This window comes from Carettochelys insculpta, chromosome 1 (genome assembly GCF_033958435.1).
Source record: "Carettochelys insculpta isolate YL-2023 chromosome 1, ASM3395843v1, whole genome shotgun sequence".
NCBI classification, from domain to species: Eukaryota; Metazoa; Chordata; order Testudines; family Carettochelyidae; genus Carettochelys; species Carettochelys insculpta.
The window spans coordinates 263666110-263733800 of NC_134137.1; the positions used below are offsets into that span (position 1 = coordinate 263666110).

General features: G+C 47.9%; 1 protein-coding gene across 1 annotated transcript; it reads left to right on the top strand.

The window, feature by feature from the left end:
* The first annotated feature begins 673 nt into the window (after positions 1 to 673).
* LOC142016607 (sodium- and chloride-dependent GABA transporter 1-like) lies at positions 674 to 47018 on the top strand. Its single transcript, XM_075000653.1, has 14 exons — positions 674 to 911; positions 11576 to 11707; positions 12772 to 12872; positions 18303 to 18412; positions 19194 to 19326; positions 21210 to 21344; positions 25428 to 25531; positions 27469 to 27593; positions 29099 to 29211; positions 38989 to 39120; positions 39996 to 40098; positions 41015 to 41115; positions 42570 to 42737; positions 46914 to 47018. Exons 1-14 carry the CDS (start codon positions 674 to 676, stop codon positions 47016 to 47018), a joined length of 1800 nt encoding a protein of 599 aa, XP_074856754.1.
* Positions 47019 to 67691: the final 20673 nt, after the last annotated feature.

The window sequence follows — 67691 nt, forward strand, 5'->3', positions numbered from 1 at the left end:
AGTCCTGGGCCCTTTTGAAATGCTGCTGAAGGATGTGGGTGTGACACCATCAGGCACACGTGCCACCAGCAGTGCTGCTCCATTAGTAGGAGTGTCAGCTCAGGGCTCTTGGGTGGATGTTTTCCCTCAGGAGCCATGACTGTGTCACCACTGGTAAATCATTAACTGGACTCTCTTCTAATCTCTGCAGGCACGCTGGTCCCAGGATCTTTCTTGTTTTGGAAAGCACTGATAGCGCAGGGAAGCCTGTGAGATAGGAGGAGGAGTCAGTCAGGGCATGCTGTCAGCATCCCTTATCCTATTCATAGCAGTCATGTGGAGCCTTTACTTAACACTTGGCATCCTCAGAGTGCTTTACACATGCTACACCTCACAGTACATCTGTGCGGCGGCCTCCAACTTACACATGTGGAACTGGTGTAGAGAGGTTTACATGACTTGCTGAAGACTATGCAGTGAGTCAGTCAGAGAGCGGTCAGGAGGAGGGATGAGGCTAATCATCTTATGTCCCTATCCCACCGTTTCAGGCAAAGAGCAACTTCTCCCTCTATTTTCTCCTCAGAGGTACCAGCAGCGGCTTTGGCCAGCTCAACGGTCCTGTATAACCTGAAATCAGCTGGGGCTGCCAGTGTCATTCCTGACCCTCCGACCCATGTGGTAAATGTGAGCAGCAATGGGGAAGACTGACAATACTTCTGTGGAGCTGAATTCGCCCTCTGAGGTGAAGCAGGCAGCCATCGGGGAGTCAGAGCCTCTGGCCCAAGGCGATGAGAGCCCCAAGAAGAAGAAGGAACTCCCAGACAGAGGTTCTTGGAAGGGCAAGTTTGACTTCCTGCTGTCCTGCGTGGGCTACGCCATCGGGTTGGGCAATGTCTGGAGGTTCCCGTATCTCTGTGGCAAGAATGGAGGAGGTGAGAGTAGAAAGCTAAACGTGTGTATTTCCTTTATACCAGCCTCCACCCAAAGGGGCAGCCAGTGCTTTGAAATTTGTCTGCACGCCGGCTGATTCTTTTCCCCCCAGTCCTGCTCTCAGTGTATCCACAGTCTATCACATCAGCTAAACTGGCAGCACAAGACAATTGCCAGAGGTATCAGGAAGAAATCATAGTACACGTTGAACCTCTCTAATCTGGAACTCTCTCATCCAGTGACATCCAGCATGATTTTAATTAGCCGGATGATCACTTACCACGGGTGTGGCCAAGCTTCTCATGGTCCCAGGATGTTTGCTTACAGCCACCAGGCCTGGCTCTCAGTGTTCTGTGCTATTAGTTAGCTGTAATTTACCCCTAAATGTCTTCTAAAAGCCCAGTAAGCAGTGGGAGTGTTAGTAATGTGCTAGACAATACTGACTTTCCATGGCCTGGCAAATTCTCTTGTCTGACACTGGACTGGTCCCAAGGGTGTCTGATGAAAGAGGTCCAACCTGTAATACTTTGCATTTCCATATGGCAATTTATTTCACTCACAGATGGATCATAGAAGTTTGAATGGGTTAAGCCTCACAACACAGTTGTGAGACAAGTTAGTGTCATCCCCATTTCACAGGTGAAGAAGCTGATATGCAGAGAGGTTTAGTGACTTAACTGTGGTCCCTCAAGAATTCTTTGGCATAGCTCGAAATAGAGTCCCTGTCTGCATGTTCCCAATGTCTTGTTATGTCCTATCACTTCTTACTCTTTGATTCCCCGCAAAAGCTACCTTTTCCTCACTGTCCTCTTGGCCACATTCTTTGGCCTCACCTGGGGCATCTTGGTCTGACAGAAGTAGGGCACCGGACTAGAAATCAAGAGACCTTGTTTCAGTTCCCTGCTTAGGCACTGTGTCCTGTGACTTTGAAAATCAAGTAATCTACCCCATGCCTTGCCTGCGCCTCTGCAAATGGGATATTTGTACAGCCCTCACTCCCAAGGATTAAGTCCAACTGAGGAGCCTTTCGGTGCAGGCGATCATAGAACTAGCTGGATGGCTTTGGTTTCTGTAGTCTTCGCCTTCCTCCCCACCATTTTTCAAAGTTCTGCTGCTAAAGTCACTTTGTCTCACTTCTTCATATTTGCCACTCACCTTCTCCAACTATCTCATTGGCTTCCTGTCCCATTGCCACACAAAATTCTTTGTCACTCTGTCACTCTAGGGGCATCCACTCTTACCCATTCCTAGGGCTTGGGTGTAATGCATCCATAGGGCTTTCAATATGTGGAGTTGCAGGGTGTTTTACCAGGGAAAGAGCCTAACACAGTGTCCGACGATGACGTCTTGAGCTTGCACGAGCTCGTTGGTTGTGGACTCGCATGTGGCTGAGGAGTCCAAGCTTTGAACGGCATGGGCGTTCACAGTGGAAGCAAAGGAATTGTCCTGGCTCTGTTGGTGCAGCTGCTGCTGTTGTTTCTTCCTCTCACAAGCATCAGTGAGGCATACGTGTTGCTGCTCTTCAAAGTTGTCATACGCGTGTCGTACGAGAGTACGCCAGCCTGTTTGGTCTTTTGCATGCTGTTCTAGCTGATCTGGTTTTAAACCAGCATGAGCAATGTTGGCTTCCTCACAGTCTTTATACCTCTTGCAAGGCCTACCTTGATTCCTTTTGCCCTGGGAGCGTTCACTGTAGAGGAGTTGCTCAGGGATTCTTGACTCCATTTGCGTGACATGCCCTGTCCGGCAAAGCTGGGCTTTCAGAATCATGGCTTCAATGCTCGTGGTTTCTGCTTTGTCCAGGACTTCCAGGTTCGTAACTCTGTCCTGCCATCGAATGTGCAGTACTGACCTCAGGCTGCGTGTGTGGAAGCGCTCCAGCAGTTTTATATGTTTTCTGTACAAGGTCCAGGTTTCACAGCCATACAGGAGACTGGTCAGGACTACAGCCTTGTACACTTTCAGTTTAGTGGACTGTCGAATATTGTGCTGATTCAACACTCACGCTCTCAGATGTCCTAGTGCCCAGCTGGTCTGACAGATTCTGGCATTGATTTCTTTGTCAAGGGAGCCATCACTGGCTATCACACCGCCAAGGTACTTGAACTCCTCTACTGATTTTAACTCTGTTCCTTCAATAAAGATTGAAGCAGGGAGAGCAACAGATGCTGGAGCGGGTTGACACAGCACCTTGGTCTTTCTTGGGTTGATGATCAAACCAAAGAGGCGAGTGGCATCAGCAAACTTGTTGACGATGAGCTGGAGATCAGATTCCTTGTGTGCCATAAGTGCACAGTCATCAGCCAAAAGAGCTTCAAGGATGAGCCTCTCAAGCGTCTTGGTTTTAGCATTCAGACGATGAAGGTCAAAAAGTGACCCATCAAGTCTGTATTTTATGTAGACTCCATGGGCCAGGTCCCTAACTGCGTGACTGAGGACTTTGAAAATCCATATATAGCTTTGATAGCACTGAAGAACACTGGAGCACTGGAGTCTTGGTGTCAGCGTAGTATTGGACTTCATCAGCTTTACTCTCCCACTACTCATCTTGCATTTTGCAAAGTGCTGTTTGCGCCTGGCTCTGAAGGTGTTTGAAACAATCACATTTGGAGATTGAGGACTGATCATTTTGCCATAGCAGAAATGCGTTCTGTTTTTCCTCTAAGATCTTCATGATGGCCTCGTCATTTTCATCAAACCAGTCTTGGTGAACTCTCTTTTTCAGTCCTAGTGTTGACTTGGGTGACTCCATCACCAGGGTTTTGATCTGGTCCTGCTTTTGTGTTGGGTCTCCAGTCAGAGGTCTATGGGACGTCAGCACTTCGTTAAGGCAGGCTGCAAATTTCTCATGGTGACCAGTATGTTGCAGCTTCCCGATGTTGAAGGAGGGTCTGACAACCTTGAGCATCTTGCGGTGCAGTGGTGTGATGTGCACTATAAGGACTGATCTGATGAGTCTATGATCAGTCCAGCACTCAGCTCCCCTCATGGCCCTGGTGATCTTAACATCTTGAATGTCCTGCCTGTGGCTGATGACATAGTTAATCGGGTGCCACTGTTTTGATCTCAGGTGAATCCATGTGGTCTTGTATTTATCGGCTTGCCTGAAGAGAATGTTGGTAATCGTCAGGTTGTTTTCTGCACACAAGCTCAGCCGAAGGTGGCCATTGGCATTCATGTTACCAACATCATGATGCCCCGGCACCCCTTTCCAGGCCCTACAGTCCTTGCCGATCCTGGCGTTGAAGTCACCCAACAGGAGAAGCTTGTCACTAGGAGGAATTGCTTTCTGTGATGGAGTGGGGGGAGTGCATGTGTGAGTCAGGCTGGATGTGAGAGGCAAGGATGACCCTGGGGCTACAACTGGCAGGTAACACCTCTGCCCTGAACAAAGAGGAGGGAGGAGCCAAGCTGGGTTTTTGAATCAGGGGGTGGCAGTTAGAGGCTAGGGAAAGAGGAGCTGGAAGGCAGCCAGCCTGAGAAGGGTGAAAGCTACACCCCAGAGGGGCACCCCTCGGGGTCCTCTCCCCAGGATGGGTTGAAAGGACTGTCTCTGACTGCTGTACTGTCGCTTCCATGAGAAACTGGGCATCTGTTGCCTAATAAACCTCCTGCTGTACCTGCTGAGTGAGAGTCACTCCTGCCAGCGGACGGGGTGCAGTGCAGAGGGACCCCTGAACCCCATCACACTTTCACAAGATGGTCAAGGTCCTCATAGAAACTTTCTTTTGCTTTGTCACTGCTAATCAGTGTGGGGGCGCAAGCACTGATGACTGTAACATGGCGAGAGGTGTTGAGGGGGAAGCGGAGCTTGATTAGATGCTCACTGATGCAAGTTGGTAGGTCAGGAAGCTGGTGCAGAAGTGATGTCTTGATGGCAAGTCCGACTCTGTGGAGTCTGTCTTTGTTTTCTGGCCTGCCTTTCCAGAAGAAGGTGTAACCTCCTTTTGGTTCACAGATGGATCCTTCCTCTGCCAGCCTGGTCTCACTCAGGGTGGCTATGTCGGTGTTATAATGTGCCAGTTCTCTTGCTACGAAGGCCATTCTTCTCTCAGGCCTCATAGCATTCTCCCTGTCCAAGAGGGTGCGAACATTCCATGCAGCAAATATCATCTTTCTTTTCACTGTTTTTCGACTGCTGTGAGGGTAAAACTGCCAGCTGCGGCATGCTGGCCATTTTGGTTGGGACAAGCAATTTTTGGGACACATTTTCTAGTCCCCTGCCTCATTTTGAGGGTGAGCAATGCTGTTCCTAAAAAGGCCTGCTCGGTCGCCTGGGATGCTGCCGAACTCCTCTGTCATCCCCGGGGTCAGAGTCAAGTGACCAATGTCCACAGGCCGCCTACGTGCAGGTTTGGAGCTACGACTCCCAGGTCACCTCCACCTGTCGCTTCGCCCCTCCACCATCACCGCAGGACTTTGAGGTAGACAGAAGTGATGAGAATGTGCAAAGAACCTATGCGGGAGAGTGTTTAAAGTGGAAAAGCCGTTGCACAGGGGCAGTTCAACTCTCTTGACCTCAGAAGCCTGGTTCCAGTGGTACGAAAAGTCATCACGGCTGGGACTTCCTAGGCTGCAGTGGATGGCCATGCCGTCTTTGGTGCCTTGTCATGCCCTTTGCTCTCCACAGAGCATTGCAGAACCACCTTCCTGGTCGTTGGATCTTGCTGTTGATCTCATCCACCCAGTCTGCCAGGGCCGACTTTGCATGCTGGGACAGGCAATTCCCTATCTTACCACAGGTTTCAGACCTGCCGCTTACCCTCACCTGGTTTAGCCCTCCTGTCGAAGCCATTTATCAGGGTGTGGCCACTGCATGCTACAGCTTCTTGGAGCCACAGGTGAGAGCTGGGTGCCAGGTGGGGACCAAAGGTGCATGAACTGCACCGAAGAGACACAACAAGTCCCCACACCAGAGGTGCTACCCCTCCCTGGACACCCCTTACACAGTAATATCCTACTTGATCCCTATTTATTAACAATCACCAAAACCAGAATTCACACGCAAAGCATACAATGCTCACCACTCCCAATAAGACAGATGAACTGTCCTTGATGGCCCGTCAGGATCAGGTCCAGCGGCGGCGTGGGGGGACTCCCACTTCTGCACGGTGCCACTGGCACAGCAGGGGTCGGGTCTGGCAGCTCTGATTTTGTAGCTATGTCATGGAGTTGGTTCCTGAAGAACTTCCTTTTGCACCCCAGTTTATACAGTGACACTTGAGTCCTGCTTAGCTATATATACCTTCACTGATTTATTCTGCTACCCACTCCTACTGTACAGTAATAGAATTATCTAACCAATCAGACCCCACCACCTTAATTCTTTGCTACCCAGTGCTTTTTCGTGTCGGTACGGGCTGGTGTGCCATACTGGCACCTCAGCAGCCCCCGCTGGGATCCTTGGCTGTGTGGCAGGGGGGTGGTGGGGAACCTGCCTAAGCGGGCGGGGGCACAGAACTCTGCTGGCAGCTCCAGCCCCAGGGACCTGGCTGGGGCCAGGGGAACCCCAGCAGCCCTGGAGCTGGGAACCAGCTGGGGTGCAGAGCTCCACCAGCAGCTCCAGCACCTCAGGCTGCTCCATCCCTGGGAACCCTGGTGGGGCAGAGGTGGGGGCAGGGAACCGGCTGCATACTGGCTCCTCTTTTTTTTTTTTTTTTACAAAAAAACACTGTTTATATCTATAAAAATTAATTATATGTCAGACATAAGCAATTAAAATCAGACAGAGACAAACAATAGGAAAGTGAGGACCATAATAATAGAACAAGAAAGGAATGAGGATTTCACAACCCCAACTACTGATAAGAAATTTCTCACCAGATAAAACGGATCAAACTGTTTTCTTTAACCATCTTGAGATCTGTTTCTTTACTTGGTGAGATTATGTGCCCGTAGGACAGAGCCTCCTTCTTAACAGCCTAGTGTTACACTACAGTTTGAACCTCTCATCCATCTCCCTCGGGACCTGACTGGTACCAAATGAGAGAATTTGTTGGACTACAGAACGGCATATTGTCTAGCACGTTACCAACTCCCCCTGCTCACTGGGCTCCTAGAAGACACTTAGGGGTAAATTACAGCTAAATAACAGCACAGAACATGGAGAGCCAGGCCTGGTGGCTGTAAACAAACTTTGTGGAACCACAAGAAACTCAGCCACACCCATGGTAAGTGGTCGTCCAGCTAGCTAAAATCATGCTGGATCATGCATGTTGCCAGATGAGAGAATTCCAGATTAGAGAGGTTCAACCTGTGTTTTAATGTAATTTAGATGACCTGTGAGTATGTGTCTTTCTGCTTTTCAACTGCTGCTGTTTTAATCTGACTGCAAGCAAAGACTTTAGGCTTTCCTGTATGGTGACACTCCTTCTCCACATCCAGGTCAAACTCCTTATCCTCAGTGCCAACACTAAAAACAATCTCAGCTCCAGATGTCACTGGCTTCTCCCTTCCTCCTACTTCCTACCCCATTCTCTTCCCTTGCCCCAGTCCATTTTCTTCTCTCAGTCTTGATTTCCCTACTCCCATCACACCACCCTGTATACCTGAAGAAGCTTTCCTCTCCCTTGGCCACCAGTCTTCTTTTCCCACTCCTTTAAGTCCCTCCTAAAAACTCACTTCCTCTCTGAGACACTTGTCTTTCTCACGAGCTGTCTCTCCCACCCCTTCCTTACTGTGCTGGTGCCCCATAACTGATGTTGCCTTTGTTTGATTCATCTAGGTTGCTCTGTGGGAAAAGAGACCTGTGCAGCAGCTGATCACAGGTGTCCTGAGTCCGTGCCCTCTCCACTAAGCACTAGACAAAACACTGCCCATGAAATGGCATTGCAGCAGTTTATAGAATCACAGACTTGGAGGGGCTGGAAGGGACATTGAGAGGTCATCTAGTTTAACCCCAGCATGGAGGCAGGATCGAGTAAACCTGAACCATTCCTGACAGACGTGTCTAACCTGCTCCTCGCAAATTCCTCTGACAGGGATTCCACGGACTTCTTCATGTAATACTGACAGACCCAGGTTGCTGGCCCTAGGGATAGAACCTGCAAGCATAGGGTCTAAAGCCCTGCACTGTACCACATGAGCTAAAGGCCAGCTGGCTCTCAGCTGAGGCTGTCGAGCAGAGACTTCACTCACCCCAGATGAGGTCTCAGTGCCTCTGGGTATGACACTTAGAACCTTATTCCCAGTGCTCAGCTACTCTTAGGAGGTGCTTCCTGATGCCTAACTGACCACCATTAGTTGTGCTATGGGGGTTTTACAGCTTCTTCTGAAGTAGCAGGCAGTGACTGCTGTAGGAGACAGGAGACCGGGCAAGGTGGCCCAGCTGTCTGTCCTTTTCACATGATTGTTCCTGTTTTCTTATGTCATTTCCATAAAGAACAGCAGGTTTTGGTGAAGCACTGAGAGACGGGAGAGGTGGTTTTTATTGCTGGCTCTGCCACACTGTGGGTACGTGATCTCAGATAAGTCGTGGCATCCCCGCACAGCTATTTCCTCATATATTAATTGAAGTGAATGATATATACATCAGGGGGTGATAAAGCTAAAATAATTCCTCTCTGGAAACCATGCTGAGCCCCTGGGAGAGACGAGCAAAGTGCTGTTGTTGGTGTTACAAATCCAGCACAGTATCACCTTTAACACAGCCGGGGCAGGGGCATGGAGCGACCCGTCAGGATGTTCAGAAGATGCTGGATGAGCCTAATAAATTTGCCATTTGCCATAAGAAATGTTGCTGTCAGGAAACCGAAAGTCGTGCGCTGTGCCTGCGTAATTGCAAGGCCCCATGCTGCTGGTCCACGCAAGCTGTTCTTTGCAGTCTACATCAGTCACTCTCCTGGTCCCCTTCTAGTCCGCTTGCCAACAGGCAACGGTTTCTGCAGCCTGCAAGAATGGAGGCTGCTGACGTCTGACAATAAGCAAGCAAAAGGACACGCTGAGCACTGCTCAGAACTAGTTTAAAGCAGAGAGGGTGGATCAGACAGCATCTGACTCAGCCCCGGCTAAGCAATGCCTCCCCTGCCTAGGCTGAGCTGCTTTCACTGCTGAGCAGACAGTGGGTAGAACTCCAATTATATATCAACATGTTCACTGTTACAGCAAAGTCATGTGGGCTGCTTCCATTACGCACAGGCAAATGGAACAGAATACAATACTGTCGTTTCATTTACTGCTCTCGTATTCGACCAATCCCCATTTGATTTATTCAGTATTGTAATAAGGGACACGTTGAGGGTGAGATTCAGCCCGGGTGCAATGGGCCAGACCAAGGCCGATATCCCACATGGTACCTGGGGCTTTCCTGTCAGAGATGCATTGGCCTGAGATAGCTCTCTGCATGGAGTGGAATTACACCCTTCATGAGTAACGTGCCCACACCTGTGCCTTAGACAATCTCTCCAATGTCAAGAGGATTTTACAGCATCTAAATTAGGCCTGGTCTACACCTAAAGCTTACGTGGACCTAGCTCCTTCATTCAGGGCTGTGAAAAATGTCACAGCCTATGCAAGTCAGGTGCAGGGATGATGCATGGGGTGGGCAGGCACAAGGGGGCATGGGTTCCTCCCAGGCACCATGGGTCAAGAAGCCAGAGCCTCTGGTGGCTCAGGGATTAGTGGGGGGATCTTGGTGCCCATGGCAGGCTCCTTCCTTGTAACCAACCCCCCCAACACACACCCTGCACTCACTGGCAATGGCAGCAGTGGTGGTCACATTAATGATTAGCAGTGTATTTTTTGTGAAACAAGAGGTGCTGGTACACAGCTGGCTCCCCGCCTCAACCAGTCCCATGGCCGGGACTGCTGAAGTGCTGGTACTGAGGACCATCAAGAACCAGCACAAAAAAGTGCTGAGTATTAGTATTTGTTTGTATCACACTAGCCAAGAGAGGCTCCAAACAAGATTGGTCTGCATTATGCCAGGTGCAGTACAAACCCATCCCTGTTCCAAAAAGCTAAATCTAGCTAGAGAAGGCTGACAAAGGGAGGCAGTGAGGAAAGATTGTTTTCATCCCCAGGAGACTGACTTGCCCCAAATCACACTGGACCAGAACTCAGCTATCCTGAGTCCCACTCCTGTTCCAACCCTCTGGTTTTTTCCCTGAGAACTAAAAATGAGCACATTGAATTTTACCTACATTTCTCCAAATCAGTTCAGCCCAGGATGCAGTTTTCCTCCCAGAATGCTAGGTTTGCATTTGAATGCCCTCTCCCAATTCAAGGTGTGTTTCTTTCTGCTAGTCTAGACCAGCCCACCACAGAAAGAGGAATATAAACCCTGTGGGGAGCCCTGATCACTGGTTTGTGCATGCCTAGGACCCACCACAATATGGATAAATATGAATAGCTTCAGAAGGTTGGTCCTGACCTTCCCCAAAGTTTTTTGAGGGTCTGAGTCTGATTTCGGGCTTGTAAGAGTCCATCGTTAGCTGGCTTGCTGCCAAGGATGCTGACTGGCACGTTTCTGTGACAGTTGGAGGTCAGGTCAGGTTATATTGTTGAATATGAAAGCCTGTCAAGTCACTTGGCCACAGCACACTGACCCTGTCTCCCTGTCACCTGCTGCCAGCTTATGTGTGGGGTTTGAAGTCAGCTTCCCCTGTGGGGCTCAGCTGTTTATCCAGCTCCTATAGGGCATCAGCTAGTTACCCATCTGACTGATGTCTCTGCAGGGCCATCAGTATTGCTTTACTGGAGCACTATACTGCCAGAGATGGGCCAGCCTTGATTACAGCAAATCCCTGTACCTGAGAATGAAGATGCAAAGTCTAAAAAAAAACCCAGCTTGTCCAGAATGCAGCCCCCTGTTAAGTGCCCCTGGGAGTGTGTCACTGCAGAGTTCCCATCGTGACACTTCCTCCTCATTAAACACATTACTTGTTCAAAGTCATCTTGCAAATTGTCAGCGCCCAGGGGACTGAGTCTGAGGTAGCTGAGGCACCATACCTCGCTCCACAGCTCTCTCCCTCTGCAACAGCATCCATTCCAAGAGCAAGGGACCTCTCTACAGCCTGTGTTAGAACTGCCCCAGCTGGAGTCCGAGATTTCTCAACAGCCATCCTAAGGCTTCAGAATCACCTTCCACAAGAAATTCAACTGCCCTCAAATCTCACTGCTTGCAAATCCAGTGGCAAGACACAAGTGATTTGCCCTAGATTTCCTACAAAGATAAAACAATAGGTAATGACTAGCTAATGCCAGAGTCTCCTGTCTGCTGTTGGGTTAGCGAGGAAGAGAGAAAACAAATCACCCGGGAATGTTACTGTCTCTGTTTCTTTGTCTTTGGCTCAGATACCACGTTGATGAGTGTGGTATAAATATCCTGACTGATACGTCAATGCGGCACGTGGCTGATGGGGCAGCAGGTGATGAGGTTGTGATGAGGAAGAAGTGACAAAGAAAGATACAGTCCAAATAGTAATTTAATGGCCATACTGAACACCCTTCTCCACCATCACACAGCAAGACCAAAGCTGGAGGGTGGCAGCTTAGCTTGAGAACTGGAGCCGAGCAAGCATTGGGACTGAACTGTGAGCCTGGGGATATGTGTAGTAACTGGGGGCTGAGTTTTACATTTCTTGAGGAGAGGTGGCCAGTTCCCCAAAAACTCTTGTGGTGAGGAGACCTTGCGGAACCTGCTGCTAATGGCTATTTGTTCTTCCAGGGGCCTTCTTGATTCCCTACTTTCTGACGCTGGTGTTTGCTGGGATTCCTCTGTTCCTGCTGGAGACGGCTCTTGGCCAGTATACCTCTGTTGGTGGACTGGGGGTCTGGAAATTAGCACCCATGTTCAAAGGTACTGTACTGTAAGTCAGTGATGCTGATGCTATATATCTAGCTACAGAGCTGAAACCGTATACTGGAACGGGAAGCAAAACCGCAGGGACAGGGCCGTAAGACCTTGGGGAATGGGTGGCAAGTCCTTGGAGACTGTTATATCTGATCTATGATATTTGTAGGGTTCCTTCACCATGGTGTCTAGGACATAACCCGCCAGTTCTCTGTTTAAATGACCTTTGGCAGCGACAAAACATTCAGGTTCAGTGCCTTGAGGGAGTTCAAAACTGAACTGAGCTACCACACACTTCTCTGCTAATTTCATGTGCAGTTAGTTGGGGGGGCGGGGGGGGCACCATGCTGCTCTGTACCAGCAGAATCCTGTTTATGCTACACCAGGGCTATGACACTGTCCCTAACTGCTGGCAGAAATGTGCAAATGGGAGGTCTCAAAAATACAAATAGCCACTCATTTGCATATTAGCTTGCTGGCAGAGGCTGCTGCGGGCAGAAAAAAAAGCAGTGTAAATGTGGTTCTGCTGGTGAAACACAAACCCCCTCACCCCCCCCCCCCCCCCGCCCCTTTGTCAGCAGCCTGTTATGCCTGATTTTTTTTCAGGCCCCAGGTTTGGCTCTCTGCTGGTTGGGTGTAACCCCGTTGTGGTGTTCTCAGTAACAACGTATTAGAGGCCAGCGTTGAATTAGAAAAAATACAAAACATTTATTTTATTAAGAGAGGATAATTCAGCATACAGGTGGGGACACAGCTGGTTCCCACTCTGGTTTACATCGAACCCTGCACGTATACAGTTCTGTTAGCACTGCAGCGTATTGAAAGACACCATCGTTCAGCCTCTGAAACATGGCACCGTGCAAGCTGTGCAAATGTTTGCTGGCTGACTGATGAACTTGAGGGCAAAGTGCACTTTTCCTAGGCATCCAACCCTTTGCCTTTCCTCTGTGCAGTCACTTCCCAGCTTGCTGTTCTCACCCCATTACAGGAGGCGTGTGTCCATCAGCTCAATACAACTGCATAGACTTTGGATGGCGTCTGCTGAGCATGCTTTGTGTCTTCTCTCCTAGGAGTGGGTCTGGCTGCCGTGGTTCTCTCATTCTGGCTGAATATCTATTACATTGTCATCATTGCCTGGGCGCTGTATTATCTCTTCAACTCTTTCACTGCAGTGAGTTTCTGCCATTTCTATAAGTCTTACTCGGCGCTGTGTACAATGTACAACATACAGCTTATAGACAGTGCAAAGGGGCTCGCTTAACTTTGCTGTTGGATCTATCACCGAAACTTTCTATGACACCAACTGTTTGGCATTACTGTCTGCAGATATTTTTCTTTCAGGGGATATGTTTCCTTTATACATTTTAGAAATTTATCCCTCTTTCTCCTTTCTGTCTATCACATTCACCGTGCCCAGTCACGGTAATTGTGACAAGTATCAGAGGTAGCCGTGTTAGTCTGTAGCTTTGAGAACAACAAGAAGTCCTGTGGCACTTTATAGACTAACAGATATTTTGGAGCATGAGCTTTTGTGGGCATAGACCCGCTTCGTCAGATGCATGAGTGGCGGGGTGGTTTCAGAGGGGTAATTGTGAGGTGTTCCAAAAAGGGCTTCTTCTCCGTAAGATTGTCTCATTACCATAGGCATGGTTGTGAACTCAGACCCTATTTGCATTGCTCCCAGTCCATTGATTCCAGTGGAAAAGCACGTAAGTGTGTGCTTACGTCTATCTCTACAGGACAGCATTTAAGCATACAACGTGTACCCCTAAATCCCATGAACTGCAATGGGATGCTTTCTTAAATCAGGGCTTTGTACCAGTGTTTATGAGATCAGAATGGAGCCCCAGGTCTGAAGTATGCTTTTTCGTAACTGAGCCAGTCTTACAAATATATGGGCTTAGAAAGCTCCCTGTAACAGGGCATGACTCACCATCATGGCGCCTCCTGCTGGTTGCTCAGGGAATCAGCTCATTTCAGTCTTTGAAGCGCCTCCTTCAAGCTGCTGTCTCCCCTGCTTGCAACAGTTTAAGTCTGTTTTCCACCTAACAAAACAAACCAGCAGTCCTGTAGCACTTTAAAGACTAACAAAATGATTTATTCAGTGATGAGCTTTCGTGGGACAGACCCACTTCTTCAGATCTACAGAATTTCCAGTCCAGACCCAGTTATACAGCAGAGAGGTCCAAAGAAAAAGTGCACTAAAAAGTGACAGATCAAATACGCAGGACTGAAAGAGGAGGGTGAGGAGTGGGCGTGTTGTGTCCTGCCTGAGATAATTATGAACATCAAAGAAAAGGAAGCAGTCCTTGTAGTGTGTGAGGTAACTGCTGTCTCTGTTCATACTCTCAGGACCTGGGTACCTCCCAGACTGCAGAGCCCTGTCCTCGGGCTACTGTCTGCCCCACTTCCCCACACTCTCGGTCCTCCCCTCTCAGGGAACCCCAAGCCCTCTATCCCCGCTTTACCTCAGTGGCCCACTTCCAGTAATAATCTTTTATACAGCTCTCCTGGGCTCCGATTGGCTGTAACAAGCCTTACCCCTGATTGTCTCCTAGGCCAGCCCTCTCCCAGGGTTATTTTTAGCCTTTTCTATACCAGTGCAGGACAGCCGCACCATCACAATCCCTTTGCTATCCACAGACATGAAGACATCTAATTCCATGGGTCCTGTGGGATTCTATTTAGTTTAGACACTCCCCCTGAAGTGGTGCACACGCGCCATAGTTCAGACCAGTTTAAGTTTTTATTTGATTACTCTTTCATACTTGCGTAAAGCCATTTGTCAAAATGTCCTTATTGTTTAACACTCCCAGATATGTCTGTGATCTCCAGTGTGCTCCAAACACCTGCAGGATTTTTGTTGTACACCAGTAATTTGCACACGTGTCTGTTGTGGTGTAGGTAGGTCTCCTATGTACTCCTAACCAGGACTTTAGAAGGACAAAAGAAGAGTCTGCATCCAGAGAGTGCGCCCCAGCTTTACCCTGGGCCCCGTACATCCATTTACGGGGATATCTGCTGCCTGTACTCCTTGGCATTGCACACCTGGCCAGTAACAGCATCGGTGATTCCATTAAAGGAGTTGACAGTTATCAGAGCTACGCCGTCAGTTTCTTTAAATTGGAGATGGCTCTAAATCAAAATCTCAGGCTGGAGTATCCCCAAAATTTGGGTCATGGGGTCTTTAAATCTGAACCCAGATCCCCATCAGAATTTTACGGCTCAGGCCCATCTTTGAAGTAAGATAAAGTGGGACAAAGGTAGATACATAAATATCACCCAGCCCAGCTGTGTCACAACCTCCTTAACCATAGTCCTGCCCTGACATCTTCCTCTCTGGCTTAGCTCCACTGAAGCAAATAGACCTGGGATGAATACAACACAGTCCTGGTGCGGGCTGGGGTCAGCTGCCTCAGGCTCCCCAGGGCTCCAGATGTGGGGCTATAAAATGTCAGAGTAAATGTTCAGCTGGGGCTGGAGTTGGACACTGAGGCCTGCCCGCCTGCTATGCTATGCCCTCCGAGCCCAGGTTCTAACCCAAGCCCCAGTGTCTCCATGGCTATTTTTTGTCATGCAGCCTGAGTACCACAAGCCCCAGCCAATTGACCCAGGCTTCGAGAGTCAGGCCTGTGGGTGTTTCATTGCAGTGTGCTTAATGTGCTTAGTCAGTAGAAGTACATGCGAAACAGCCATTATTTATAATGGCTCCTAAGTCGGTGTTTAACTGCTTTGCTGAATTGGGACATGAGCATATATGGAAGTACCTTGCTGAATTGGGGCCTCAGTTCTGCCTTATCAAGTGCCATACAGTTTGGCTTTTTAATCATATAAATCTAGGTACAAATAACACTCAAGTGCAAGCTGTATGTATACAGCTTTTTTGATAAATCTTAACCATGAACTGCAGGTGCGGCTAACAAAGAGCTATAATTGCCTTAAATACACTAGCCCTGGCCCTATGAACTTTTGAGTTCTAATGATGGAAAAACAACATAGTTGAATCAATAGCTATTCATTAGTGACAAGCAATTTTACATACTTAATTTTTAAGCAATTAATATCATTTTATTAAGGTTTTGGTGTTTCCCTAACCATAGCCTGATATTATTTCAAGGAATACTTTAGCCAATATTCCAGAAAGTGAATTATAAGTCTGGCTGCTGAGATCCTGGGGTCTGACATTTAGACCCTTTTCAAGTGTCTCAAGATGGTTTCCCAAACAACCAGGCACCAAAAATCACTAAGTAATCACCAATTCCATCCATGAATTCTACCAAGAGGATAAAGTGTACGCATGTGCCTACACATATATGATTTTCATATATATGTATTTAGCCAAGCTCAAAAAAGATACTTCTTCTTAAATTGTGGTGAACCTGCTGTTCCTTATCTAGGAGTCATGTAGAGCAAAATGTGAATAAGACACTTTTCAATAGCACAAAACCTCCTCTGGAAAGTAAGATAATTTTATAAGGCTGTTTATGCCACTATTCAGATGCCTCCAAACATTCCAGACTGTATACCTACCTATGTGCTACACTGAGAACTAGGTGCAAATTTTCTTTGGGATACTATAGACTGGTCTGATCCATTTGGATCAAAGACTGAGTCTCTGTGCACTTAATTTTGGTTCTTTATATGAGCTCAGAATTCTGCTTTTGCTTATCCAGGGCCTGATTGAAAGCCCATGAAGACCGTGGAAAGACCCCTGTTGACTAGAGTGGCATTGGAATAAGGCCCATTGTGGTATAGGCTGTGACATTTTGAGTAGATATCTTCAAAAGAAAGCTAGATAAATCACTTCAGAAAGACTTTCAGATGCAGTTAATCACATTTGACAACGTATGTATGTCTCTCTGATGCCATTGATGTAATATTGTTTTAATAGCATTAAGTTTATAACTAAGGTCTACATGAAACAGTAAATATTGATCTTATGTAGTGCTCACACATAGATATTTTATTTGGTCCTTATCTTGGCACAAGTTCATATGCCCAACAGTCCTCTTCCTATCACATCTTTGAGATGCTCACAGAACCTGCTCCATCACATCTTCTCCTTCTCTGCAGCCCACCCAGCACATCCTCACCTTCCCCAGCATGACCTCACATTCCTCTCAGTATGCCCAGATATTCCATTTGCACTTCCTACTGGTGCATCCTCGTGTTCCCAATGCACGGGCCTCCCTGCACCCTTGCATCCCCCACAGTCCCATCTGGGCACCTTCACCTAGTCCTCAAAGCTCCATCAGGAACTCCTGAGGGTGAAGGCATGCGGGGATGTACTCAAGGGGAGTGCTCACGGAGGCCATGGAAACATGAGGCTGTGGGGACCAGCTGGGTAGGCATGTAAGGATGTTGCAGGGCAGGGCTGTGTGAATACGAGTGGCTGCAGAAACTAGAATGAGAGGCCAGGTGGTCAGGATGACTGGGGGAATGTGAAGGTTAATCACAGTGCTCCTTCACATTCCTCACTGTTCCCACCTTTGCTTCCTCATACTTTCCTCATGTCCCCAGCTTTCTCCAACCAGCACATCCTCCTATACCCAAAGTGTGTGTGATTTCCCCACCCTCCACAGCCTCACATTGCAATCTCGTCTCCTCCCATGTTCCCCACAGTTCCCCTATCACATCCCCAAGCTCTCCCAGCCCCAGATATCTGATGTTCCCTGATGTTCCCTGCAGTCCTCAGATTCTGCAGGTCCCTTCCACCACCCAACACATTTCCACGTTCCCCACAGTCATCCACACACTCCACAACCATATGGCTTCACAGTCCCACAGCCCCACCCCTTACTTAGTGCATCCCTGCATTCTTGCAAACTGCCTTTACTATGCCCGCAAGGCTTCACCTGCTTATCCCTGTGTGTCTGTATTCCTCCCCTCCTTGACACCCTCACATTCCCCCAGTCACCCTGACCACCCGGCCTCTCATTCTAGTTTCTCCAGCCACTCATATTCACACAGCCCTGCCCCACCACATCCTTACGTGCCTACCCTGCTGCTCCCCACAGCCTCATGTTTCCACAGCCTCCATGCCCACTCCCCTTGAGTAAGTCCCCACATGCCTTCACCACAGCCCACAGAATACCCTGTTGTTAGAACGTGACTACAGGTTGAACCTCTCTAATCCAGAACGCTCTCATCCAGCAACATCCACAATCCAGAATGATTTTAATTAGCTGGATCATCACTTACCATGGGTGTGGCCAAATTTCCTATGATCCCATAAGATTTGTTTCCAGTCACCAGTCCTGGCTGTCAGTGTTCGGTGCTGTTATTTAGCTGTAATTTACCCCTAAATGGCTTCTAAGAGCCCAGTGAGCAGTGGAAATGTTGGCAATGCTGCTAGACAATACTGACCTCCTGTGGTCTGGCAAATTCTCTCATCTGATACCAGTCAGATCCTGAGGGTGCCAGATTAGAGGTTCAACCTATGTTTAACTCTAACGGAAATGGGAGCAGCTGAAAATGTGAGCGTGTTCTAAAGCCGAACAGGTAATGAGGCAAGGACAAGTGATTCACACAAAATTGCTCTTCGAGAACAGAGCTCAGCCATGTTTCCCTAACTTGATCCTCTCCTTCCTCTTCCCATTAGGACCTGCCATGGCAAAGCTGTGGCAATGCCTGGAATACAGAGAGATGCTTTTCCAACTACTCCCTCAATGATACCACCAACCTGACCAGCGCTGTGACTGAGTTTTGGGAGTATGTCTCCAGCCTAAGTCAGGTTTCACCATTGTAGGGACCATCTCATCCATGCATGGTGGTAATGTGTGGGTGGGTGGGTGGGTGGTGGTGGTGGTGGGTTCTTGTTCATCCCTTTGAGAGTTGCTTTGAAAGTCCCAATTGGGAGGGTTGAAGATGTTCATCAGTCCATGCTGAATGGGTGCCCCCTGTCTCCAGAAGAGGCGTTCCTCCACTTCACATGAAGTTAAACATTCAGACAGAGCAAGGATCAAATCCTGCCTCAATCATCCTTCTGTCCCTCACACTATGTGTATCTCTACACTATGCCAGGGACTGATGCTGGGGCAATCGATCCACCAGCTGTGGATTTGTTTCCTAGACTCGAGAAATCGATCTTCCTGTGCTCTCCTGTTGACACTGGTACTCCCTTAGAACAAGAGTAGCCAGTGTTGACAGGAGAGCAGTCCCATTGACCCTACTGCACGCAAGACATCACAGGGAGTGCGTCACCTTCAGCTGCGCAAAGAGTGTACTGGTGTGCTACATAAATAGTGTAGCTGAAGCAGGCTGATGGCGCCACATAGAGCAGACCAGGCTTACATCTCATATCATTTCTGACCTTTGCACCCTTTGCCCATGTTTGGCTCTCTCACTCCCCCACTTTTGCACGCTGTGCCCGGGCCTGGGCTCACCACCTCAACCTTGCGTTCCTCTGCCTGTGTCTGGAATCTCAAACCATTTAGTCTCTGTAGATGCTTATACTTTTTTTTTTTTCTAATTCCATGCCTTTTATCTGCAGGAGAAACATGCACCAGCTCTCTGGTGGCCTGGGGGAGCCGGGTAACGTCCGCTGGCCCCTGGCAGGCACTCTTGCTTTGGCGTGGGTTCTGGTCTATTTCTCCATCTGGAAAGGAGTAGAGTGGACTGGAAAGGTACTTTGTAATAGCCAGGCAATAAGTGTTGCCTTTCCTTACTGTACTCTTCTCTGGCATTAAAATGTCCTCCAGAGTCAACCTGGAGTGCCTGTAACTAAAGTTTGCTGTGTTGCCAGGAGGGACTGGAGAGTGTGCCATTAACTTCTTTATCTCTCACAGTCGTAAAAATTGCTGCAGCAGTAGCAGTGATCTAAGCCTAGAGAATACTTCCGAACTGAAGCACTCCCAGGCAGAGCATGGGACTTTCAGACTTTTGGAAAGACTCAAGCTGAGCTTTTTAAAAATGACTTTCAGAGCCCATAGTGAAACACCATAAAGGGGCCTGTGCCCTGCCCTGAGCACCTGCCCTCTGAAACTTAGGTCCTGTTAGGGGATCAGAAATTGAGCATGTAGAATCTCTGGTCTCCCTTTACCTCACACTTTGGGTTCTGAGAATGAGTTGTGAAACAGAAATCAATAGCTAGCTCCTACTAGTGTATAATATTGCAGACCTGCACCATAAAAAAGAAACATCTGAGAGATTGCTTAATTTGGTAAAACAGTGCTACTGGGATATATTATGTAGACTAGTATCGGAGGGGTAGCCGTGTTAGTCTGGGTCTGTAACAGCAACGAAGGGTCCTGTGACACCTTACAGACTAACAGAAAAGTTTTGAGCGTGAGCTTTTGTGAGCACAGACTCACTTCCTCAGATGCTGGTCTTGGAAATCATCTGATGAAGTGAGTCTGTGCTCACGAAAGCTCATGCTCAACACTTTTCTGTTAGTCTGTAAGGTGCCACAGGACCCTTTGTTGCTATTATGTAGACTGTAACTTGGAGTAATGGGATGACATTAAGAAAAGAGTAATCTAGACCAGTGCCAGTATATGCCAGTATGAAGTACCGGCACCTTTTTCAGAGCATCTCAGGTGGGAATCTTACAGCTGGGGCTGCTGAGGGTCAGTACCGGCACCTTGGTTTTGTTTTTTGTTTTTTTTTGGGGCGGGGGGAGGTTTATACAGATAAACAAAGATCTAGACTGAATATCAGGGGAAAAAAGTGTTCACAGTAAATTTTCTCCTGTTGTGAAGTAGTCTCCCGAGCAAAGTTGGGGAAACCCCTTCAGGCAAGCTAACATTTCTTGAATCATTTAAATAAAGGCAGACTAGGAAGATCATTAAAAAATAAGGGTTAAATTGTTAGACTGATTACATCGCTGACTTCTTTGTCCTTGTGCAGTTCCTCTGCTTTTGGTGCTGCAACACCTAGCACTCATTTGGCCTCATCTTTCTGTGACCAATAAAGTCTTGTGTGGTTAGCAGAAGAAACCCACAATGTCCACAAATATTATTTGGAGAGACACAGAAGACCGCAAGTACAGAGAAAAGTGTATTTTCTTACACAAGAGCTGTTAGACTTCCATTTACACTTCATAGGGGCCAGGTGCTTCCGTAAGTGTCAGTCCTGGCAAGAAGAACTAAAGTATGCAGAGCCCAGTTCACTCCTCTTGTGCCCCAGTGCGAATCCAGAATAAATTGGCTTAAGGTAGAAGAGCCAAGTCACTACTTTAGCTCTGACTGTGAGCAGGGCTATACCAAAGGAGACGGTCAAATTAAGGCACTCAACTCCAGCTTCATTAATTACGTTGCTGGAGTCGACCCATCTTAATTCAAGCTTCTGTACCACCCACATTGCAGGAAGTCGATGGGAGTGAATGTTCCCAACCACTTCCCTTAATCCTAACCAGCGGCAGAAGTACCGGCACTGACATGGGCCCCCTGTGAGTTAGATTTAGTGTATCTCTGCCAGAAGCATTAAAACGAACTCTGGAAGATCGACCACCGTAGCATCGATCTTCCCAGTATTACAGAGCTAACATCTCACTTTCTGTCTCTCTCAGGTTGTGTATTTCTCAGCCACCTACCCTTACTTCATGTTAATTATTCTTTTCTTCCGTGGAGTCACTCTACCAGGAGCCAAGGAGGGAATTCTCTTCTACATCACACCAGACTTCAGCAAACTCTCTAAGTCTGAGGTAGGTCTCCCAGTGCTTAAAGCTTTTACACTTGGGCTACGTCTACACGTGCCCCAAACTTCGAAATGGCCATGCAAATGGCCATTTCGAAGTTTACTAATGAAGCGCTGAAATGCATATTCAGTGCTTCATTAGCATGCGGGCGGCAGCCGCGCTTCGAAATTGACGCTCCTTGCCGCCGCGCGGCGCGTCCAGACGGGGCTCCTTTTCGAAAGGATGCCGCCTACTTCGAAGTCCCCTTATTCCCATGAGCTCATGGGAATATGAAATGCATATTCAGCGCTTCATTAGCATGCGGGCCGCGCTTCGAAATTGACGCTCCTTGCCGCCGCGCGGCGCGTCCAGACAGGGCTCCTTTTCGAAAGGATGCTGCCTACTTCGAAGTCCCCTTATTCCCATGAGCTCATTTGGAACATTGCAAGTTTCTCTCATATCCAAACATCTCCTCACCTAATGCTTGGTCTACACTAGACCTTACGGTCAACTGCAATGGAGAACTGATGGGAGAATTTCTCCCGTCGACTCCCCTTATTACTCATGAGAGCAGGAGTACAGGAAGTTGACAGCAGACCCCAGAGAAATTGATTTCACAGATCTTTACCAAACATGCAAGATCGAACTCCAGGAGATTGACCCTTTGACCCAGGAAGTGTAGACATACTCTTAGAGTCTTAGAATCCCAGTAGTCACAACCATCACGGTCAGAGACAGAACTGGGCTAGATCCTCAACTGATGTAGCTCAGTGGTGCGCCACTGAAATCCCACAGAGTTATCAGTGGAGCGATGCTGATTTACACCATTGCAGATCTGTCCCTGTGACATGTAGATGTTCCATCCACTGCTTATTCTAGGGCTAGCTGTGCAATCTCAGGGACAGCAGGCAATAGAAACCTGCATTACCCACACCTCAGTGCTAGCTGTCGGTATTAGACATAGCTGTTATTTTTGGTGGAAGTGTTTCAATTGCAAGTAACAGCAACATGCTCTTTGCCTTTCTCAATGGGAAGCCTGCTGGCAGAGAGATGCTCAAGAAGGCAAATTTGTCTCTCATATAGAGTAACAATTCCTTAGAGAACTGTGAGGTCACTGGCCATGCACAAGTGAAGATAACTGAAAAGCCCTGATCCTCTAGAGTTCCCATTGATCCTTCTCTGTAGGAATCACTGCACTATAACAATATTGCCAACCCACGGGTAAGGCTGCCCTCAAAAAATTACAAGCTTGGTTTAAACAACAAGTTACATATATATATATAAAACAAAACATCGTCTGTGTTCTCTTTAGTAGCCCCTGGGGTTTTGAGCCATTAAGTTACACAGGGGGCACATTTTCCAGTGTTTCTCTACAGCTCTGCAGGCTAGAAGCTGAACTTTTTAAACAATGAAAGCTGAGATTCTCATGTCATCAGCTGGCTTCAGGATCTGGGACTTAAGAAAACACACCTGCTATAATCAGACTCGTGAGTAAAACATGAGTGTTGGCACTCCTGCTGCAAGTACAGATACTCCGCAGACCCCACCCCTTCGCATTGTGAGGTGGAGAAAATGGTTCAGAATAATTAAGACACAATTTCCACACACACACCCCGCCCCAGTCTCTGTCCATTTCTGGAACCAAATATTGAAGATGACAGGATGTTCATTTTGAGCCAGATTGTAGCTAGTTCTTGATGTGTTTGCAAGTTGGGGAGGGAACAAAGAGATCTCCCCTTCTTGTGGCTGGTGAAAAGTGCTATATAAGAACTAAGTATTATTATTGTGCACATTCCCAGCACAAGGGCTGCTCTCAGCTAGGGCCCTCTGAGACACTAGCATCCCACAAAGAACAAGGCTGGGCCCCCAACCTTCACCCTCTCCCTTGCTCTGTATAGCTGCTTTCTCTGGGCAGCAGTGGGTTGGGGAGTCATGCTTGTTTCATCCTCCCATATGGAGATGCAGCATGTACAACTGCCCCTCCCACCCAAGTACAGGCTACAGAAGGCATTACATTTCCATGAAGAAATATGTCTCCCTGAGCTCCACCTAGGAGCCCCCACTCGTCTCTCAGACAACATAGCCTAGACTAGTCTTAAACGCACCATCTGGCCCATAACTATTGTCTTCCTTTGCTTTCCATCTCCACCTGTCTCTGAGCTTCTGTGTTCCGCCTGACACTGGAAGTTCTGGAATATGGGGACAAAATGAACATTCTATTCTAGAAGCAGAACCTAGTGGAAATCTAGAGTGAAAGTAACAAGTGTCATTTCCCCACCCACTGGAAGGGGAAACAGCTAGTAAGAGGCAGCAGAGTTGAGCACGAGAGGGCGGGGGCTGCAGCTGGCTGCTGGAGCCAATGCTGGTATGCAGCCACCTAGGTCATCACAAAATTTGGGGAAATTTGGCACCCCAAATTTCAAGGTGCTTCACACAGCTGTATTTTGCCTATTATGCATATGACTAGGGACAGCCCTGCTGAGGTTTATTCCTTTAAGTTGCTGCAGGAGCTGTGAAAGCAACATGAGACTCTGTCTGTCTGTAGCAGTTTCTTCTGCGTCAGCTAACTGTTGTAGGAGTCAATAAACTCATCTGCCATTTAAGAAGTATTTTACTAATGAGTACTCGCTAAAATGAGGAACATATACACCTACGTTTATTCACTATACTAGAGAACTTCCCCTGCTTATATGAGCTGGGTCCCTGGCCAGGGGGAGGGGAGACCCACAGCCCCACAGCTGGAACCTTCTCCCTCCCTTCCCTCAGACATGCAGCTGTCTGACAGCCCTTCCACTGGGGGGAGAGAGGGAGAAGGCTCTTAGCCTGGTTCCCTCCCCTGCAATGGCAGGAATGTGAAACTGACCAGCCATGAGCTGATCAGTTTCCCAGCCCAGGAAGCCATGGGAAGACTGGAATCAGCCTGCCCCTGGTTTCCAGCTCCTGCCATTCTTTTAGCCAGGAAACTGACCAGCCCTGGTGGTTCCTGGCTACCCTCCCCTTGCAGGAAAATTTGAGTTATGCAGGGGTTGCAGGAACAACCCCTGGGTAACTCAAGGGTTTATTGTATTAGACTGCCTTCCCCACATCCTGCAGACCTCACCCTAAGCCCGGTTGTAAACCCCGCTCCAAGGTCCCTAACTGCCCCCAGCCTTACAACCCCCCTTGCAGTCCCAAACTTCCCCCAGTCTTAGACCCTCCCCTTGCATCCCTCAACAGCCCAAGCCTTGGACACTCATCCTCCTTCTGCAGCCTCTTCACTGGGCTGCTAGGCTGGGTGGCTCCCCGAGCCCTCCTGCTACCAGCAATTAATTTAAGTGTTAAGGTTTCAGCACCTACGCATAAGGTAATTGCTATCCCTAGTGATAGAGATCGCTGTCATCTCCAGCAGCTATCTCTATTGATAGATATCTGCCTGAGACAGCAGTGTTAAGAAACTGCAAATGGCTTCTTTAACAGCCATGTGCAGCTGGGAACTGCCCAGCTGGTGACCTTTAACAAATCTAATGGGACCCATAGGTTGGGAATCCCTGCTCTACATACATACAGTACAACCTATTCCTGGTGCCAAACTATTCAAATACATCGGAAAAGTACCTAACGCAACCGGTTAATGTCAAGTTACAAGTACTTGGAAGAAATCAGAGACTTTTACATGTATTTTAATGGGAATTTAGTGTCTCTCTTATGAGTTTTCACCTACGAGCAAAAATTTAGGAACCAATTGTGCTTGTATGGTAAGGGATGAGTGTACTGCACAGGAATTGGAGGCCTGTCGATCAGGATATTGACATTCAACTGTGGAACAGTCTTCTACCTAAAACTTCATCAGAATCAACATTTTGACTGTCCCACCTGCCCCACTTTCACTGAGAAATGCTTTAGACATGATCAGCTATTGCTCAGAGAAGATACAGAGACCTAGCTGGAGTGACAGAGTCCTGGCTCGGATGATTTAGTTGGGATTGATCCTGCTTTATTCAGGGGCTGGACTCGGTGACCTCCTGAGGTCCTTTCCAGCCCTAGGATTCTATGAGTCTATGAGATTGGATTATGTAGAATGTCCTGACAGTACTATGGAGTACTGAGTTCCAGCCTGTTCTTCCTTTGCAGGTCTGGATGGATGCAGCCACACAGATCTTTTTCTCCTACGGACTGGGGCTGGGATCGCTGATTGCCCTGGGAAGCTATAACTCCTTCCATAACAACGTATACAAGTCAGTATTCTTCAACCACTGCTACAAGCTTAAAGATGCACAGAGGCAAATTGTGAACCCCATTGCTTGGGCAGTGGGTATAAGAGGCAAAAGGAGGCAATGCCTCCCCTGGATCTTAAAGCACAACTTTTCTTCCCTTTATTATTCCGACAGTTCCAGAAGACTCCTACAACAGCCTGTTGCAGCTTGCAGACAGGTGGCTCTTCCCCCAAAGTAGATCTGTTAACTTAAAAGTGAAAATGCTCCAAGCTTGCCAGAACTGTTAATACAACATGGAACCTGTGAAAGAGCCATGAAGTAGTAATTAAAACCATTTTGCAGGCATGTGCCTGCCAACCCTGAATTTACTGAGGGCGCGGGAGTGCGGGGGGAAGAGGAAACAGTTGTGCATTACTTACTATGTCTATGGGATCTGAGTTTAAAAAATTCTTTAGGTATAGTTTTTTAGATCATCCTTCATAAAATACACATTTCATTTTAAATTACAGTAGTACTAAAAGTTGCTTTCCAAGTGTTCCTGTCCTTTCTAGCCATCCCTACTCTTGTTTCACCCCCTATTGAACAGACAACATTCCATTTCTTCCAGATAACTGGACTAATGAGTTTCCCTTTTACTTCTGACTATTTGAGGAACTAATTTTAAGAGCACCGTCCTCCAAAATCAGTCTTTTACTATGATACAAAATCCTTTGTTACGCTTAAAATCTCTGGAAACATATTTTAATGTCAAAACAAAAAAAGCAGTCAAGTAGCACTTTAAAGACTAACGAAATAATTTATTTGGTGTCTTTAAAGTGCTACTGGACTGCTTTTTTGTTTTGATAGTACATAGACTAGCACGACTTTCTCTCTGTATTTTAATATAAACATAGTGAAATTTTCTCAACATCTTGTTATGAAAATCACACTGAATAAATTAGTGTTCCCTTTTCCTAAAAGCAATGAACTTAGTTGTGAACACACTAAACAGCTCTGAATAATTTCAGATAATGCCTTTACTTAAATATGCAGTAATCTAGAATGATTACTTTAGGAAGGCTTAAGAGAATATTTATAATATAAAATAAGCTTAGAAATACTGATGAAGAAAATGTAAAACAGAGAAGGGCTGCACTGTGTTATTCCACAGTATTTAATGTTGTATTCAGAAGGACAACTGACTTGTCTTTGCTGCAAAGCTTTTGCAAATAAAGCTCTGACAAACTTCAGGTTATATCACAAAACCTGTGACAGACATTTTTTATTCCCAAATGTTGTGTTTTCAATAAAGTACCTACAGCACGTCCAGTCTTCCCAATCTGGCACACAGTGGAGAATATGGTCCCTTTTCTTTAGAGAGAAATTTTAGAGCAGTGTTTTCCCTCAAAAATGTAGTTTGCTACAGTTGGGTTCAAGGGTTTGGCTGGAATGGCTGAACAGAGAGAAAAGGGAGACAGTGGGGAGGTGTGGGACAGTGAGGAGGGGCCCAGGGCTGAAAGGGAGAGGGTTGTATTATGGATGGGACCACAGGCTGGGGTTTTCATCTCCCCAAGCAGCAGCTTCACCTACCTCCCGTGCCCCTGTAAGCAATTAGTTGCAGGGGTACTGTAGTCCCACTGTAGTCACCAGCACTACTCTTGTGAATAACTACTCACCAGTGTAAGAGGTGCTCAATCTGGTCCATAGTGCCTGACACTGTGTGGCCCATAGTTCACCCACATGAAGCTCAGGCCACATTACTGATGTCCAGACTGAATGGCTTCTGATCACAGGAGATCTCTAAATTTCCCGCTCTTTCTTTGCCTGTTGCCTCTCACGGTCATTGGTCCATAACACAGTCTTGAGTCACCCCAGGCTTCATTTTCCTCATCAGCTCATCCCCGGACACAGCCTGTTCTGATTAGCTGAGAGGACCAGAAATGCAAAAGGGTTTCTCACGTCAGTGTTTGCTTTTCCAGAGACTCAATCATCGTCTGCTGTATAAATTCCACCACCAGCATCTTTGCAGGATTTGTCATTTTCTCCATTGTTGGCTTCATGAGCCACATCACCAAAAAATCAATCTCTGAGCTGGCATCTTCAGGTAAGCGGATGTTGCTTGTATTGTGTTTAGACAAGTAGTGTGAGACAGTGCGTGGGGCACTGGCCTGAGGGTCAGGAAAGCTGGGTTTTGTTCCCCACTCTGCTATTGACTTACAAGACACTTGCCCTCTTTAGCCTCTCTCTCCCCGCTGTCCTAGCAACCTTGCAGGCTTGCACCCTTTGTAATTCCATTGAAACTCAATGGAGTTACCGTGGTGTAAATGAGAGAAGAATAGGGCCTGTTCTGGAGGAGAATTTGTGTGTCTCATGCACAAAGAATTCTATTAAACTTACTAAGTGTTCTCGCTGAGCTTTCCTGACTGGGGCTCTGCTGTGTAATCCAATCCCCTGAGACAGTCCAGCCTTGTGGCATGGCACAGCTCAAGAGATTGGGAATGAGCCCTTTGACAAGCTCTTACCCAAGCTGAATGGACGTAAGGGTTGGCCTGAGTCCTAGGAGAATTTGGAAAGCCTGTTGCTGAGGGACTCAGGTGGTATTTCCACTCACTGTCCCAGAGCGGGACATTGTGAGGGTTATTGCTGGTGACAGACCCACTGATGGTGGGGGAGGGGGGAAATGGGGCAATTGCCACAAGGCTGTTTTTCAAATGGGCCCGGAGCTCCAGCTGCCATGGCCGCTACTTTGGCAGTGGCCAGAGCTCTGGGCCCCTTTGAAGTGCCAGCAGCATGGCTCTGCTGCTTCACATGGTGTCAGAAGGAACAGCGCCACTGACTGCCCTGCCCTGCCCTGCCCCTTCCATCTGTGGCCCTGCTCTGTCTGACCCCCTCCCCATCTTGCCTCAGTGCCTGCAGTGGCTGTGAGCCCTGCAGGTTGGCGTTGTGTACCCACACTTGTCTACTGCCCAGTATTGCTGCACTTACAGAGGCTTTTTAATGGGCTGTCCTTTGCTAGAATTTTCCCACATAACATCTAAAGTCTGATTTGATCACAGTTCTCACGAGAGCTGGTTAAAACTCAACATTTCCTTTTTGTGGGGAATTCTGACATGTTTGTTCTGAAGTCCATTTTCAACTCTATCAAAAAGAGGTTATTTTTCCATTTTTTTCCCCTGAAAACTAAATTTCGTTGAAACTGACAAGTTTCCCCAGAAAGTTTCAATTTTGAAGAAATGGCATTTTTTGGACTGAAAATAAAATGTCCTGTTAGAAAATGTTTGGTCAACTCTAACTCTCAGAAAGTGTGTCAGAAACAAAACAGACATTTCCAGCAAAACATTTGATCCCACAGTCTTACCATCTCGTCCTATCATTGATTATGGTAACAAAAGGGCAATGAGGGAACAGATGACTGGATTCTCAAGTCCCCCATCCCTCCCTTGTGCAGTGCTGGCCAATGGGTCAGAATTGTGTGGAGCCCATATTAAAATATTGGCAACCCTTTGCTGTCACCATCTCTCAGTTTAATGGCGGTGGTTACGTCTGACAAGTCTCACTCTCAAACACCTTTAGAAACATAAACTATTCAATATATTTTCATTCTGGTAGGTCCAGGACTGGCTTTCCTCGCCTACCCACAGGTCGTCACACAGCTGCCCATGTCCCCTCTCTGGTCCATTCTCTTCTTCTCCATGTTAATGATGTTGGGCCTTGACAGCCAGGTGAGAGACAACACACAAGGGAAAGTGGGGTAAGCAGCACAGCTATCATCAGATCAGAGCAACTCTGGATGAGAGTTGCCTGTCCTCCTCTGCCAGTCATGAATTTATAAAGCAAACTGTCTTGTAGCACCACAAAGGGTAACAAATGTATTTATTAAGTAACGAGCTTTTGTGGGTAAGACCCACTTCTTCAGATTTTCAGAAGACTTTGAAGTGGGTCTTACCCATAAGATCTCATTACCTAATAAATAAATGTGTTAAACGTCTTTAAGGTGTCATAGGACTGCTTGTTTTTGAGAAGCTATAGACTAACATGGCTACCCCATTGAGACTATTAGTCTTGTATCCGGTGATTTCTCACTTGCAACAATGAGATCCTCCATTTTGGGCAGATCTTGAGAGGGGCAATCTCTTGTACCCCTGAGGAGCTCTGTCCATAGAACCAGTTCTGTAGGAGGTGATGTCCTGTCCTGCCTTATTAAGTCCCATTCCTATAGTAAATCTTTTGTGGCTCATCTCCTATAAACTTCAGTCTGCCCCATCCATATAGTTAGTTATTTATAGGGTAACCACCAATTTGTGGATGAGCTCTGGCTCCATAAGCTGTAGGGGGCAGGATCCACCTTTTTATTCTGTTTGTACACAGTATCAGGTTTACAGTAGGCGCGATCACTGCCTCTCATTTGTATTGCAGTATCGAGCAATGATGGCACTAGTAATGTTCCCTGGCCTGTGTGGCAGTGAAAGAAGGCAGTCTTCAAAAGTGATCAGTCTCTTTCGATAGCTCTTTTCCATTCAAATGAAAGCATCAGATGTTAATTTGCATGCATTTGAGCTGCCAAGGTACCCAACAGGAGTTGTAGTTTGAATATCTTATGCCCTCATTTGCCTTGTCTAAGGTCTGGGCCCTTGGGAAGATTATATCTCCCATGATGCACTATGGTCAGAGCTGTCTCATCCAGAGGAGGAACTGGGGCGGCCACCACTGGGTCTGCACTTTTGGGTGCGGGGGGGGGCGCGGGGCAGCAGCAACTGCCATAACCATCCTATGGATGGGAAGGACGGTGGTGGGGAGGTCGATTACCTGGAGCTGAGGGTTGGGTGGTGGCAGTGGCAGCTACAAGGGTTGCCCCCTCTGCATTCACCATGTGAGTGGCAGGAGCGGCAACCTGATCCACCCTGCTGTGCCGTGCTGTACTGCCCCCCCCAGCCCACCTCGCTTCACCACAGTGTTGCTAAGCAGAGTGCCCCTCTGGTTGCTGCTGACTGCAGAGAAGAGGGGCACAGCAAGCCTGGAGGGCAGAGTGGCGTTGGCGCACTAGGGCAGACCAGGCTGCTGCTCCTCAGCTTACATGGCGAGTGTAGGCAAGGAGGGGAGGGGAAGCGACCCCTGCAGCCTGGGCTGTGCATGGCCCCAAGTAATCCCCAGACAACATTGCCTCAGGGAAGGGCTAAGGGAGCAGGGTGGGGAGAGAGCAGGAGATGGACAGAGCCTGTGGCATGGGGGAGGGGTGCCTTGGGAGTTGAGCCCCCAGTCTGGGGTGCTTGGGGGCGGGGAGTTGCCTCAGACCCCAGTGTCCGCCCCTGCTTCAGGACAGCACTGACCATAGTCTCTTGTTCTGTGAAAAGCTTCACGGTTTCAGTTTCTCACCCCCCACCCCATTCGGGATGCAAACTCCAGTTGTTGGAACAGCTCTAGTCCTGAGTCTGGGAAAGAGCATGTCCAGGCAGCGAGCCCGGAGGCAGTCGCAGCACGGTGTGCTGGTGCAAGGCTAAAAGAAGGCACGTTTCAAAAAGGAGCGCCAGGGCAGAGCTACAGAGCTAGGCTTTGGCGCTGTACTTTGTCAGGGTGCGGAAGATTAACAAAAGGGATAAGGGGCAGTTGCCCCACGGCCCCCAGGTGTGAGGGGCCCCAAGGCTCCAGAACTCCGTTTTGTTTAAACAATTCACTTCAATGGGCCAAAAGCAATGTGTCCTGTCATTCTTATTTTAAAATTAATTTCAGTGTAATTTTATTATGCATCATGAGTAATAATAAGCACGGATAGATTTTAAAGCATAAATAATGATGTTACGTTAATATTTTGATATATTTGGGGCACCCCTAGTGACTGTGTTGTCCCAGACCGGCCCCCGTTCTTAATCCTCCCGTGCTTTCAGAATGTGGGGGAGTTCTCCTCAGCTCCTCCCTAGTAAACAGAGACAATCCTAGGAGCAGTGAAGGTGTTCTCAGTTTCTCAAGCACTCTGGGTAAAAATTACTGGCAACATCACGGAGCAGGCACAGTATGTGGCTAGTGCTGTCAGCCAGGTTCCACAGGAGCTGTATACAGGCCTCTTTCCCATCATAGGAACTTGCACCATGACTCTGCCAGAATATCCTATCAGAATACTAGACAGGGAAAACGAAGGGGGGAATACCAGAAGATCCCAATCCACAGACACCAGAAATGGAGGGGCGGGATGGTACTTATCTATTTTACACAGGATGACTTGCATTATTTTTGATAACATGAACATCAAAATAGACAGGCTGCCAAACAATTAATCTGGCAAAAGCTCTCTCATGGTTGGGGTCTGTAATAAGATGGAGGGCTAGCGTTCTCCTCAGCCCATGGAGAGGACACTGAGCTTGGATGGTGTCAAGTATCGGAGGGGTAGCTGTGTTAGTCTGGATCTGTAACAGCAACGAAGGATCCTGTGGCACCTTATAGACTAACAGAAAAGTTTTGAGCATGAGCTTTCGTGAGCACAGACTCACTTCATCAGATGCTGGTCATGAGCTTGGATGGGAATGCAGAATTAAGCAGATTTGGAAAATGTTGAAAAAATGTTTCTGGGTAAACAGTAGAGCTTGGTGGATACCTCAAATCTACAAATGTTCACTCAAATGATGAACTGAATCCCCACACCTCTGTTTATCGCTGTTACTTGCATTATTAAGGTAACACCTAGAGAACCCAGCCAAGATCAGGCCTTTGTTGTGCTAGGTAGGAAAAATACATAATAAGGAGACAGGCTGTGCTCTGTGACAGGAAACAAAGGCGCAGTGAGCTGAACTATTGCCCAGGGTCACCCAGCATTTGAGATGTAGACCTGGGAATAAATTCCAGGTTTCCTGAGCCCTGGGCCAGTTCTCCATACACAGACTCATGCTGCTTATCCAGTGCCTCTTATTTGTTTGGAATCGTCAAGTATAATGATAAACCAGTTTGCTGACAGGAATGTTCACCCACAAGGAAAATTTCAAGCAATTACTAGAGAATATTTATAGAAGGTGAATTTAACATATTAATTGTGCATGTTCACCTGGGAAACCTGATTCCAAAACAGAAAACTCGTACAATGAGACCACACATGACACTAGTATTTCTTTGTGCTGCCTTAGTGCTCAGAGGCTCCAGTCAGGCTCCTGGCCATATTGTACTGGGTATAGTACAGATTGAGGAGTCAGGTTATTTTATCAAATGAAATATTACCAACTATTCCTGAGTGAGGCACTCAAACCACCAGCTGCTGACTGATTCCTTGAAAGGCTTACAGAAGCAGTGGGCTTGGAAGGGGAAGCTAGCCATGTACTTCCCAGTTAATTCAGGGAGGGACTTTGCTGCATATGGAGCCACATACGAGAAAGCAAGCCCTCAACTTTTCTTGTGCCACAGCCTGGTCTAGTCCCAGTCTCTAGGGAAACCAACCTATTGTGACGGGATCTGAGAGCTGACTCTTAAATGCTTCCTAAACCCTGAGTCCAGGTAATGACATAATAGCCAAAGTGCAGATGGTTTCTCCGGTGATGGGGTTTTCCTGTTGGCGTAGGTAGTCCACAGCAGCAGCAACTAGACTGATGAAAGAATTCTTCTGTTAATCTAGTGGCCTGTACACCAGGCATTAGGTTGGCATAGCTATGGCACTCAGAGGTATGGATTTTCTTACACCCCTGAATGCAGTAGCTAGGTTGATCTAAATTTTAAGTGCCATCCACACCTTAGACAAGTCCTCTGCAGAGCCCATTTGGTGGTGGGGGCTCCGGTTTCTAGTAAACTTCTTCATGGCAATATAGCAGTAAAATAAGGAAACACAGGTTTAGCAAAGGGATTTCTTAAATGTAAACATACACCTCTTACTCTTAAAAAGCACAAGAGGGTTTTGTCTGTAAATCCCAGCTTTGATTCAAGGCCTTCTGGGCAACCTATTCCTTCATTCTTCCCCTCTCCAGCTTGCCTCCTGTTCCTGGCAATGAAATGACCACCTTAGCTTAGAAAACAGCTGCACTGTAGAAAGACTAGATTAGATGGGAGGGAGTGGGAGATTCTAGCTCCCCCTTCTCCCCAGACAGATTGCTGTGAAGAGAGTCTATTCAAAGCCAAAGGCTCAGCTGACAGAAACCCTATTGTTTGAGCCAGGGAAATTGGCTCAGTGTTGATGGCCCTTGATTGCTCTGTCACATCTCTCTCCCTCCCCTTGTGCCCCTAGGTAGCCTCTTCACTACAAAATGCTGCAAAATGGATGAGCTGATCTACAATCACATACTGGTTGCAATTACAAATAGCGTCTGTAAAGCCACATGGAATTGGTAAATGGGCCTAGGCATATTCCCCAAACTGTCACACCTTGTGTCCAATCAAATCAAATCAACCCAGCGGGAGTTTCACATGCTGCATGCTCCCACCAAACTGCCCGGACTTACTGCAAATATTATTTGGCAAACAATCTCAAATAATGAGTAAATAAATGTCCCCAAAATAGCTAAATTCACTGAAAGAACTATTCTCTCTGGATCGTGCACTGGGCTCTTGTAAATAGCTGAGTACAGGACAGCAAGCCCCCTAACCACTGTGTGGAATTATCAATTCATTTGCTTCTCAAATATCGCATGAAAGTCTTGTAGCCCAGTCTCAGAGGGCACGGATCAGTTTGGGGGATGTCGGTGCCAGGGGGTGTTTGAAGCACCAAAGCCAAAACAAGTAGGTAGGAAAACACAGATAAATAGATGTTGGGGGTTTCTAGCCGCATACTGGAGATTTAGTTATGATTTACACATCCAGTGGTACCCACAATACTGACTGCTGCTTGCACAAATAAAAAGCCCCTGGCCAGTAATGTTTCCGCTAATTTTCTCCATCCATATGCGGATTTTCTCTGTCCATGTGCAGAATATTTTTTGATGTACACTGAGGCATGCGCAAATGCCTGCCACCGATGGAAACTCAAACCCTCCCTGTGGGCACTCTGCTAATCAGTGTTTGAATTTCTCCCAAGTGGCCGCTCAAGCACACATCTTACAGTGGCCGCTGCTGGCTAGTCGTTGGTACACAAAGGCTCCTGGTATGCACGTGTGGTGATAACTATGCACACAAATGCACGTGTGCAATCGCTCAGGTGCTGCCAACGGCCAGTTTCGAAAATGAGGCCCCAGCTGGTCTCTCAGGGTGTTACTGTGGACAGGAACACATTCTACAGGACTGCCAGCCACCCAGTCCATGGTTGCTTAGCCTAGGCTGGGTGCAGCAAGGTGGTAAAGCTCAGGTGTCAGACCACCCCCTGAAGTTCTAGAATCGGTCAGACAGCTGCTGAAGTTCTGCTGGCTTTCTGTAGCAGGCACAACTGGTTGTTGCCCCTGGGACAGAAGGGAGGGAGAAGTGTTTCTATGGAAAGTGAACAGAGTTGACCCTGGAAGGCCATCCAGGCTTGGGAGAGAAGTTAAGATTGAAGTTTTTGTTCTGGTTGTGATTATGAGCTACCAGTAAAACTGAATCCCATCAAGGTGTTGCTGTGCTCAGTGTTGAAACACCTAAGTGATTTAGGATCCTGCTTTGCTTTTTGAAAGGGGATTTAGGCACTTAGGACCTAAATCCCATCACCTGTCAATAGGTGTTAGACTCCTAAATCAGCTAGGTGTTGCACAGCCAAGCAAGACAACACCTACCTACCTTTAAAATTGTGCCTAAGGCCCCATTTCAGCAAAGCACTCAGGCACATGTTTAACTTTCAAGATGCACGTAGGTCCATCCCTGTTCAACAAAGCCTGTAATCCTGCTCTTACAGTTAAGAACGCGTTTAAGTACAGGCTGGATTTCTGTCATCTGAATTTCCCTAGTCCAGCAACACCTCTGGTTCAACATCCTCTGCAACCCCATGGGTGCTCTGGGGAATGGCAAAAAAACAGCAGATTACGGCATTGGAGTGCTGCCAGAGTAGGGAAGAAAGCACACCCCCCCCCCCCCCACACACACACACCAGGCCCTGGGCCAGCAACAAAGAATGGAGCTCCAGCACACCGTGGTTGGGAATGGAGCCCCCAGGTCATAGAGCTGGCAGAAGAGCAAGCTTGCAGAAGAGCAAGTATTGGCCTCCCCTGGTCCTGCAAATTTCCTGGTTCAGATCCAGTCAGGTCCTGAAGGTGCCAGAGCAGGGAGGTTCTACCACTGTTTTTCTGAATTGGGATTTATCTCTGGGTCTGTGTACTCTGTGGAGAGACACTGCCTGGTCCCACCTGGGCTTAAGGGGAACTGCTTTTGCTGACATGAACAGCACAGGAAGCTGGAGAGTCAAGAGGAATAACAGGGTCTGTCTGTGTTCAGTAACCTCAGTAAAGGAATCTTTTGTGTATTTACTAGCACTAAGTCCTGTCTCTTCATGCCATGAGGGATACTGCAAATTCTTATTCACAGTTGCAATGGTGTACAAATGTGCATACACTCTCTCTCTCTCATCTAGCCTGGGTTTAGTTCTCTTGCATCTACAGTCCTTTGCATATATGCTAATGATTCCTTTTAACTACTACTTTCTGGGTCAGGCATTTGCTCCACCAGGGGAGTTACTGAAGCCCTGTGATTCCAAACCTGTGTGTGCCTCCTGCAATGCACCTTTTGCATAAGCTTTTCTTGATGATGGGATCAGAGTCCTGCAGAGCAGAAACATCACAACTCTGTCTAATGCAGAGCTGATTTTCTGCTATTTCAGTCCTTTTGTGCCCTCGTTGCCCACTGCATGATATGAAGAGCTCTCCAGGAAGCCAATGGGAGCTCTTTGAATTCGGGGGGGGGATGGGGATTACGGGCCTCTTCAGCTGTGGGAAAACTCTTATGTCTGTTAATTGGGGTGAGATGCCAGCCTGTCAGTGACTCACTAATTTACTGACTCTCCTGCTCTGTAACTGTTGAAGTTACCAGATCCTGGGAAGAAGTGGGGGGGAAAAGGAGTGGGGGAGAACCAGGAATGGAACTAAGAAACAGGAAATAACAGGGTCATCCAGCGAGGTTCGTGGGGCGAGAGAGATTCATATAATGGGAGAGTGACCGGAATAATGAAGAGACATGCCAACATACCAAGAAAACACTAAACATTTCAGTAACAGAGAGGAAGCCGTGCTAGTCTATACACTATCAAAACAAAAAGCAGTCAAGTAGCACTTTAAAGACTAGCAAAATAGTTTATTAGGTCAGCTTTCGTGACTATATAGGGGCTCATCTGCATACTTAACTCAATCTAATTCTTGATCTTCCCCCCCACCCCTCCACTCTCTGATTTGCTCACCTTGATTATCTTTTTCTGATTTGCCCTCCTTGCTTACTGTTTTTGGCTCTCTGTGTCTTAAATATTGAGTCTGTTCTGGTCTGGCTATGGTCTGAAGAAGTGGGTCTGTCCCACGAAAGCTCACCTAATAAACTATTTTGCTAGTCTTTAAAGTGCTACTTGACTGCTTTTTGTTTTTAAACATTTCAGAAAACACATAAATGCCACTGTAAAGAGGATAAACAAAGGAAGTGAGTACACAGAAGCATAACAGTTATTGTTCCCATTATGGTAGCGCCTGGGAGCCGCAGGTGCAGACCCCAGGATCCCATTTTGCTAGGTGCTGCACAAGCACAAAACAAAAGACAGTCAGGCCATGTCTACACATGCACGCTACTTCAAAGTAGCGGCGCCAACTTCGAAATAGTGCCCGTCACGGCTACACGTGTTGGGCGCTATTTCGAAGTTGAAATCGACGTTAGGTGGCGAGACGTCGAAGTCACTAACCCCATGAGGGGATGGGAATAGCGCCCTACTTCAAAGTTGAACATCGAAGTAGGGCACGTGTAGCCAATCCGCGTCCCGCAACATCGAAATAGTGGGGTCCGCAATGGTGGCCATCAGCTGAGGGGTTGAGAGACGCTCTCTCTCCAATCCCTGCGGGGCTCTATGGTCACCGCGTGCAGCAGCCCTTAGCCCAGGGCTTCTGGCTGCTGCTGCCGCAGCTGGGGATCCATGCTGCATGCACAGGGTCTGGAACCAGTTGTCGGCTCTGTGGATCTTGTGTTGTTTAGTGCAAGTGTGTCTGGGAGGGGCCCTTTAAGGGAGCGGCTTGCTGTTGAGTCCGCCCTGTGACCCTGTCTGCAGCTGTTCCTGGCACCCTTATTTCGATGTGTGCTACTTTGGCGTGTAGACGTTCCCTCGCGGCGCCTATTTCGATGTGGTGCTGCCCAACGTCGAAGTTGAACGTCGACGTTGCCAGGCCTGGAGGATGTGTAGATGCTATTCATCGAAATAGCTTATTTCGATGTAGCGTGCACGTGTAGACGTAGCCTCATTGTCCCAACACAACAGCTGGAGGCAGCCAGCCAGGTGGGAGGGGAGGGGATGAGTGCAAGGAAACAATGAGATGCTATTGGGTAGCACAAAAGGTGGTGGTCTCAGCACACCAGCAGCCTGAGACAGGGCAAATAGGCAATAACCTGCTCTTAGCAGGTACAGAGCACTTGCAAGTCCAGCTGCCATCAGTGGGGGCTCAGTCCTGATCAAATCAGGTCGCTATTATTTCAGTGCCTAAATGCTGCATTTGGGTGCCTACCTTTAGCCCGCGCCTCCTGCTCTGAAAATTTTAGTCTTAACGACTGGCTCAAACATATCAGGATTAGACCTTGGGGCCCCTTAGCTGCAGCCTGGTGCACAAGCCACTAGTCCATGTTCAGCTCCAGAAGGCAGAGCCACTATGCATCAGTAATCATCCTGAAACAAGCTGCCAAGTGCTGTGGCTTCCACAAGCAGCATGGCATGATTTGGCCCTCTCTTCCCAGCAGTTCCATGTGGTCTGCTTGGGTGTGGAAAGGTGTGTACTCATCGGTATTTACTGCTTCAGCCTTTCACTGCTGCCCACGCAATCCCCCTGCCCATTTCCCTCCAGCTAAGCCCATGCACACCTGCTCCCGTGACTTCCCTCTGCTCCCATACCAAAGGAAATGCCCAGACACCACTCTTCATCTAAATCTAATCTAGGGGACGTCCAGGTCCCTTTCCATTTACTGTCTTGCCCAGAACATTCCACACCCATATCTTCCCACTTGATAGTTTCCTGTACCCACGCCCTTCTTTATCTTCCCATGCCTTCTCCCCTGGGACCTGGCAGGTCCAGTCCTTCCTCTCAGGCACCACTCACACCAGCCCCTTTCCCTCTCCACAACACCAGTCATTACCCAGCTACCTGTGGTAACTCCTGCCGCTGAATAGAAGGAACAGGCTTTCACACACAAACACACACACACACACACACACCCGGGGCGGTGGCCCTTCAGCACCACCACTGCTGAAGCTCTGACAGGTGGTCACCCAGCAGGAAGAAGTAGCAGTGGGGCACCGATAGAAGGAGAGACCCAGAGCCAGGCTGAGAGGTGGAGAGTTCTCCAGCAGGGGAGGGAAGCAGCACCACGCTGGGGCGAGGGCAGAGGGCTAGGAGGAGGTGTTCAAAGCGAATGCAGAGGGTGGTGATGTACATGTGTGTTTGTCTTTCCTCCTGCAGTTCTGCACCGTGGAGGGGTTCGTCACAGCCTTGATAGATGAGTATCCCTATCCCCTGAGGGCCAGGAAGAAGCTCTTCATTGCTGCAGTCTGTTTTATCTCCTACTTGGTTGGATTCTCCAACATCACCCAGGTACCTCTAACTGTGCTCAGCTCAGCACCTCTGCCTGGTGCTCTTCTATCCACCTCCGTGTATGACAGCAGCACAGAAAGCCTGTGGGGGTGGGCCACTGGCTGTGAAAGACGCTAGGTGCACTGCTGGTCTGGGCTCTGCCCAGCACGGTCATCTATCCAGCAAGCTGCAGTCTGCACATTAAGTCTCAGGAAGTTACCACCTAGTGGTTAGTCAAGTTGGGACTCATATAGCTTCCAGACTGGGGCTATGCCCTGCAGGGCGCACATTCTCTTAGCAGAAGATTGATCTAAACCAAAAGAGAGCAGATCTGGTGGGACAGCAGAAGAGTGACGCCCAGGCTCAGATGCTGTGATTACGTGCCCCAGGGAGTGACCTAATGCACAGAGCTGCATGCTGGGAGTGCGCCAGTGAGGTCTGGGTTCCATGTGTCCAGACTTGAGGGCCTAGCTGAGCAACACACAGGGCAGGGTGTGGACTTGCTACCTTGTGACTTCGTGCTGGAGGAGTCACAGAAGGGGGAACACCTGCAGGGACATCTGAAGTGCAGCAGGGGAGATGGAATGTGTCCATTTTACTAAGTGGGTTCACCTGGTAGTAAAGGTGGAAGACAGCCACCCAGGAGTCCTGCTTTTCTTCCCACCCCCTGCCACGCCCAAACACTGACCCTGGGCCACACCATGGAGTATGTCTGTGACAACGGCAGGAATGCGATTAAAACAAAATGACCTGTCTTTGTTGGCTTCCACAGGCCAAGGAAATTAACGTACAAAGGCAGAATGATTAGATATGAGCACTGACAATATTAATTCTCAGCCTCCCACCCAGGCGCTACTCCATAACCAGGCCTCCTCGCTTTGGCTTTGTCTCTGCAGGGTGGCATTTATGTCTTCAAACTTTTTGATTATTATTCAGCCAGCGGCATGTGTCTTCTCTTCCTTGTCTTCTTTGAGACCATCTCCATTTCCTGGTGTTATGGTAAGTGCTGCTCATCTTGTTCCTTTGCTTCTTAGCTACAGACACAGAGGATACCATTTTCAAAGGCCCTCAACACTGGCCATTGAAGTCAGTGATGGACTGACAATTGACTGTGGTGTTGGGCCAGTGTTAAATGCTTTTGTGAAACCCCCAGGGAGACGCTCACCTCGCATCCTCAGACAGCCACTCAGCTGAGCACACATTCACAGAGAGTCCACGCAAATGGATATATGCACAGACCTCTAAATTTGGATTTCTTAGGGGCATGGGATGAACATAGAACTTATTAGGCCAAATCTGACTTCTGAGCTTTCTGCCTTGATAGCCTGACAGTGGCCAATATCAGAGTCCCCCTCTCCAACAGAATCATAGGATATTAGAACTGGAAGGGAGGTCATCAAGTCCAGTCCCCTGCCCTGATGGCAGGACCAAGCACATCCGTATCATCCCTGTGTGATATCTATCTTACCCGTTCTTAAATATCTCCAGCAATGGGGATTCTACCACCACCCTAGAGCAATAACTTCCCCCTGCAATTGCGCATCGCTGGGTGGCTGGGGAATTCCTTTTTGTTCTAGACTCCTGAAAGGTCAATCTACGACCTAGTCTAGCTTATGGTCTAGACCTTTGCTAGCTGATTACTGTCGCTGTCTTAGTTTGGGAAGGTGTAGATGGGGTTGTGGTCATAAAATTATCCAGTTATTCATTAAGATCCAGCCTATTATTTGTGCTAATAGCCTCTGCTTTTTACCTGGGAAGTGAGTATTACATGTCTCCCCCCTCACCTTCGATGCCTGCTCTCCTTTCTGAACTCACATATCCTCTTCCCCTGTTCTTGACCTTATGGGGTCACTGGAAAGAGCTGAGGAGAATGGTGCTGAAACATCATTGCTCCTATGAACCCACATTTCCATAGGTGTGAACAGATTTTACACAAACATCGAAGAGATGATTGGCTACAAACCTTGCAGCTGGTGGAAGCTCTGCTGGGCCTTCTTCACTCCTCTCATCTGTGTGGTGAGAAGAAAACAGTCCTCGCTGGCGAGTTTAATCTGGAAGGGCCGGTTCCCTGGGATCGCTCTGTGTGTGGGGAAAGCATTTCATTTTTTATTCTCCGTAACTCCTCTCTGCATCCAGATCTGGAAAAAAATGCAAGTTGGTCCTGTGAGGAGACAAAGAGATGGGCAGGAAAAGAAATAAAAGGAGCCCTTTTTATTTGCCTTCCCCCTCCCCACCGAAGCCCTGCCCAAACTCTCAGACGAGAGTGGGTAGCTTGACCCAGCCTATGCAGTTAGCACTATATACTTCTGTGGTGTGTATGTCAGAGCTGAACTCACCAGTCTTTACTTTAAAAAGAATTGTAGGCTGCGGAGAAGAGTCACAGCCACTCTGGCTCTAGACTCAGCCCTGCCAAGCCTCTCTCAGCAGCAGGTACTCTGCAATATAATCCCATCGGCACAGACGAGCCCTCAGCTCCCCTCTCTGCCTCCCTTCTTTGCCTTGTGCTATTGGGATGTGCAGGAGCACGAGCTGTGGGATGTTCCTCGCTCCTAAGAAACAGCTTAGAGGCAGCAGTTTGGGAAGTGCTGTAGGAGTGCAGAGTGCAGCAGAAACCCAAGCAGGGAGGAGGTGTCTGTGCTAGGGCTGGAGCAGGAGAGTCAGGAGCACTGACCATGGGAAAACATTCTCACTACTTTCTCAGCCTCTCTCTGCTGTGGGAAATGGGGTAGAAACCATGTCTGGAGGAATGAGCAGATCAGAAAGAAACGTGCAGGTGCTGCAGGAGCCGTGGCTGGGGGAAGGGAGGGGTTGGGAGCAGTGCAGGAGCCCAGGCGATGGAGGGAGGTGCTGGGAAATGTATGGGAGCCCTGGCTGGGGGTGAGGAGAGCTATTGGTAATGGTGCAGGTGCCCTGAGTGTGAGTGTGGGGGAACCAATTGGTAATGGTATGGGAGCCTTGGTTGTGGGGAGAGAGGTTGGGAAAAGTGTGGTAACCCTGGGTGAGGGAGGGGCTGGGAATGCATGGGAGCCCTCGGTGGGGGGGGGGTGCTGGGAATGCATGGGAGCCCTCGGTGAGGGGGGGTGCTGGGAATGCATGGGAGCCCTCGGTGGGGGAGGGGCTGGGAATGCATGGGAGCCCTCGGTGGGGGGGGGGGTGCTGGGAATGCATGGGAGCCCTCGGTGGGGGGGGGTGCTGGGAATGCATGGGAGCCCTCGGTGGGGGAGGGGCTGGGAATGCATGGGAGCCCTCGGTGGGGGGGGGTGCTGGGAATGCATGGGAGCCCTCGGTGGGGGAGGGGCTGGGAATGCATGGGAGCCCTGGCTGTGGGCATGGGAGGGATTGGAAATGGTGTTTGATGGTTAACTATAACTCACAGTCAGAATTTAGGGAACTCTCAAAGGCAGCATAAAGTGAGTGACTATTCCTGCTTTTGCCAGACTGTGCTGTGACTGCTGGTTCTCTTTTTCCAGGGTGTTTTCTTCTTCAGTGTGGTTGAAATGATGCCTCTGACTCTGGGGAAATATGTCTATCCCACATGGGGGCAGGGCATTGGCTGGCTCATGGCTCTGTCTTCCATGGTGCTGATTCCAGGCTATATGCTGTATTACTTCTTCACTTCCGAGGGGACCATCAGGCAGGTAAGACCAACTTTGCAGCTTCTGACTCTGCTCAGTTATCTGTTCAGAGGGAATTCCAATCAGCAACCCACTGAAAAAGTCGTGCAGCATCTGGGTCATGACATTAACTAACACGGCTACCCCTCTGATACTTGACATTAACTCTTGTGGTCCTTGTAAACCTGCATACACTGAGACTTCCTAGCTACACCCTTCACATCCTCCAGCACCCTTTGCATTCTTCAGATCTGCACCTTCAGCTTTCAATTATCTCCTGCACATTCCATGTGAGCCAATAGAAAGCCCTTCCTTATGGGGCAAATAGGTGACTTAGGCTACGTCTACACTAGCCCAAAACTTGGAAATGGCCATGCAAATGGCCATTTCGAAGTTTACTAATGAAGCGCTGAAATACATATTCAGCGCCTCACTAGCATGCTGGCAGCCGCAGCACTTTGAAATTGCCGCAGCTCGCTGCCGTGCAGCTCGTCCAGATGGGGCTCCTTTTCCAAAGGACGCCAGCAACCTCGAAATCCCCTTATTCCTATCTGCTGTTAGGAATAAGGGGATTTCAAAGTTGCCAGGGTCCTTTTGAAAAGGAGCCCTGTCTGGACGAGCTGTACGGTGGTGAGCCGCGGCAATTTCGAAGTGCCACGGCCGCCCGCATGCTAGTGAGGCGCTGAATATGTATTTCAGCACTTCGTTAGTAAACTGTGAAATGGCCATTTGCATGGCCATTTCCAAGTTTTGGGCTAGTGTAGACACAGCCTTAGTGGATTAGAGTAAAACAGTAAGTGTCTCTACCTCTACAATCTTAGTTACTAGCCCTCACAGATTAGTACAGGTTGAACCTCTCTAATCCAGCACCCTCGGGCTCTGACTGTTGCCAGACCAGAGAATTTGCTGGACCACAGGTGGTCAATATGGTCTGGCAGCATTACAAACACTTCCACTGCTTACTGGGCTCTGAGAAGACAGTTAGGGGTAAATTACAGTTAAATAACAGCACAGAACACTGAGAGCCAGGACTAGTGGCTGTAAACGAACTTTATGGGACCACAGGAAACTTGGCCACACTCTTAAGTGGTCATCCAGACAACTAAAATCACGCGCGATTACAGATGTTGCCAGACGAGAGAGTTCTGGATTAGAGAGGATCAACCTCTAGGCCATATCTACACTTACGAAAAGCTTCAAAATGGCCACGCTAATGGCCGAATCGAAGAATACTAATGACGCGCTGAATTGAATATCACCTGGTAGGAATAAGGGGATTTCAATGTTTGCAGAGTCCTTTCAAAAAGGACACCCCCTCATGTAGACAAGCCATGGGCGAGCGAACCACGGCATTTTCAAAGTGCCACGGCCAGTGGCATACTAATGAGGCACTAAATATTCATTTCAGCAGCTCATTAGTATTCTTTGATTTGGCCATTAACATGTCCATTTTAAAGTTTTTCGTATGTATAAATGTAGCCGTAGTGACCAAAATTGTTAGCAGCTCATTCTTGTTTATTGTCTTATAAGAAACAAGTAGAGAGAATCTTCGACCTATTCCTAGCAGACTGTTGTCCGCACAAGCATATCATCATTACGTGGAAAAATGGTTGAAAATCTTCTGACAGAATGTTTTCTCTTTGGAAAATTCTGTTCTGTCTGAGACAAAACTTCCCAAGGGAAAATGCTGATTCTGACAAAATTGTATTTTGAAAAAAGAAATTGTTTTGATAAAATGAGAATAGTCCGTTTGGACAATTTCAGAACAGAACATTTTGATTTTTCATTTCAAAATGATGTTTCACTTCGAAATGCATTTTATAATAAAATTTTTTTAAAAAGTCATAACCCCAGAAGAAAGGTTTTTGACTGTCCTATAACAAAACCATCTCATATGCCTTGTTTCATGGGAAACTTCTGAATTCTTTTCTCTTCCAATTCGGAATGAAAACAAATGTTTGGCATTGTGGAAATTCCAGCTCCTGCACAGTTCTCACTATGAATGTCACTAATTGGCAGGCTCAGTAAAGACACCAAGCACTGAAGGAGTTGTCTGTCTCATGGATAAAAAGGGCTGTCAGTCTCCTATCTTTCACCAGCATTTAATTCACTTCAGAGAGGAAAGAAAGACAGAGAGTGGTCTAAATGCTCCAGGAGTATAGACACTCCAACCCCCAACACCCTAACCTCATTTTCTTTGGGGCCAGAAGCAGGTATTCAGTCAAAGGCATTACCTAGGGCAGAAGTCACAGGATGTTACTCTTCTCTCTGTTGATAGCAATAGGCTGCAAATTAGTCTGTAGGGTGCCACACGACTTCTTGTTGTTCTCGAAGATACAAACTAACACGGCTGCCTCTCTGGTACTTGTCACCATGCAAGGCACTGCATTTAGCTGTGCAGAGTGGAAATAGTCTACAAGGTGCCACAGGACTTCTTGTTGTACCATGGGGAGAAATCCCTTCCTGTCTCCTAATCAGGGCATCAGTTACTCCCTCTGCCTGGGTCCAGTTCAGTTCCCATTGAAGCTGGTGACAGCTTTCTCTTGACTTCCCTGGGAGCAGGAGCCAGCTGGGAGGGCAGGACTGCGAAGCCTTGACTCACACTGAGCGGCATCTAATGCCTCAAGGCGTTCCACTGACTTCTGCAGGGCCATTTGTATGATGCAGAGCGGTTACGGCTATTTCTGTCTTTGGAGTTGTGCCTCTGAATCCGTCAGTAACCAGAGATCCCACACCACGTCCAAGCGATTACCCCTGGTCCCACTGGTTCTCTTTCTGGCAGGCCTCTGGAATGCAGTTAGCTCCTGCTGCTCAAGGAGTGCCCTCAACATCTGGTGCAGAGTGGCAGTGCCAGATAATGGGAATGAGAAAAATAACAGTGCGGTTGGCTTCTCTTTGCCTTCCCCACCTTCTGCTCTCTCCATCAAACTCAACGTCTCCATGTGCACTGGCTGTTCTGCCAGTTCAGTGAAACATCAGATTTTTATCTGCAGCAGCCAACACACACACACACACACACACACACACACACACAGGCCTCCAGCTGACAGGAGCCACCACTCTAGCAGCAAACAGTAGGTGGCAGGAGGGAGACAGAGATTGGGAGAGAGGAGGGGAGAGAGACAGAGGGAGACTGAGAGAGGATTCCTGTGTAACAGAGCTGAGTCTGGAGAGACATTAGATATCATGCAGCAAAAAGGGGTTTTGAAGGACAGGAAAGATTACAAACCTTTTTAATCCTACTGAGCATGAATGTAAGAAAAAAGGGCCCGGATGACAGGAGAACCTCACTATACATTTTAGGAGCTTTACCCTGCAAGAAACACTTCAGATCTGTATGAGAACAGGGGCTCTTCCATCTCCTGGAGAGGCTCTTCTCTGACTCAGTGATGTCCGTTCTCCTCAGGCCCCTTCCTCTCTAGCTCATGTTCTATAATTCAAAGCACCAGTTCCTCCCACTGCCGACCCCAGTAATTCAGCCTTCAAGTCCAACCCTAGGCTTCAGCCCATACAGCTCAACCCTTTGGTGGCCCTTTCCCAGAGGGCCTGCTCTCTCTCTCTCTCACACCCCATTTCCTTAGATGTCTTCTGGACATAGCTCTACCAATGGATCTCAGTTTTATTTAAACCTTGATCCTGTCAGGTGGATGTAAATGGGAATCCACACGAGCATAAAGGACCATGTAGGATTAGATATAAATAAATTATAAATTCCTTGGCATTTTGTAACCATTGGATAACATCTTAATGAGAATTTCAGGAAAAAATGTCACAGAAAATGAAATGTGGGTCCATTTTGAACCCTATGAAACAGAAACAACTTTAACGTTTTTGTAATTTAGAAAAGTGACTAGCTTTACTGTCTGAGTGTGACTACATTTGCTGACTTACCTTAGAATTCAAGAGAGAGAACTGCGTGTAAGACCAGAGCAAAGGAGAGGTGATTGCATTGCCCAATGGATGCAGTGATAGGTCAGAAGTAATTCTCCTAAGCACCTGCAGTGATCACTGTCCACATGGTAGCACCTCTTGATGTAACCAGGGATATCTCTTCAATTTGGAATGGGTGTGGGTTGGGGGTGGGGGTATCCTTCAGCATCAGCCGCATGCTGTATGTGGAGGTGGCAGTAGTGAAAGGAACTCCTCATTTTTCCCTGGACACTTGTGTCTTTCCTGTAATCTTTGTTTGTTCCTTGACAGCGTTTTCAGCAGATGACTCAGCCCACGCAAGAGGTGAATGTTCAGAACAATGGACTAAAACCGAAGACCTCACTGAACGGGAGAGACTCTGATGCTGGTGTCTAAACGGAGGGTGGGGGAACCTCTCCATCCTGCTCTGTAGCTGCTCCCTGTCACTGTCCTTTGTGTGTCCCAAACGGCACTGTTGGTTTCAGTCAGCGTGGGAAGCACTGCCCCCTGAATCCAGCTGATCAAGACTCTGTTAAACTCCATCAGGACAGAGTGCAGTCACTGTCTTCATAATTTGTGATTCCAGTCAATACTGACAGACAGAAATGTCCCAGGCCCTAGTCTTCTGCTGACCAGAAGTGGTATTTTCAATACGGTACAATAACGTCTCCTTTTTTGTCGTGTTCTTCAGCCCCTTTTCTCTCCCAAGGTCCACCACACAAACTCTAATGAACAGCAAAGCTGTGACAGCATAAAACTAACTGCAGTTAGGTTTTGGATTCAGATTCCAGGTGATTATCATTGAATATAGCATACAGCACCATTAGGCTATGTTTAGACTACACAGTAGTTGCTGTTTCTAGATACAAAGGTATCCCAGAATAACAACTCTGCGCTACTCACCGCCCTTGAAACAGCAGTGCTATTTCGAGCGTGGTGTTCCATTTCCGCTACCCCCTCATAGTGAGATGGATAGCGGAAAACTCGACATAGCTGCTTATTTCTAACTTCAGTGCCGTTTGGATGGCGCCAAGTTCAAAATAAGTTCACTTGAAGTAATTCACACAATTTAATAATTTAATAAGAATTTAATCATTTACACAAATTGCGTAAATTATTTCGAGTTAGGGAGACAGTCTAGATGTAGCCTCAAGAATAGATAGTCCTAAGTGCTATGCAATGGATGCATGAAACAGGGATACAGGCTGTTAGTGGCTACAGGATACCACTCAGCTATCAAGACAGGCGTTAAGTGTGCTGTGTTGCCAGAACCGCTGTCCTTCACCCACAAACACAGCATGATGATCATGATGATGATGATTAGCAGTCATCTATACAGAGCCATAGATATGATTCCCTTGTATTGGTGGAGGAGAGGTCCTTTATAATGCAGACGTGCTCCATCCAGACACACCCTGGCGTGGTGTTACGTGGTGTCTTATGGTGCTGCATGTATCATAGCCACTATCTTCTTCCTAAAACACCTTCCTGGTTTCAAGCACCTGCATGTTGCTGGAGGTGTAACTCTTCATCCTCATGGAGGTGTATTCTGCCAGAATCTCAGCGCTGACCCTGACTGTTCTTACCCTGTGGCACTCCAGCATGGCACTGTGAGCAGGGCAGTGCTGTAGATGATGTTTGTGGAGATGTGAGAGCTGGAGACGAAAGGGAGAACTGGCACTGAAACCACATGGCCAATCTACAAAGTCGTTGCAGAGCAGGTGGCTTGTGACAGCAGCTGTATATATTCTGGAATCTGGGGAGATATATGATGTAATTGTCCTGGTTCTCTCATTTGCCTGGGACCCTGATATTTTATGAGCAGTAGACAGGACCACAGTCAAGTGTAAAGAGCAGCGTTCCACCTGTGACAGCTCCTCTGGTGGGGCTGCTGAGGGTAGCGTTGTATTGGAAGAGTAACTTCTGCCTAAGGGTGCAAGTTGGAGCTGTCTGTTGCTTAGCTATGCACCAATGCCCAGATAACAAATCCACTGATTCACTCACATCCCCACTGCTCCCCCTGCCTCCCAGAAGGGGAATAGCTGCGAGCAGGTGATTCACAGAAGTCCAGCTGTGGGGAGGAGCAGGGAGGAGCCCAAGCAGTAGAGTCGTGGAACTTCGGAAGTGCCCGGAGGTAGGGGGAGGAGCAGCAAGTGTGGGGCTCTGGTGCCCAGTGTGTGAGAGGCAGCCAGGGAAGAGGGGCAGACAGAGAGTCTGTGGGGCTGCAGGTGGAACCCCAGTGGGCGACAGGCTGCAGCAATACACTGAGGGGGAGAGCCACTCCTGCAGCCCACACCCCATTTTTGGTTGCCCGTCACTGATCTAGACCATCTGTGACAGCTGTTTATCTAAGCAGCTCTTAACACTTTCCAGCTATGGCAATTCCACAACCTTTATTCCAGTGCTTAGCTAGGAAGCTTTTCTTAATGCCCAACCCAAACTTCCCTTGCTGCAAATGAAGGCCCTTGCGTCTTTTCCTATACTGAGAGGCTAACAAGAACAATTTTTCTACTTTCTCTTTGTAACAACCTTTTATCTACTTTAAAGCTGTTAAAACATCACCCCTCACTCATTTCTTCTCCAAGCTGAACAAACCATTTTCTCCGTCTTTCCTCATAGATTGTTTTTCTTAGACCTTTAATGATTTTTATTGCTGTTCTCTGGACTTTCTCCACATCTTTTCTGAAATGTGGTGTTCAGAGCTAGACACAATACTCCAGTTGAGGCAGTATTAGCGCAGAGTAAAGCAGAATTGCTTCTCGTGTCTTGCTTACAACCCCTTGTTTTTGTTGCAAGTGTTACATTATTGACTCATACTCAGCTTGTGAGTCACGGTAAATCCTAGATCCCTTTCTGCAGTACTCCTTCCTACGCTTTCATTTCCCATTTTATTTCTGTGCAACTGATCTCCCTTAGTGGAGTACTTCACATTTGTCCTGATTGAATTTTATCCTGTTTATTTCACTCCATTTCCCCAAATCATTTTGTTTTTAAGCCTATCCTCCAAAGCACTTGCAGCCTCTTCCAGCTTGGTATTGTCCACAAGTTTTTATACGTGTGCTCTCCGTCATCTTAGAATCATAGACTCATAGAACACTAGGACTGGAAGGGGCCTCGAGAGGCCATCAAGTCCAGCCCCCTGCCCCAATGGCAGGACCAAGTACTGTCTAAACCATCCCTGATAGACATCTGTCTAACCTGTTCTTAAATATCTCCAGTGATGGAGATTCCACAACCTCCCTTGGCAATTAACAATTAACAACGACAACCATGTGCTCAGTGCCCATTGATGTCTGATGCCTCCCTCACTATTTCCTGCCATCTTCCCCTGTGCAGTGCAGAGTGGCTTAGTGTCTGTAGACGAGCTCTGCACCAATCTACTACATCATCTACTCATTCTCTGTGAGGGCTGCTTCTCCCGTTCGAACTGTCCATTATGCCCAGTACCAGGGTCTTGCTTTTCATTCATCATTCATTCAGCAGATATGCCCGAATAGCTGTAAATTCCGTTGTATAACCTTCTGCAGTAGGTTCTCTTTCGGCTGTATCTTCCTATATATTTCCTTGCTGGTGACCTTCTGCATCCATCCTATTCTCAGGACCTTTCTATAACAACTCCTCTTGAACGCCAATATCCTTCTCTTTGAAACTTTTGTTATCACCCGTCTTGCATCTGTACAATATGCTGCTGAATACGCACGTTTTTCAAGACACCCAGCTTCGTTTCTAAACTAATCACTTTGCTTTTCCAGATCTTATCCATCGCCTTGAAACTCACTCTTACTTTTGCTATTCTAGTTGCTGTTTCCTTCTTACAGTGTAGACACTCATCTGACCAACCCTCCACCTTTATCCAGGCTTGAGACTGGCTTGGAAAGTCCAGAGGCTTCGGGGCAGAGCTGTGCTCTCTATGCCACTATCTATACAATTCATGAAGATATTGAATGGAACCAGGCCTAGGATTGAGCCTTGCAGGAACCTATTCCATATGCCCTTCTAACTTTATTGTGAACCACTGATAACTAATGTCTAGGAGTCATTTTCCAACTACTTATACACCCATCTTATAGGAGCGCCATCCAGGCTGTATTTCCCTAGTTTGGTCATGCAAGACCATATCAAAAGCCTTACTAAAGTCAAGCTATACCACATCTACTTGTTCCTCCCTGGTTAAAATCAAAGCCACTCCCTGAGTAGTTTTCTCTACCTTGTGAAATAAAACACAGTGTCTAATGCACTCCAAGAACTTATTGGCTAATCATGCCAAGGTGTGGTGGGTGAGTAGCTCCAATATTGTGTAATATTTTGTGGACTGTACTCTCAAAACTTTCTCCAGGGATCACCCCCCATCTTCCCTTCCTCTCTTTGTCAGAGTTTTTCCTTCTTGTCCTACTTTTATCGTACAGTTTGCAAGGTTGGTTTTCTTTGAGTACCACCAATCTGAAACTTGCTTCTGCTTGTGTGACAGTGCTACACCCAATCTCTCCCAGCATAGGCTTCCTGTTGAGTTTAGAACCAGGAGGTGTGACACACCAATGATTACTCTCCTTGCTGATGCCGCTCATGTTCTGCACTTGTCCTAGTTGTTTTGCTCAGCTGCTTTGCTTTCAAGCTTCAGGTGCCAGTGTAAGAGGCATCTGTGGAGGTTGGCTGTAGATGTGATCGCCTTTAGGATCTGCTTTTGGCTGAACCTCTGTTCCCTTGATGGACTGTTTCCAGTGATCACTCTTCTAAACTCTGGGCCACAGGAGAAGATGCGTCTATGGCGAGGGCCAGGGGACCTCTTCCGTTATTCCCCAGAGCACGTAAAATGAGCAGGCAGCACTTCCTCCTTGCTCGCTAGCTTTACCTACAAGCGAATGAGTTGGGTTTTTTTTTCTGATCTCTGTGCTCCCTAGCACTTGCCAGCTCCCCCTGCACCCAGCTGAAATAATCTTCCCTGAAATGCCTTAATTTTAAGATGCTATTCAGAGAGCAGTGAGCAAATGGTCTCTGAAAGCCCCATTTTCCTGAGGGCTGCAAAAAACAAAACAAAAAACTCCCATACTATTGCAATCTGGTTCCCAACAGCAGCCTGCAGCGTTGGGGCTGAGCAAACAGCTCCACAAGTACAGCTCTCTCCAAGAGATCAGCAGCCCCCAAACAGCGGAAGGATGGCCCGCAAGTCTGTTCTCAGCTATTCATTCCAACAGCTGGCACTGATTGTACAAAATGTATGTAACATTTACAAGGTACAAAAGCTGTATGGCATGAACCTAGACACTGTAGACTTTGGCTAGACTATTGCAGAATTGTAAAGTAGGGTGTAGTACTTGAAATCTGTATTAAAAGACGTGTTTGGAAAGGTCTCACTGTGCATTTTGTGTGTGTGATGTGAAATCTTAGCTGTGCGTGTTGCATCTGCCAGAGGTATTTCATATCAATGTGCAAGGTGCTTGGGCAAGTAGCAAAAGAATTACTGTACATGGTTCTTCCAGATCTCCATGTATGCGAGAGTCTGAGACCCATCTCTGAACTTGTGTGAGTGTTGGACAACATCCATAGCACGGGAGAACTCATTCCTTCCTCCATAGCACTGCGTCCTACTCTACAGTGAAGCTGGACTCTGTTGTTAGATTACTGGTAGGGAACACCTGCAGCACTCAGAGCTTGGGGCTGTGAATCTGAGAATTAGAGCTCTAATAAATAGATGCTCTAGTCCCAAGAGTAGGGAGAATTATTCCTGGGGCTAACACACTTGTGTGTGGCTCCTGTGGCCATCAGAGGTTTAGCAGATGAGTCCTGGTCAGAAGTGACCTGGCTGCAGTTCTCTGGGTGCTGAAAGTGCCCTGATTTGTTAGGCAAATGAGCAACATTTCTGTCTGGCCCAAGGGCAGCTGACAGACTTGCCAGGCCCCTGGGCAGGGTTTGGGGGAGGCCAGCTCTGTGCTCCTGGAAAGGGCAGGACCTTGGGTGGAAGGGGAGGGGCTGGAGGCAGCCAGCCCTCAGCATCACCCAGAGTGCGCTGCTCCACAACCCTACCTTCCCCGCTCCCCAGCAGCTCCGAGCGCGCTCCAATGGTGCTTCAAGCATCTGGGGTGGTGGCTGCCACCACCCCTGTAGTAGTAGTAGCCAGGAGCTCCAGGCACTTTTCAATTGCTGGGTGCCGGGGCAGTTACCCATTTTGGCCACCAGCCCTCCCCTTGTTGGGTCTGTCTGTTCCCGTGAACCCAGGGCCACGTGCAGGTATGACCCCACCCGGCCCAGTAGGACTGTACAGCGAGGAGCACACGGGAAGGCTGCTACTCCAGTGTCACCTACCCTGGGTGCATGAGGAACTACCGGCTCTCAAAGGCCGCGTCTACACGTGCACGTTACTTCGAAGTAGCAGCACCAACTTCGAAATAGCGCCCATCACGGCTACACGTGTTGGGCGCTATTTCGAAGTTGAAATCGACGTTAGGCGGCGAGACGTCGAAGTCGCTAACCCCATGAGGGGATGGGAATAGCGCCCTACTTCGAAGTTGAACATCAAAGTAGGGCACATGTAGACGATCCGCATCCCGCAACGTCGAAATTGCCGGGTCCGCCATGGCGGCCATCAGCTGAGGGGTTGAGAGACGCTCTCTCTCCAGTCCCTGCGGGGCTCTATGGTCACCGCGTGCAGCAGCCCTTAGCCCAGGGCTTCTGGCTGCTGCTGCTGCAGCTGGGGATCCATGCTGCATGCACAGGGTCTGCAACTAGTTGTCGGCTCTGTGGATCTTGTGTTGTTTACTGCAACTGTGTCTGGGAGGGGCCCTTTAAGGGAGCAGCTTGCTATTGAGTCCGCCCTGTGACCCTGTCTGCAGCTGTTCCTGGCACCCTTATTTCGATGTGTGCTACTTTGGCGTGTAGACGTTCCCTCACAGCGCCTATTTCGATGTGGTGCTGCCCAACGTCGACGTTGCCAGCCCTGGAGGACGTGTAGACGTTATTCATCGAAATAGACTATTTCGATGTAGCGTACACGTGTAGATGTCGCCCAAAAAGTCACATCAGCCTGATCCCCTTCTTGCCTTTCCACCACTCTCCAGTTCCAAGCAGCCATTTAAAGGGCTGCTGCCCTGAGAACAGGCCCTGCAGCCCAGCAGCTCACCAGCATGTCCTGCTGGCAGTTAAGGAGGGTGACTGAGTGCATCGGGATAGAGACCTGACCATTGTTTATGCCACATTAGCCTGGCCTGTCTGCCATGGGTGCTGCTCCTCTTTCACTCAGCTGGCCGGAGTGTTAATCTTAGAGCTCATTCTGTGGTAGCAAATGCTGGAGCCAGAGGCCAGATCCAGTCCGGCTGGCCTGAGTCTCCTGCCCTCCGGAGACAGCTGTGAGTCTGAGCAGTACTTGTACTTACTGACGTTGTGTACGGCAACTGGTAACTGCAAACCACCAAGGGCCAAATACTCAATGGGCAGAAAGAGTCGTGAGGCTCCCAGGTGATGCCTTCCCCAACTTTACTGGGTCACTTGCACGCTACATGCTCAGTTACACAGGGATTGCTCCTTGCAAGTGCTGCCTTGGGCACAATACAGTGCCAAAGGGGCAGGGCCCTAGTCCAGTTTCTTTGCTGACCAGCCACACAGCACATTTCCAGTGATGGCTTTTGCTCCCCAGGAGTCACAGGAATCTCTGTACTCCTCCCTGGGGCCAGCATGGCTCTGCAGCGCCTCCTTCACAACCTTGTGCTGAGGAGGCATAATCGGCCCCAGAAGCCCTGATCACCTCCTTACTCACACCATACAGTGGGCAAGTAGCACAAAGACCATGGTGAACTGGTTAGGCCAGCACCAAACGAGGGATCCAAAGGCCGAGGTCAGACTCAGAGCCCAAAATGAGACGCTTCATTCTGATTCCGAGGTGTATTTTTTTCAATGCTTTGTATTTTCGAAACTAAAACACAAGAAGGTTTCTAACCAACGCTGCTCTGAATCACACATGCAAAGGCTTTCCTTGAGATTTCTTTTTGACAGAAAAGGCTGGGCAAAATCGCCACACACTGCTAAATATTTGTGTTGCCTGAGCTGGAAAAAAGTTCAAGATCAAATCTGTGGTGTGGCTCACGCAAGGGGCATTGTCAGGCCAGGGAGGGCAGTCACTGTCCTGGCCTGTCCCACACCATAGTTCTCTGCCCAGGGCCACGGAGGCAATTCCACCTGCCCAGGTCCCTTTGGGCTCCAGCTTTACTCAGATGTCTGGAAGCAGAAGACCAGGCCTAGGAGGGAGGGAGCTTTCTCCTCCACAGCTGTCTCCTGCACTTCATAGTCAGCATTTAGCACAACCTGGGCTCCCTGCCAGCAGACCTCTTCCAAACTGCTGCTGCCGCTTTCATTCGTGCCTCCCTCTTGCTGCACACACAGACGCTGACGTGCCTTTAAAAATAACTCGGACGCATTTGCAGCTCGAAGGAGCTAGCAAGTCTCACGGAGCTAAACTGAACCCCACTCCACCTCTGGCATGAAGAGGAGATGAGCCCTGCAGATACACATGCATATGCACACAGATTGCTGTTGCTCTGCCTCCCGTGTCCCCGGCCCCCGCCTGCTCCCAGCATGTCACTGCATAGCTGCGTCTACATGTGCATGCTACTTCGAAGTAGCGGCACTAACTTCGAAATAGTGCCCGTCGCGGCTACACGCGTCGGGCGCTATTTCGAAGTTAACTTTGACGTTAGGCGGCGAGACGTCGAAGTCGCTAACCTCATGAGGAGATAGGAATAGCTCCCTACTTCGACGTTCAACGTCAAAGTAGGGACCGTGTAGACGATCCGCGTCCCGCAAAGTCGAAATTGCTGGGTCCTCCATGGCGGCCATCAGCTGGGGGGTTGAGAGATGCTCTCTCTCCAGCCCCTGCGGGGCTCTATGGTCACCGTGGGCAGCAGCCCTTAGCCCAGGGCTTCTGGCTGCTTCTGCGGCAGCTGGGGATCCATGCTGCAGGCACAGGGTCTGCAACCAGTTGTCAGCTCTGTGGATCTTGTGTTGTTTAGTGCAACTGTGTCTGGGAGGGGCCCTTTAAGGGAGCGGCTTGCTGTTGAGTCCGCCCTGTGACCCTGTCTGCAGCTGTGCCTGGCACCCTTATTTCGATGTGTGCTACTGTGGCGTGTAGACGTTCCCTCGCAGCGCCTATTTCGATGTGGTGCCGCGCAACGTCGAAGTTGAACATCGACGTTGCCAGCCCTGGAGGACGTGTAGACGTTATTCATCGAAATAGCCTATTTCGATGTTGCTACATCGAAATAAGCTATTTTGATGTTGGCTTCACGTGTAGATGTAGCCCATAATAGGCATCTCATCCATGGCTTGGCTGAGGGGTGGAAGCAGCAGTAGTGCCTCCCTGGATTTGTCATCTCTGGGTTCCACCCCATGTAGATTTAGCTCAGCAGCCATGTCCCAGTGAGCGGGAGAGAGGTGGGAGGAGCAGGGCAGGGCGAGGAGCAGGGTGGCTCCTGACTGCGAGTTCATCCAGCAGTCACACTGCACGGCCATGCAAATCGCTGCTGCTGCCTCAGGTTCTGTTTTAGCCATGCTGGCGGGAGCTGCAAGGGAACTTTTCACTTTCAAATCATTCAGTTTAAGTGGCCCGTGGCTGAAATGAGGGGCTCTAGGTCCTGGCCTGAGAGGTCGCTGTCCCCAGAAGAGCTGGTAGCTGTAGCGTAGCCATTAGCACAACCATCTCACACAGGAAAGTCTGTGGTGGCCGAGGCCTCAGGAAGGGAAGGCAGGGGGCAAACTTGCAAAAACAGCTCCCCTTGGCTACCAGCAGTTATGCTCCAGCACTGGGGGGATGAAAGGGTGACTAAGTGGCTTGGTGAGTGGTAGAAGCAAAGCTCACCAATGACTGGAGATGGAACTCTGGGTCAGTGGGGAGGGCTCTGAGTTGTGACAGAGGATTCTTTTCCGGGTGTCTGGCTGATGGGTCTCATTGACAGACTCAGGGTGTAACTAGTCACTGTGTTTTGGGGTTGGGAAGGAATGTTCCCCAGGCCAGATTAGCAGAGAACTTGCAGTTTTTTTGCCTTCCTCTACAGCAGGGATTCCCAACCTAAGGGTCAGGACCCAATCCCCATTAGATGTTCTAAGGGTTGCCAGCTGAGTGGCTCTGAGCCACATGTGGCTCTTTAAGAAGTCATTTGCAGCTCCCACTGCAGTCTCTGGTCACCCCTCTGGCTCTCAGTCCCTGCCCTAAACTCAGTTTAATTGGTTTAATGGTTGGCAGGAGGGATCCAGCTGTAAAACCGATTAAATTAAGCCCCATTTCAGTGCAGCAGGGCAGGCAACTGCCCGTGCTGCAGGTGGGGGAAGGGAGTAAGAGGGCCGTGGGAGCCATGCAGAGGAGGCAGCTTCAGTGGTCCTGTGAAGGAGCAGCAGAGGGCAGCAGCAGAGTTCATGGGAGGTAGGTGGAGAAGTGGTTTGGGGCTGCGAGAGGTTTAAGCCTGGGGGGCAGTTTAGGTTACAAGGGGTTTAAGCCTGAGGGTGGGTGCAAATCAAGATCTATTAAAAAAAATTCTCAGGAGAGCATCCCCCTCCCAACACCCCCAGCTGTGAATCACCTTGGGCCACAAAGTCTTACTGAATTGTCACAATTGGTCACCGTCCTGAAAAGGTTGGGAGCTGCTGATCTGGAGCATGAGGCGTGGGTCACCTGCAGATTTCAGCTGAAGTAAATGGTGGCTTCGCTGTCAATTGAAATCTTTGAATCATGTGTTGAGGAGTTTAGCAAATCAGGCAGAAGTGACGGGTTCATTACAGGTGTGGGTGGATAAGGTTCTGTGAGCCTCGATGTTCAGCTCCTTCTAAATGGTTGTGATGGGTCTTTCTGGAATTAATGTCTACAAGTCTGTAAAAATACCTTTGGCGCACACACACACATGCCTAAGCTTGGGCTAAGGGCACCTTAGCTGGGCCTGGGAATTGGTGTATGGAGTTTGACTGTGTGACAATTCAGCGTGGACACAATAACAAGCTGCAGAGCTGTGCAGAGGGTTTGAGCCTATGCGGGTTGGGAAATCTTTAGGTTGGTGCAACAACTATGGCAATAATCAGAGGGCTGGAGGTGGGAAACGGGACAGCTGCTGGCCACGAATGCCATTAGACTGCAGAAGAGTCTCCAAAGGGAAGTGGCTGCAGCCCCAGTACTTGTTTAAAACTAAACTGGCCACTTGCAAACACACGTGAGGATTAATCCTCCCACAGGAGAGGCTGGAGAGGGATGAGCACTCGGCAGCATGTCTCTAATTTCAGCCTATGAAATCCTCTTTACCTAGTGGAATAGAAGGCAAGGTCTCCAGGTATGTCCCTGGCCGGTAGTCAGGGGTTAATCACTGCCTGTGGTGCAGAGCTGAGTGAGAACCCCCTCTCTCTGTCTATTGAGGTGGTTCCACAGTCCCCGTCATCAGAGTATTTGACAACAGAAACACCCACAACAATTGCTGTCTTGCTTCTTCCCAGCCTGTCGGAGAACGAGCTGGGTTGGTTCATTTTCCACTTGTGTGCACATGTGACAGCCAGCCAGAGAGCGAGAGAAGCCACATCCGTCACCATATCTGGGCCCTGCCTGCACCGCTGGCTGGAGATTAGAGTTGATAATCCGAGATTAGTGTTTTTAAACAAAGCTGCTTTTGAGCTCTGCATAGAAAACCTCAGAGTTCCCTGGCACACCGTGACTCTCCAGTGGGGCCAGAGATGTTTTAACAGCCACAGCAACTTTCCATCATTGCTGCCCTCGCAGGGATAAGGATGGATTAGCTGAGATGGCTTGGCCGTGGCAGGCTGGTGCTGACGCAGGCAGAGTACCAGTGCTGGTCCATCTGTGACATTCCTGCAGCAGTGAAGCTGCTCAAACAGGAACGTTCCAGCTTTGACCAGCCAACACAGTTACACTCCCACAGAGAGATGCAATCAGCAGCCATGTACCAGCCACACTGTAACGGTGACAATGATGTTCTCCCAGTAAAAGCAGTGTCTTAGTAGGTGCAGAGTATGCCCCATTCACAGGCTGGGTCCCACCACCGTACAGGCGACGTTCCACAGCCAAACAGCTCTGTATATGCAGTTTTACCCAGCCCCTAACCACGGTATATGTACCCTTCATGACTTGCATCCTGACAGCTACGTGCTCCTTGCAGTAGACATTAACAGTAACGTGTGGGATTCAGCGCTCACTCCCCAGCGCTTGGGTACATGGGATTCCCCTGGGGATGTGAATATGTGAGTTTGATGCATAGTAAACCCCTAAGCACTGTATAGCTGCGTCTACACGTGCACGCTACTTCGAAGTAGCGGCACCAACTTCGAAATAGCGCCCGTCGCGTCTACACGCTTCGGGCGCTATTTCGAAGTTAACTTCGACGTTAGGCGGCGAGACGTCGAAGTCGCTAACCTCATGAGGAGATAGGAATAGTGCCCTACTTCAACGTTCAACGTCGAAGTAGGGACTGTGTAGACGATCCGCGTCCCGCAACGTCGAAATTGCCGGGTCCTCCATGGCGGCCATCAGCTGGGGGGTTGAGAGATGCTCTCGCTCCAGCCCCTGCGGGGCTCTGTGGTCACCGTGGGCAGCAGCCCTTAGCCCAGGGCTTCTGGCTGCTTCTGCGGCAGCTGGGGATCTATGCTGCAGGCACAGGGTCTGCAACCAGTTGTCAGCTCTGTGGATCTTGTGTTGTTTAGTGCAACTGTGTCTGGGAGGGGCCCTTTAAGGGAGCGGCTTGCTGTTGAGTCCGCCCTGTGACCCTGTCTGCAGCTGTTCCTGGCATCCCTATTTCGATGTGTGCTACTTTGACGTGTAGACGTTCCCTCGCTGCGCCTATTTCGATGTTGGGCTGAGCAATGTCGAAGTTGAACATCGACGTTGCCAGCCCTGGAGGACGTGTAGACGTTATTCATCGAAATAGACTATTTCGATGTTGGCTGCACGCGTAGACGTAGCCTATGTCAGTCGCCACAGTACAGACCCATTCAGTTGATGTATGAACTCTGATTGATTATGCTGCGATAATTCATTATTAATATCCCAAGGACTTCTCTATTTTAGAGCATTGTGAGCTTGTTTTGGACTGAAGGGTCCCTTTAGCCTTCTGCAAGGTGAATGAAAGATTCATTCTTGTCCCCTCTTTTCGCAGCGACGCTAACCATTGAAAAACGAAATAAAAGACACAACACCAAAGTTTCAAGTGATGCCTAGGGCCTTGCTGGCATCTACAGATGAGACAGGAATGTCACTCCCACAACCAGTGCCTAGAATAGTAACACTGCTCTGCTTGTGGGGGGCCGGTGTTACTCACAATGGAACTTCATCAGTGTGGGCCACTGTTGTAGGGTTTGGACTGTGTTATCTCCTATGTGAATGGGCTGCCTTGAACTGAGGCGCTGAGACTTGACAACGAAGTACCTAAGCGCTTTTTTTCCCATCACTACCTGCACACATATGCAATGCTCTTCCAGTCTGCCCTCAGCTCAGTGTGATGCTTGTGACAGATGCCTTCAGGAGCACAGGGCCTTTTCTGGGTGTTCCAAAGTCCTGGTTCAGAAGGAAGCCGAAGCTCTTTCCCAGGAACTTACAGAAAGTTTCAGAAAAAATAGGCTATCATGAGTTAAACTTTACTGGGCTAGCTAGGGTGTAGTGGTCACTGATGAAAAATCACTGCTGGCCTCAAACATCTTCATGATTGCAGAAATTTTGCCGAGGAAATGTTGTTGCTACACAACCACTGCCGGAACCCCACCTCTGTCTCTGTTACATCACCTCCATCGCTGTTGGAATGTCATTGCTACATCACCACCATTGTCGTTACGCTGCCTGGGACACTGACAGAACGTTGTTGTCGCACTGCCTCCATTGTCATTATGCTGCCTCCTTTATTACCTAGGGTTTTCAGAATTCCTCCCTCCCCCAGTGGTGGTAACGTAACTATTTCACCAGGGGATGTCAGGAGTAAGTCATAAGAACATAAGAACATAAGAATGGCCAGACTGGGTCAGACCAAAGGTCCATCCAGCCCAGTATCCCATCTGCTGACGGTGGCCAATGCCAGGTGCCCCAGAGAAGGAGAACACAAGACAATGATCAAGTGATTTATCTCCTGCCATCCATCTCCTGCCCTTGTTATGAAGGCTAGGGCACCATACTTTATCCCTGGCTAATAGCCATTTATGGACCTAACCTGCAAAAATTTATCAAGCTCTTTTTTAAACCCTAATAGAGTCCTGGCCTTCACAGCCTCCTCGGGCAAGGAGTTCCACAGGTTGACTGTGCGCTGTGTGAAGAAAAATTTCCTTTTATTAGTTTTGAACCTACTACCCATCAATTTCATTTGGTGTCCCCTAGTTCTTGTATTATGGGAAAAGGTAAATAAGTTTTCTATATTCCCTTTCTCCACACCATTCATGATTTTATATACCTCTATCATATCGCTCCTCAATCACCTCTTTTCCAAACTGAAAAGTCCCAGTTTCTCTAGCCTCTCCCCATATGGGACCCGTTCCAAGCCCCTAATCATCTTAGTCGCCCTTTTCTGAACCTTTTCTAATGCCAATATATCTTTTTTGAGGTGAGGAGACCACATCTGCACGCAGTACTCAAGATGTGGGCGTACCATAGTTTTATATAGGGGAAGTATGATATCTTTTGTCTTATTATCAATCCCTTTTTTAATAATTCCTAACATCCTATTTGCCTTACTAACTGCCGCTGCACACTGCGTGGATGTCTTCAGAGAACTATCCACTATAACTCCAAGATCCCTTTCCTGATCTGTCGTAGCTAAATTTGACCCCATCATGTAGTACGTGTAATTTGGATTATTTTTTCCAAGATGCATTACCTTACACTTACCCACATTAAATTTCATTTGCCATTTTGCTGCCCAATCACTCAGTTTGCTGAGATCTTTTTGTAGTTCTTCACAATCCCTTTTGGTTTTGACTGTCCTGAACAACTTGGTGTCATCTGCAAACTTGGCCACCTCACTGCTTACCTCATTTTCTAGATCATTGATGAACAAGTTGAACAGGATCGGTCCCAGGACTGACCCCTGGGGAACACCACTAGTTACCCTCCTCCATTGTGAAAATTTACCATTTATTCCCACCCTTTGTTTTCTGTCTTTTAACCAATTCCCGATCAATGAAAGGATCTTTCCTCCTATCCCATGACCGCCTAATTTACATAAAAGCCGTTGGTGTGGGACCGTGTCAAAGGCTTTCTGGAAATCTAGGTATATTATGTCCACTGGGTGCCCCTTGTCCGCATGTTTATTAACCCCTTCAAAGAATTCTAATAGATTAGTTAGACACGACTTCCCTTTGCAGAAACCATGCTGACTTTTGCCCAACAATTCGTGCTCTTCTACGTGCCTTGCAATTTTATTCTTTACTAGTGTTTCTACTAATTTGCCTGGTACTGATGTTAAACTTATCGGTCTATAATTGCCAGGGTCTCCTCTAGAGCCTTTTTTAAATATTGGCGTTATATTGGCCGTCTTCCAGTCATTTGGTACCAAAGTGGATTTAAAGGATAGGTTACAAACCACTGTTAATAACTCCGTAATTTCACATTTGAGTTCTTTCAGAACCCTTGAGTGAATACCGTCTGGTCCTGGACACTTGTTACTATTCAGCTTATCAATTAACTCCAAAACCTCCTCTAATGTCACTTCAATCTGGGAGAGTTCCTCAGATTTGTCACCTAAAAAGGCTGGCTCAGATTTAGGAACCTCTGTAACATCCTCAGCCGTGAAGACTGAAGCAAAGAAATCATTTAATCGCTCCGCAATGGCACTGTCTTCCTTGATCGCTCCTTTTATATCTTTATCGTCCAAGGGCCCCACTGCTTTTTTAGCGGGCTTCCTGCTTCTAATGTATTTAAAAAACATTTTACTATCGTTTTTTGAATTTTTGGCTAGCTGTTCCTCAAAATCTTTTTTGGCTTTTCTTATTACATTATGACACTTAATTTGGGAGTGTTTATGTTCCTTTCTATTTTCCTCACTAGGATTTGACTTCCACTTTTTAAAAGCTGCCCTTTTCTCTCTCACTGCCTTTTTAACCTGGCTGTTTAGCCATGGTGGTTCTTTGTTAGGTCTCTTACTGTGTTTTTTTATTTTATAAGTCAATGGAAACACAGCAATTCTAGCAGATCAGAAATCAAATGCATGTCAATATGCTTACTCTAAAATTGCAGTTTATTAGCTATAGACACACACATACAGAAACAATAAGTTTAGAACCTCGCAGACATTTACTTAAGTTCTGGAACAATGCTGAGTAATTAACAACTGGTTTTGCAGTGGTTGGTTGCTCACCCCGTTGAGGATAAAAGTTGTCAGGAAAAATGTCTCGCTCATGAGGGTTTCAGATGTTTGCTCCAAAGTTCACTTCATTAGATAATCTTTTGTAACTACCGTCCACAGAATGCATAGGTTACTGTGGTCCCTACTAAATCATCACTCGTACTAACTTTTAATAAACTTTTAAAATCAGAGATGTTCAGACTCAAGGTCTTCTCCCTACTGAGGTTTTCAGTTGTTTACTTTCTTTCACCTCCTCTCAACTGATCAGCAGAAACTGGAGTTAATTTTTGATCTTCCATGTAAAAGCCTACTTTCCCATTAACCCTCTAGTAGGCAGAGTTCTAGTTCATTAATTCGTGGTGGTTGAATGCACGTAATATGATTGCAATTAGCTTAATCACATTATGGGGTATATTCACTCCTCAAATCCTGGGTAACACTATCATTGTCACAGCGTCACTGCTAGGCTATCAGTGATGGAATACTGTTGTAGCTGTTACAATATCTTTGTCACTGCTAGAAAGTCATTACTGTCCTGTGAGAACATCAGCACTGAGGTTTTCCGTACCAAATTGAAAGCAGCCTTTTAAAAAAAGGAATATGAATCTTGCTTATAACCCTACATTTTCTCATCTATTCCATCCTCTGACCAGATGTGTCTCTGACTTGCCCAGACCATCCACATCAGTCTTTCACTGGCCAGGTCTGCAGCCCTGTGCAGCCTAGCACATTTTAAGCTTTGCTGCTGAACCTGGCTATAGCCAAGGATAGAGGTCTCTGAGCAAGGAGAGATCTTACGAGATATGGCTGTTTCATGTGCTTTTAGAAAAGGAAGAAATGCCACCTTAACATTCACCGGGCCAGCTGCTCTTCTCCTTTTACAAGTATCAGAGGCATAGTCATGCTAGTCAATGGCTACGTCTACACTAGGACACTAGGTCGAAGTAGCCTGTTTCAATGTAAGGACATCGAAATAGGCTACTTCAACGCATATCGTCTACACGTCCTCCAGGGCTGGTGCCATCAACGTTCAACGTCGAAGTAGCGATGGAGAACATCGAAAGGGGCCGCCCCAGAAGGAAATGCGGAGTGTCCACACACACAAGCCCTCCCCATTAAAATAAGGAGCCAGCAAAGCCCCAAGCCGCTCCCTTAAAGGGCCCCTCCCAGACACACTCAGCCTGCACAGCATGAGATCCACAGAGCCAACAACTGCTTGCAGACCCCATGCATGCAGCATGGACCCCCAGCTGCAGCAGCAGCAGCATCTAGAAGCCCTGGGCTAAGGGCTACTGCATGTGGTGACCATAGAGCCCTGCAGGGGCTGGACAGAGCATCTCTCAACCCCTCAGCTGATGGCTGCCATGGAGGACCCCACGATTTCAACATAGTGGGATGCGGATCGTCTATACATGCCCTACTTTGACGTTGAACATCGAAGTAGGGTGCTATTCCCATCTTCGGATAGGAATAGCGATTTCAACGTCTCACCGCCTAAAGTCAATTTCAACGTCGAAATAGTGCGCAGTGCATGTAGACACGACATGTGCTATTTCGATGTTGTGCCAGCTCCTTCAAAGTAGCCAGCTAGTGTAGATGCGCCCAATATGTGCAAAAACAATGAGAAGGCAGTAGTATCTTATAGACTAACAGATATATTGGAGCATAAGCTTTTGTGGGCAAAGATCCACTTCATCAGATGCACGTAGTGGGGATTCCAGAGGTAGGTCTAATTATACAGGCTCACATAAAGAAGGGAATATCAATCAAGAGGAAGGTCAGTGTTGACAAAGTCAGTTCAGTCAGGGAGGGTGTGGCCCATTTGCAGCAGCTAATGTGGAGGTGTGAACATCAAGAGAGGAGAAACTGCTTTTGTAATTAGCCAGCCACTCCCAGTCTCTGTTCAATCCTTCGCTGATGGCGTCAAATTTGTAAATGAATTGTAGCTCTGCAGGTTCTCTTTGGAGTCTGTTTTTGATGTTTGTTATTGTTGTTGTTGCTGTTGTTGCAGGATGGCTACTTTTAAGTCTGCAACTGAGTGTCCAGGGAGACTGAAGTGTTCTCCTACAGGTTTTTGTATGTTACCATTCTTGATATCTGATTTGTGTCCATTTATTTTTTCATATAGAGACTTTCCAGTTTGGCCAAAATATATTGCAGAGGGGCATTGCTGGCACATGATGGCACATATCACATTAGTAGATGTGTAAGTGCTTATCAGGGGCTCATTCACATACTAAAACCTGTAGGAGAACACTTCAATCTCCCTGGACACTCAGTTGCAGACTTAAAAGTAGCCATCCTGCAACAAAAACACTTCAGAAAAAGAGAAACTGCAGAGCTGCAATACATTTGCAAATTTGACACCATCAACCAAGGATTGAACAGGACTGGGAGCGGCTGGCCAACTACAAAAGCAGTTTTTCCTCTCTTGATGTTCATACCTCCCCATTAGCTGCTGGAAATGGTCCACATCCCCCCTGACTGAATTAACCTTGTCAACTCTGGCCTTCCTCTTGACTGGGACTCCTTCTTTTCCATGAGCCTGTATAATGAGACCTGCCTGTGAAATCTCTACTACATGCATCTGACAAAGTTACATGCATCTGACAAACTTAAGCCGCAAAACCTCCTTGTACAGTGGTTTTGTAGACATGTGTCACTGTTGATCTAGATGGGTTGGAACTGATTTGTACTGCTGAGATCAGAATCAGGCCCATAGCTTCAACCTTCTGCTGATCCATGCTGAAGAACAAAAATGGTGTGATATCAGTGCTCTGCAAGGCAGGAATTGTTATTGAGATACTATGAGGTGAATTCCACTCACTCAAAACACTTCTGCAGTGTCACTGAGGTTACAAGCTATCATGGGAATCTGTGCTGGCAGAATTTACCCTGGAAAAAAAATTGTATCCTCTTGTGTTTGGAATTTTTCAGTGTGTGCATAACAAAACCAGTATGAAAAGTAAAAGGCCATCTATTTTTAACAGGCATCTCTTCTACCTTTTCCTCTGCTAATTATTTTGCCAGCGCTCATTACTCGGGCAAGTTGACAGATGGCTGGGGTTTTCTCTCTGAACAGTCTATTTATTAAGTGCTCTTGGCCTTGCCTTGTTTTCAATTGCTCGTTTCCTTCCTGGCCACATGTCTCAAGCTGCTGGGTAAGTTGTCCTTTTCACTGTGTCTGCCAGCGGGTGGATTTCTGTCTGCAGAGTCCGTTGGGTGCATTGCAAATCAAAGCTTGTTGCCTACTGGAAAGGAATATCATTTTTTTCAGAAACACGTGGTCCTTAGTAGGGCAAAACCAAAAACGGGGATGAAGTAGCACTGGCCAATGTTTGCAATGAAAAGTATATTGCCAAATGCAGGGCCCAGTGGGACAGATCCTGAGCTCTTGTAAATCTGACATAGCTCCATTAAAGTCAGAGCTATGTTGATTTGTAGGTTTGACCCCATGCAGATTTGGCCCTGAAAAGGTCACTAACACCACGTACATACTTCTGATCTTGTTTACAATGATATAAATTAGATGGCTCTGTGGAAGTCAGTGGAGTTACACCCGTGCACATGGCAGGAGACAAGCCCACTATATTGTTTCATTCTCCTCTTCCCTACACTTATGTAAACCAGCAGTAACTCCACTGGAGTCTGAGAAGTCACACAGGGGTAAAATCATGGACATAAGAGGAGATTGCAAGTGCATAAAATGCAAAAAAACCCTCCTGTTGTAATGCACTTTTTTAATTATTCAGGACCTGTTAAAGGGTAAGACACCAAAAGCTGTGTCACATATTAGAGATGTTTTATTGTACATGATTGACAAGCTAATGACCAGCACCTTCGATGGAGTAGATTTGGTCTATTAAGGTCAATGAACCTGAAAAACAAGAACAGCAAATTGTGTGATTGGATCCTCAGCCGATGTGAATCGGCCCAACTCTGTTGACCCTATTAAGTAAGGATTCAGTCTCATATGTACAGCTTAGCCAGATCATCTCTGGCGAGTAAAGCTTGTGTTCCTGACCCTTTCTACTTTCAATTTTTAAAACTCGTGTAGCACCCAGAGGCACTGAGACCTCATACTAGGCTGAGTGAAGTCTCTGCTCCACTGGCTTGACTGAGTGCCACCTGGCCTTCAGTTCATGCAGTAGAGCACACAGCTTTAGCCCCAATGATTGAAGGGTCAATCCCTCGTGTTAGCAACCTGGGTTTGTTGGTATTACACTTCATTGACACTCCACTTTGCATTTTGTTTCCTAAGGTTGTTTGTTTATTAAATCCAAGACGTTTTTGTCCTCTTGTGCTGGCATTGAGCTGGTACTAACTAGGCTGTGGAGTTCCTAACTGAGTCCGAGCATTGGACCAACACTAGGAACAAATTTCCATCTTGGCTAATGCTGTTGTTTGGAGTTAGTTTTCTGCAAGCCAAGATTAAGAAGATGGCAGCCAATGGCTATGTCTTCAGAATGGCAAACAATGAAAACTTCTTAAAATGAAGATTTTAGAATTTTCAAAAGAATGCAGCAAAACTTGTGGCAGCAAAACTTGCAGCAGGATCTCTGGTTTGTTTTGTTTCCCACACTCTTCTGCTTTCCTTCTTGTCTGAATAGCAGGCAACGTTTTTGGAGCATTCTGTTGTGCATCTTCCACTCAGATATTTACAGCCTACCCTAAAGCAAATTGTCCTAACAGTAGTTACTGTCCTGCAAGAGCCTTTTGACATGGCCAGAAAACAGGGGCTCACAATCACAGAGTGTTTAGTAATTCATTAGGC

Bases quoted from the DNA above. Each gene is read 5' to 3' on its own strand.
- LOC142016607 (XM_075000653.1), top strand. From the start codon at position 674: ATGGGGAAGACTGACAATACTTCTGTGGAGCTGAATTCGCCCTCTGAG. The intron at 18,413-19,193 runs GTATGTCTCCAG...TTTTATCTGCAG, and splicing joins GCTGTGACTGAGTTTTGGGA to GAGAAACATGCACCAGCTCT. The intron at 40,099-41,014 runs GTAAGTGCTGCT...ACATTTCCATAG, and splicing joins CTCCATTTCCTGGTGTTATG to GTGTGAACAGATTTTACACA.